Source organism: Aedes aegypti, chromosome 2 (assembly GCF_002204515.2).
Source record: "Aedes aegypti strain LVP_AGWG chromosome 2, AaegL5.0 Primary Assembly, whole genome shotgun sequence".
NCBI classification, from domain to species: domain Eukaryota; kingdom Metazoa; phylum Arthropoda; class Insecta; order Diptera; family Culicidae; genus Aedes; species Aedes aegypti.
In genome coordinates this window covers 172356155-172407621 of record NC_035108.1, presented here as the reverse complement: position 1 = coordinate 172407621, position 51467 = coordinate 172356155, and the positions used below count along the sequence as shown (strand labels likewise).

Sequence of the window (51467 nt, the reverse complement as noted above, 5' to 3'; positions counted from 1 at the left end):
ACCAAAAATTCAATACATAGATCAGCATTACAGCAGCATCGTCAGTGAGAGTATTTTTCCTTATTTTGTTTCGGTTAACTTTAAGTGAGCACTTTTTAGAAAACTAATACGCCATGCACTAAGTATGCATACTCAAAAAATTTAAATCAGCATACTTCGGACTATCGTTATTCGGGCTAATGATCAGACATCAATGACAGGGACAATGAAAAATACACCTTCGGTTGCTTTGGATGCAGTTCTTAATAGATTGCCATTGCATCAATTCATTGAACTGCAAGATGCAAAAAACGCATTTTATCTGTTACAATAAAATACTATATGTTGATTTGATTGGCTACATGAAGATTATCAAGGAATTCATTTTGTAATACCAATACCAGATTGGGTGACGACAACGAAGACTAACCATGATGTTCCCTTCAAATTTTCGAATGGTTGCCGTAATCACTAAAAAATAAAGATCGGCAGAAAAATCTAAAGATCGCGCCGTGACGTTTTTTGAGTGAACAGCGCAACAAAAAAAAAAACATGAATCGTTGGCGATGTGAAAGCAAAACCGCCGCGGCGGTGCACACCTCTAACTAATGAGCAGCTCTCAAAGAGGGGAATCCCAGAAAATGGCATCTTTATCACATTAAAAGGCACAAGAAACGCGAGCGCAATCATTGAGCTACGTATCACTGTAGTGTATAAATTCGTATCAGTCAATTAGAATGAAAATAATAATTTTACTACTATTTGTTATCTGTTGCATGCTTGCTACACATTTTTGCTCCCCAATTATTGAAGAAGATGATTGTACTAAGTAATCTGCACAAGTGTTATGGTTATTAACCTAATAGATATGAATTTCATTCTAGTTTCCTCGTTTGCATCACCATGCTTACAGCCGCCAACAAATTTCAAGAAACGATATTTTGTACATAACAACATACACGTTACGTTCTTGGAAGCATGGAGACAGTGTCAAGCCATTGGTCTTCGCTTAGCTACCATTACATCTGAGGAGGATAGTAAACTCATGCAGGAAACCATTGCAAATTCAACTAACACGAAAGGTCCTTGGTATATCGGTGGCACCGACTTAGGGAATGAAGGACACTTTGTTTGGATATCTACCAATAAGCCTGTCGGACACATGACAGGATACTTCAACTATTCACCCGGACAACCAGACAATGCTGGAGGAAGCGAAAACTGTCTCGAGATCGGTCGGTGGGGTGGTGTAGTCTGGAATGATGAGCCATGCGATGCAAAGCTACGCTACATTTGTGAATCTGTCACTCCAAACTGGTCGTAAAAAACAATGAACATAATAAATCATTTGTTTGTTTATTAGTTGAACCTTTCACAAACGAAATACAATCGTTTAGTGCAAACCGAATCATTCCATTGCTTAGTATCCGCGCGAAGTTCTACGCAGTGCTCAGTGTCACCATCAATTTGTATGATTTGTGCTAACGTAAGAACAACACGACATTCACGAAACGCGACGCGTGATAAGACATAACACTTATACCTAGTTCTTACTAACGTCAAGAAAGCTTAAAAATTACCTCTCTACCGACCGATCTAGAATGCCCGCCTGGTGTCTCGCATCGCGTTTCGTGATAACACAAATAACCGCTGTATTTGGTCCAGGCCTACAAACCCGGAGGTCCACTTTTTGTAGGTGATCTGTTTATTGGTTTTGTCTCAGCGGAAGATTCAAAAAATGTTTTCAGAAGATTTACCCATCACAAACCCATGTGATATTGATATTTATTTTATGATATTTGGGGCCTTCCTTAGCCAAGTGGTTAGAGTTCGCGGCTACAAAGCAAAGCCATGCTGAAAGTGTCTTTTCGTAATGGAAATTTCCTTGACTTTCCTGGGCATAGAGTATGATCGTACCTGCCACACGATATACGAATGCAAAAATGGCAGCTTTGGCATAGAAAGCTCTCAGTTAATAGCTGTGGAAGTGCTCATAAGAACACTAAGCTGAAAAGCAGTGGAGACGTTAATACCAAGAAGAAGAAGATGCTATTGTTCCGAACAAGTTTTGAATTGGCTCTGAAAATATGCTATGGAGTGGCCATAGCCACCAGTGATTCTTAAAATGCTTCAAAAACCTCCGAAACATCCAAAATTTTGAAGTATGATTCCGGATCTTTCTAAATTGGCCACATCCCCCGTGGTACCACAAACTTACTATAGAGTGGCCATAGCTGCCAGTGGCTCTGAGAATGCTTCCGAAAGCATCATTTTAATAATCTCGATACTCATATTGATTTCGTTCCGGGCATGAGCGTGATTGGCCGTTTCCCTCGGGGCACTTTGACAACGGGATGTTAAGGTGAATATGAATCGAAGCCAAACTTTAAATTTTCAAGAGCACGGATCTGGAGAACCAAACATCCGTTTAAGCTGAAAACCTAATCGATTGGTCACTAGCTGGTGGTGACCAATCGATTATGTTTTTAGCTCAAACGGGTGTTTGGTTCTCCAGATCCGTGCTCTTGAAAGTTTGAAATATGGCTTCGGTTCATCTTCACATTAAGCCACGTTGCGAGTAACGTATACGCCTCCCATTCACCCCTGGCATCTGACCAAACACTTATTCACCCACACATGCTTCCTTAACTTCAATAAAACTTTAACCAGTCATCTCAAAAAATACTAAAAAATCGCGCTTTTTACAAACTAGAGAAATTGTTAATCAACCCGACCCGACGACAAACTCACGAGTCACGGCAGAAAACTGCTTCCTTCCCGTCATGAAAGAAAACCAAGAACAACCGTCAACGAAATTACGTTTCGATTACAATTCTTTAAATAATATCCTCTTCCGAACACCTCGCGGCGCACTAGCATTCGGAAAACATTTCATGTAAACTACCGTTGCCTTGCCAGTTTTGCATAAATGCCAACGGTGATGTGTAAAGTAAAAGGAAACAGAAACCACAACACAGAACAATAATCAAATTCGGTACTTGATATTCGAGCAGCAACATATCAAACAATTTCTAACAAGTGTCTAGTGTCTAACGAGAAATCACTCGAGAATGAGTGATTCAGAAATGCACGGTAAAATAATGGCATAATGACTCACTAGAACGCCTTTTCTTGAATTATACAGTCGAATCTATGACATTTGGTCGAAAGACATTTGGTCGAATGACATTTAGTCGAATGACGTTTGGTCGAAAGTACATTTGGTCGAACGGACATTTCGTCGAATGGACATTTGGTCGAGAATGTTTATTTGCAACAGAAAGCATATGACATTTGGTCGAACCGACATTTCGTGGAAAGGATAGTGGTCGAATCTAAATAGTATGAAAACAAAGTTTTACGTTCAGTCTGACTATTATCGAGAGTAGCATTTTGTCACTAACACAAGAGTGATTGAATAATTGAAAGATACACAGCCATTTTACCAACAATGCATTGCAATGTATGCACGACTACTAAAGCTGACCTTAAAAGGAAGCAACTTTTGTCGCCTCAGTCAACTCGTCTTCCCTTTCCCGATACATAGAATTAGCATAATTTTCATTTTTAACGTTTGAGGTTATGGCTTTCAGTCTTAAATAAAACTCAAAAACGGATTTTTGCTTACATCCGACGTTTCGGACACATGTATTGTGCCTTTTTCAAGGATTAGCTAGGCACAATACATGTGTCGGAAACGTCGGATGTAAGCAAAAATCCGTTTTTGAGTTTTATTTAAGACTGAAAGCCATAACCTCAAACATCAACATAACAGTCGTACCTCCAAGAAAGTTCATTTTTAACATTTCAAAGCTTCTACTGCAAACTCTGTTATTCACCCAAGGTCATCAACACTGCCAGCAAAGCCATATATTTGATTGAGGAATGTTATTAAGCTGCAAGTCACAATAAGCCAATTGGCCATAAGTAGAGTAACCGACACCTGACATTCACTTCGTCATAAAGGTTTTCCTTAACATTCCAGTCGTCGCGCGGTTTGCCACCGTCAGAACCACCACGCTGCTGTTGGGAACGGAAAGCTAGGTTTTTTTCAACAGTGTTGTATTTAATTCAACAGCGTGACAACTGAAGTGTTAAAGCAATTTTTTCCTGATTTCCGCATTCAAAAATCTTACCCACGTTCGTAAGCTGTAAGACACAAAATTCAAAGAAAGATCCCACCACACTCTCCGAATGCTTGCATCAGATGAAGATCAGCAGTTCATTACGAACAACGATGATATTTCAAAAGAATAATAAATAACAAACTCATTATGTTCACATCGTTGAGTAATAAAATAACTTGTGGAGCAGTTTTTCAAAAAATGATGATATTTTCAATGAATTATAAATTCACTAAAGCTAAATATTACAGTCAATGTACAAAAAAAAACTACAGTTAACTCTCCCTTACTCGATATTGAAGGGACCATCGAGTTAGGGAGGTATCGAGATACAAAACACATATTTTTCAAATATTAAACTTTTTATTATTTTGACAAAATACATTCAAAAAAGTTATTTTAACGTGAAAAACATTAAAATTTTTCCATATTTACCTATGTGACACTTTTTTACCGATCTGCAAAAATTAAAAATTTTAGCACCTAGATATTGGCAGTAAACCTTAATTTTACTAGCAATTTAATCATAATAATCAAATTCATGAAATTTATTAACATTTGGAGGTCATTTGGAACTTTTCATGAAAATATCGAGTTAGAGAGGTATCGACTTACAGAGGTATCAAAGCATGCTAGATTGAAGGGACCGCGCATTCCATCGAGTTAGGGGAAAAATCGAGATACAGAATATCGAGTAAGGGAGAGATGACTGTACTTCTAAAAGGTTCATTTGAACAATCATCCAAATCCTAGATTTTGGCATAACTTCAAATATTATAAATAAAAAGATGTATGAAATTTAAAAATTAGACTACCTAAAATGTCCCATTTTTATTCAACAAAGTTAAAAATTCAGATTATTAAAAAGATTACGTTATCTTACAAACTTTAAAAACTTAGAAAATAATGATCAATTTTACCAAATTATCTTTCAATAAAACATTTAAAAATAAGCTTTCAACCGAATTTCCATTCAACTACCAATATAAATGTTCCAAAGCAATTCGACAAAATGTCCATTCGACCAAATGTCCTTTCGACCAAATGTACTTTCGACCAAATGTCATTCGACAACACGTCATTCGCCCAAATGTCATTCGACGAAATGTCCTAAAGCCTATACAGTCAAATATCCTATTAGAAGCTGCCACCCACCACTAAGGGTATGCGATATGAGTATTTTTAATGGCGATACGAAACGAAACGATATGCGGAATTTTCCAAACTGTTCGTAGCGAAACGAAACGAATAGTTGAAATATTCCGTAAGAATCGATACGAAATTCAAACCCTCACGAAGTATTTCGAAACGAAACGCTTTTTTTCTGAATATTCCGCGAATTTTTTTTGTGAGGCGATAGTTTTGGTATAAAAACACGTAGCGTTATCAGGAAAGGAGGTTCTTTTTATAACCCATCGGGCTTTGCATTTGCGAAAAAGTTACATGTCTTCTTAGTGAGAATCGCACTCACGACTCCCTGCTTATTAGATAGGGCGCGTTACCCCTACACCACGAGAGGACCCATGGACGCAGATGTTAACCTGAATTCGGTTTCAGCTCAATAATCACGTGGTTCTCTTTCGCAAAGTGCATCTCTTTCGGAATAATTAGATGCGCATCCATGAGTCTTCTCGTGGTGTAGAGGTAACGCGCTCTATCCAGAGAACAGGGGGTCATGGGTTCGATTCTCACCGAGAAGACGTGTAACTTTTTTGGAAACTTCACATCAATTTGTTTATTTAATCCAATTGCAAAATATGTGTCATGTTTAGTTTTTCATTAGTGTCAAACTTCCACTTGGCTGGTTAGCAGTAAACCACAAATCATATTTAACTAAATACAAGTATGAAATAATGGTTTTCGATTTTAAGCATATTGGATATATGTACTTATGCTTTGTGCGTTGAGCAGGGCCGGATTTACTTATGTAAGGGCCCGAAGGCCACAGTCTTGGGGTGGCCTGTTTCTCAGATTTTTTTTAAATAGGTACTATGTGACTTAAAAATAATATGCCTTATTATTAATTCTGGGTAAGAGTCAGTTTCAAACTGCTTTAAAATCCTTATACATATAACTTGTTTTCAGAAAACTTTTAGCGACGAGATACTATTGAATAATACAATTTTGAATTAAGAAGCAAACCGTGTAATAAATTAAAAAAAAACTTATTTTATAAATTTGTGCGCTGAAATCATATGTTCTGCGGGTTAAATTCATTGATTGGCTTTTTGGAAAGAATAAGAACGGAGGAATTAACGAAATAATTGCTGATGTATTAAATTACATTAATATTTGAGCAATCTATACTTGATAAATCAATCGAGATAAATTTTGAAGAACTGCAGAAGTAATGAATTCCAAGAGATATGGTGGAGGAATTTAACAAGGATTCCCTAGTCGAGTTTAAATGTGTACGGAGGAAAGAAATTTTTTAGAGTAATCCATGTGGAAATAAGTAGAGGTATTTTCAGTAATTTTCTTGAGCAAATATTGGATAAATGAGCGTATTAAAAAATCTGTGAAGCAATTTCGGGACGATTTCGGCGAGAATTGAGTTTTGAGATTATGTCATTTCAAGATTCTTTGTTTAAAACTGACTTCAAAATCAAATTATCAAAAAATTTTAACCTTAAATGTATTTTGAAAATTATGAAAATAGTTCTAAACCTTGGCAACATTTGAGCATTGAGGAACTTCAAATTAGAGAGAACAGTTCATCCATGTTCGTTCAGACTATCCGTCTTGCAACGAGCGAAATTTTATGTTCACCTTTTTTATTGATTTCTCGCAAAAAAAATACTGTTGTGCTTTTCTATTTCCAAATACTCTAGATAACCCAAAAAATTTTGATCTTAATCCGGAATCCTCATTTAATTCAAAATAATAAATGCATGACTTTTTTGATTATAAATTGTGATTTTTCCTAAAAAAAAATCATCAAAATCAACTGAAACTATAGAATTTTGAAACTTTGATTTCGGTACCCAGTTTTGTTAAGATTAATTTAATGCCTTGTAGAATTTTGCATCTCATACCAATATTAACCATAGGAAAAAATTGATTTTTTGTTTAATTGGGAACCGCGTAAATTTTGCAACGCAATAAGTCAGGGAGGCGTAAATAAACCAAGCTTGTTTTTTTTATACAAAATAATGTACGTATCTTCCTCGTTTAAGCCTGATGCGCTGCTGATTAGTAATTTCTCGGCCTTTCTAGATGCATGGAAAAATTCTGCAAGGAATCAAAGGCATACCTCAAAATTTCAAGAGCACATATCTAAAGAAACAGACAGTGGTTTATCGTACAATGCTGTTATCGATTTACACCATGGATTTGGTTAGGCGTGAATATATCATAGATCGCACTACAAACCATAGGTGACTCCCAGATCCTTATCCCACTATCCTTTCCAAGACAGCTGTGAAGATGCTGAAGATTTTTCGGTCTTAAGTAACAATGGTTGTCTAACTAATAATGCTTCCCTTCACCGATGGCCGTAAGGACGTGGCCGGTGCCGTTATTGACTTCAACATTTGGGCTCTCGATTTGTGCACTTTGAGAATGGTTAGCTAATCCCAAGCCCCATTCATTTAATATCTGTGCAACTTCGATTGTTCTGGTCAATCACGGAGTAGCAACTACACAGCAAAAAATATGTTGTAAATTTTAGTTTATTTTCATGCACATATTTGGAGCATCAAAATAAACTGAAATGTCAACGACAAATCGCTTATTTTTCAATCGTATGCACTTTAAATTTACACGATCATGTAACATTAAAGCATCTTTAGTTGAAAATTAAACGTGATGATGTAATAATAGATGAATTTGATTAACTTTTACTATACTCTTCTGTTTACGCTACATTGAAATTTAAATATTTTTATTTGTGTACGAATTGTACGGTCATCTGTACTCATGCTCATGCTCAACATTAAGGACTCTTGACCCACGATAATATTGCTAAAAGGTTATTTTACATTGCTGTAGGCGATATACTACAAAGGAAGAAGCGTGTGTTATGCCGTTTTTGTTCGAAACAAAACTTGAAATTTCGTATTATTCCGTTTGTTTTTAATTTTCCGCGGACATATTTTCACAATTTGGCGGAACGAAACGAAATCGTAAAATAAAAATTCCGCCTGTATGAGTTTCGTGGAATTGCGCGGAATTTCGTTTCGAATCGTGTTTGACGGAATCATTCGGTATTTCGCATACCCTTACCCACTACGTCCACCGCAACTTCTCAGCAGTCGTTCTAGTAATTCAGGTGTAAGGGGTCGTCCATTACTTACGTAAGGGTTTATTGGGGGGAGGGGGGTTTCAGGTTTCTTATGCGCCATACAATTTATTTTTTAATCTCTTAAAAGAAATCTTACTATGGGGGGAGGGGTGTCGAAAAACTCCGAAAATTGTCTTACGTAATTAGTGGATCGCCCCTAATTCGGTTGGAAATAAGTTGGGTCTATATTTAGAGGCACGAATGCCTGTTACACTGCCCTACTTCAATGAGATTTATTCCATTCGAAAAGCCAAGAAGCATATGTGACCGTGTGGATGAAATTGTATTTTTTTCTGCAAGTCAGATATCCCAATAGCATTCTCGAGTGTAATGTTAAACATTAAATCCGAAAGTGTAGCTCCTAATTAGTTTCGCATGAAAACCATGTTCAGACATTATCTGTCACAGTTCTTTTCTTTTCACTGACTAGTACGCTGTTTTGAAATCGGTAAACCGTTTAGACGTCAACAGAGCAATTAATATGGGCATGACATGGGTGACAAAGTCTCTTGATATATACTGCTTCGCGTTAGAAAATGGGTTAACCAACGTACGAAGTTCGATTTTTGACCAACTTCGCCGTGTCGCAACTCGATTCTCAATAGTGCGCATAATGCACACGGTGAGGGGCATAGATGCGCACTGTAACGAAGTGACTCGCAACGCGGCGAAGTTGGTCAAAAATCGAACTTCGCACGTTGATTCATCCATTTGAGTCGCAAAGCAGTATACTATGACCCAACGCCGACCAAAAATAATGAAGTTTAATTATTCGATCTTGATATAACACAGTTCTTGTTATTTTTACCTATGTGCTACAAAAAAAATTTCTTCGTGCAACAATTAGCGGAAGAAAAACGTAATCTTGCTTGTGAAATGCTACACTGATTCGATTCACCGACATCAGTTCGCAAGTAGAAGATGAACGCTTCATTGGCTTTTTGCACCGCTCTTATCGGACTTTTGATTCTTAACGACGCCAACATTTGGTGCTTCCAGTGTGGAATAAGGCAATACAAAACTCGTTCTCTAATCACCAATGCGTACAACGTCCAGCCTGGAGATTACCCGTGGCATACGGCTATCTACCAGGTAGTTCCCATTCGTCAATACATCTGTGGTGGTACTTTAGTAGGACAAAGTGTCATCATTACTTCGGCACATTGCGTTACAGTACAAGGACAAAGCGAAGCTCGAGACATCGATGAACTTGTGATAAAAGTTGGAAAACATTTGCTGAATGTCAAATCAGAATTTGAACTCGAGAGAGAATTGAGTTCAATAATAGTTCATAGTGAATTTAGCTCTGATAAACATGACAATGATATTGCATTGATGATCACCAAAGAGCCTCTTGAATATGGGAAGTTCGTACAACCAGCATGTCTACCAACATTTTCACTCACTAGAGATAATGCTGTTGGCAATATTGTTGGTTGGGGTTTCACCAACAAAAAGTCAATATCAAATGTTTTGAAAGCGGCAAACGCGCCTATTGTATCCAGAGCTTTATGTGTCAAAAGTAATCCATCGGTATTTTCATCTACTCTCACCAATGAGATGTTCTGTGCTGGCTACCGGAACGGAACCAATGCATGTAATGGCGACAGTGGTGGTGGATTTTTCAGATTTGTTGAAGGAAATTGGTATCTGGTGGGTATCACATCATTTACAGCAGCAAAGCAACAGAATGAAAATCTTTGCAGTTCAACTGACTATACGGCGTTCATTGATGTTGTGAAATATAAAAGATGGATCGAGGAAAATTCTGGTAAGTGTAATTGGTGAGTGTTGTAATTTTATATAGAAAATATTTTTGTAAAGTTACCCGATCAGAAAGGCATAACAAAATTATAACAACCTGAGATATTTTTATCAAAAATTATTTTATAACACAGGTTGATAAAAAGTATACCTCGTTAGATGATAAAATATCAAAAATTATAACAAAAAAAACCTCTACGAGAAACAAAATTATATCAAGCGTTGATATAATTTTATCAAATTTAAAACATATTGAGATATGATACGCCAAATAGAAAAAAGGCAGTCATAACAACTGTTGTTACAAATGAGGTATAAAAACTGCTTTAAAATAACAACATTATATCAAGGATTTTGTTATAAATGAGATAAAATTCTAGGTTCAATATTCTTTCAATTAATACAGATAAAAAATATTTAACTTTCGTTTATGTTTTATTTACCGCTTATATTTTCATATTGAAAATTCGAAGAAATTCGAAAAATATCGTTTCAATACACTAAAATAAAAAAAAGTAGTTCATACAGTCATCCCTCCATGAGTCGATGTTCCATTACTCGATATCGACTCATGGAACCATACTAAAAACATAAAATCATGTTTACTATGATGGTCCCTTCAAACAGCTTTCCAAAGAACAGCTGTTCCATGACTCGATATTTCCATGAGTCGATGGTCCCTTCAATATCGACTCATGGAGGTTTGACTGTATTTCAACCTGAGCATTTGTGATTTGCAGAATAGCAGTTCAGCCGAATTCATTGGTCTTCTTCCTCCTTGGTGCGTTTTGTACCGTAGTACGAAAGCACTGATCTCATTAGCTTCTTCGCTCCTAATGCCACGGCCTTAGCGACTGTCGGACTCGGACAGTCACCTCGATACAACCGATGCTCCATCAACCGATCTACGAAAAAAAAAACAAAACAGTAATAAAAAATAAAAAATAAATAAATAAATAAAGTTTACCTTCACAGTACTTCACTTTATTCGATTCAAGTGGTATTGTCCGCTGAGTTGGGAGATCCAAACGTGTTTTTTTTTTTTCAGTTTTCGGTGGACGACCAAAAGGATTGTGAGACGATCGTCCTGTAATCGAGCGGTTTACAAATCCTTCTGGCCACCCTTCTGGTATACCCTTCTCTCTTTTAAGTATAAAATAATTTATGCACGACCCCATACTCATTAAATTCAAATAAAAAGCAATTTAAACTTGTTAAAATTTTAATATAAAGCAATTCCAAATATATTTCAAAAATATAACTCATTTTGATATAATTTTGATACGACTCAAAACTATTTTCACATCACATTTTAAAAAAATATCTAAATATAACATACTTTGATAAAAATATCAAACCTTGTTATAATTTTGTTAAGTTTTTGATATGCCTTTCTGATCGGGTATTGACCCACTCTCACCCCATCAAGGGCTCCTCACATTGGGTGAGTAAAACTAAAATTCTCGCGGAACATTACTAAAGGACCTATCTAACATTGAGAGGCTCTCTTTGTTTACTTTCTCTTTAATTAATAACTGTGTCACATTAATCTCTTCTGTTGCGTTTTTTGTATGAAACGCTAGTCAAAAAAATTGACTTTCGATCTATAGTGAAAAACTTCCCAAAATCTTTAGTGTTCCACTGTTATAATCGAAAGAGAACGAGAGAGGAGAGAATCTCTCATTTGTACATAGGTCTTTTAGTAATGTTCCGCGAGAATTAGTCTGCATCAGGAACAAGGCAGAATAATCGTCCTCTATTTAAGTTTGCTACTACTTACCAATACCAATGAATCTGATAGAAATTAATATAACATTTTAAAATAGTTTTAGTTCTTCTGAAAGTTTAAAGTTTGAATTACGACAAGTGCTGTAAAAATCGAGTTCTGCAACGAATTACGTACAATTTTTTTTTTGCAAATTCGTAGAAGACCACTTGAGGGTATAAGAAACTATATCGGAATGCATTCAACATTATTTTCCAATTTCTGAAAAATTGTTGTGTTATGATTCATAACGCAACTCAAAACAGTTGCGTAATGAGAAAGCGTTGCGTAATGAATCATTACAGCATTGGTTTCAGTTGCGTAATGACTATTACCGCACTGCACAATATAGTGCAGGAAATTAAGCCGTTTCATGACAGATTGGCGCGATAAAAGCAGCCTATTACAATGTTGTTTCCTCTTAGTTGCATCACTAATTGTACATTTGCCCTAGAATGAAAACAATTATTTCATTTCTTTCTGTTATCTGTTGCTTGCTTGGAACAAATGTGTGCTCCCCAATTTCTGACGAGGATGCTTGCGCGAAGTAATCTGCACAAGTATTATGTTCATTAATCCAATCAATATACATTTAATTTCAGTTTCCTCGTTTGGATCACCATGCTTACATCAGCCAACAATATTTATGAAACAATATTCTGTACATAACAACATACACGTAACGTTTATGGAAGCATGGAGACTGTGTCAAGCCATTGGTCAACGCTTAGCTACTATTACATCTGAGGAGGATAGCCGACTCGTAGAGGAAGCCATTGCGAAATCAACTAACACGAATGGTCCGTGGTATATCGGTGGCACCGATTGGGGAAATGAAGGACACTTTGTTTGGATATCTACCAATACGCCTGTCGGACACGAGACAGGATACATCAACTTTTCCTCCGGACAACCAGACAATTACAGAGAAAATGAACACTGTCTCGAGGTCGGTCGTTGGGGTGGTGTAAAATGGAATGATGTACATTGCCATGCAAGATCACGCTACATTTGTGAAACTGTCAGTCCACACTGGTCGTAAAAATATATTACTCAATAAAAATAATAAATCATTAGTTTGTTTATAACTTCAATCTTTCATACGCCTAATTCATTCGTTTGCAGTGGGAAATAATGTCCTACCGTTTTCAGCATTCAGTTTTTGAAAATGCTGTTTTAAACAACTTTGACGAAAACACAATGTTCAAAACTTCACTACTTCTGTAAGATTTACTTTGTTAAAGAACCTTTTGTCATTTGTCATTTTGGGGTCCGCAGGGTTTATTGCTCCAACAGGAAATTGGGTAGATGGGTGGAAAAACTTTCTTGTAAAAAACCTCAAAGGTAGTCCTATGTCAAAATTTAAGTTTTCAAGGTTGACAAACCCGAAATTAGGAGTCTGAGAAAATTCAGGGCTCAGTTGAGATGATTTTAAAAGAGAATATAATTTTTCATAGTTTTCAAGTTTAATATTCGTTTATAGTGCATTTCAATATATAGGAGAAGTACAAAAAGGAAAGGAAATCAGGTTTCGACGTTATCCGTCGTGACGGCCAGGAAAATATGATGCATCACAGTCGGCGTGGGTTAGGACTATTTTCAGGAGAGAAGTAGCCGAAATCACTTGTCTGCCAGGCCAAATGACCAGGATGGCAACACCGGTGGCTTTGTCTTTTGTCACTATACGAGCAGACCGGGCCAGAATGGCGTTGCTGTCACATCTTGGATTTGTATTCTACCACTCGTTGTACAAGTCGCACACCTGGATGGCAGACCACTTACAATGATGAACATCAATTTCCAACTAGACCGGAATGTAGAAAATGGCTCAGTGGGACTCCTATCGATCACTTTTGCACTGGTATAGCAGAGTGATTCCAAGCAACAGCACCAAAAGTTGGTAAATTTTTTAATTCATTTTTTTTTCTATTGAGCTGAAACTTTGCACAGTTTTCCAGTTCCATCTAAATTGTCATTTTCCGATATCAAATCTTCAAGTTGAGTCACGACTAACTTTTCAAAAGGGTGTATGTGAAAATGGTTCAAAAATATTCAAAAAGCTGCACAGCAAAAACGGTTCGTTCGATTGTTAGACAACTAAAGAAACAAAGTTAGACAACTAAATAAAGATTCAAAAAAAAAATACACACAGTAAAAAAAAATTTTTTTTTGCATTAAAAAACATAATTTTTGACACAAAAACTCAAATATCTCAAAACACTATCGGAATACCAACGTAATTTTTTGAGGGAAAACGGTCCATTATATTAGCCATCTACCATGAAAATTTGGTGATGGTAAACCAATAAACAAAAAAGTTATGACATTTCAAACATGTCACAATTTTCACATTTAGTAGAAAAAAAAAATTTTTCGGTGTAAATTAATACGGGAACCGCAGTTTGTTGCTGATTTTATTGTTAAGGGCCTTGCGTGAATAAAACAAGTCGTTTTCATGTATTCATTAGTATTATGTATATTATATGTATAAATATTATGTATATGTATAAATATTATATGTATATGTATATATGTATAAATTAAAATGAATTAACAGATTACACGAAAATAAAAAAATTTTTTACCAGGATATTTTTTTTAAAGTATGATCGATGAGTTTCTAAATGTTATATATAAACTTTAAAAGTTTTGGATTTGGGTATGCGTTATGAGATCATGAAAACATTTTATTAATACTTATTTATTTATTTATTGTTATTCAATTTTTTTACAATATCGAACACTTTTGCATCATTATCAGTACAGTTCGAGTATAGTTTTGCTTTAATTTTATTTTCTGACAATGGAATGAAACAGTGAAATTTTTGGGTTCCTTGGATCGTTTTCGCGTTATTATATTGCTCGCTGAGCTCTGATGCCGTTAATTCGTACTCTTCAGTAGTAGTAAAACAAAATGATAATTTTGTTAAATCTTCTTCTTTTCTGCGATTCGCCCAATCAAATAGTTCTTTTGCAGTTTTAATTGGATGCTCACGTTCTTTGGCTAAACTTGCTCTTGTGGCCATGCGCTTTATGGTTCCTCCAATAGCATCACAAGGACCTTTGCCATGTGACGTATCAAAGAAATGCCATTCTGCATCAATTCCGTACTTTGATTTAAATTTACATAGGCTCGAAAAATTCTTACGGTTTTTGTACTGCGATGCTGCTCCATCAGACATGAAATACACCGTGTCCAGTATGTTCTCATACAAATTCAAGATAACATTACTTTGCGCTTGTCTAACTGACATCATTGGTGATAATATTTTTTGAAAGAGGTTATAATACTGATTCACTACAGGAAATATTTTGGAAATATTTCCATTATAAACTTATTTTATCAACTTAAGAATTTACGAAAAATATTTCCAGCGGCACGCTCATAGGCAGAGCCCAATTTCAATCTGCAGTTATCGCACATATATTTATCAAATTTTATCAATATTTATCTATTCAAAACGCAATATGATTAACTTAAAATTTCTGAAACTTTTTTGTGAATGCTCTGATTTTCACTTTGTAAACCAGACCAATATGAACAAAAATTCATTTTAAGTGCAAAACACGACTTCAATGGACATTTTATCACTTATCATAGCAATTATTTTTTTCTTATTCATAAAACAAGCTATTCTACGTTAGTATAATACTACCAGACTACAATGAAATACTACAACATTGGATTATCCTACATTCAGTAAAGTTATACCAAAGAAAAGAAAAAGTGTATGAGAATATATTGGACACGGTGTATATCTTTCTGATTTCTTTATCCTTATCAACGCGTAAAAAGTTAACCATTTTGGCAATGAACAAATTTACAGATACTGAGTCGTGTCTTAAATCTTCGGAAATTACAATAAAACTAAAATGTTCAATTTGCGTACTTCCATTGAAATAAATAACGAATGGATGAATTGTAGCTTGTTGTACGTTCCAGTGATGGGACTGCACTTCATCTTGCAATATAAAGCTATAGTTTTCAGAAAAATCACAAATGACTAAAAATTCATTATCTTGTAATGTATTTTTCGTATTTTTTAAAAAGCGGGATTGCTCTGTTTTAATAAAGTCGTGAGGAATTAAACTTTCTAATTTCAAGCAAAAAAATGACACAAACTCATCTACAGGTTTTACAATAGTTTCTAGGTCACACCTATCCGTGGTCACCCATTGCTCAAATGATAACTGATCAATATAATTTTTTTCAAACTCAGCGAATAAAGTATTTTCCAATGATGAAGAATCTGGACAATCCGAACAAGATCGTAGATAGCAATTTGATGTTGTATTTTCACACAAAAGACTACCAGTTAACATTTTAATATCCTTTGATAAATTGATTCTTTTCAAACTTGTCTTTTTTTAATATTTTCGTGTGTTGTGCACACACAAACATTATGTGTTCCTGAATTGGATAGAAGCTTGCATTGCCTTGGACGAAGGCTTGCAAATGAGGAAAAACCTACCTTAATATTTTCGTTAATTTCCTTGAAGCGTGTATACGCTTCTTTCAAAGTAGTCATCATTAATCGTTTTTGGATTGCTTGACGCTTTCCATCTTTTTTTTACAGATACATAATCTTTTTGGCCAGGCATAGCTCTACTTACTTCATCGTCTTCAAAATATTGAATTTTTTTCTTTTGTCTCATCTGTTAATGAAGTACTCGACCTAGCATTTTTGGTTGCAAGACAGTTATTTTTGAATTGTTTTGCCTCTTTTGCTGTATTTCTATTGGTTTTGAACTCATCAATGGCGTCTTGAATAGACCACGAGCTTGGCAGCATCGACAAAATCAATAATTTTTCTTTCCTTGTCGTGGCTAGATTCGAGAACCTTTCCTTCATATTCATAATTACCTCATCGTAGTCTGTATTTTCCACATCCTCAGGTCCTAATTTGAAGAGGTTTCTTCGCACAGCTTCGTTGATTTCACGGTATTTTTTCTCGGGATAATTGACGTAACCCATCTTCGTCCATTTAATCGGAGTCACTTTTATTCCAGCTATCCCTTCGTTGAAGCGTTCGATGTTGACCTTCTGGATGCACTCATCTTCTGATTGATTTGTTGAAACAGATGTCGCTGATGGTACCGTGGCAAGACTATCTGCACTTGGTACTTCTGGTAACTCCTCAGTTGTTGTCGGTGCATCTAGTAATTCCTCAGTTGTTGTTGTTTTCGAACTTCCTGCAACCTGATCCACCGATGATGTACAGATTGCCCGCTTGTCAACGTTTAAACGGCAGGACGTACAAATGCGTAAATTTGTATTCAATGTAGACATTGGAGCATAACCAGCCGCTTTCAGTTTATCTATGGTGCTTTCGGTGAGATTTCGTAGCTCTTTCGAACACTTTTTTTCTGCAAACGGCCTGCAACAGTTGAGAAAGCGACTACTCATGTTGCTCGTTAGATTTCAATAAACAAAATCACTTTTAAGTTTTTACTGACTAGTTTGGTGTCGTTTGCTTGACTGAAGAAAAATTTTACAATTAAATCATTTACAACCAAATATACTACTTTTAGCTTTTTCGTGAGTATGTTCATGGTATGTACCTATCATGTTTTTGATGTTGTTGAAGTTACTCGCTTTCTCCCAAATATGATTAACAAAGTCTATTCTCTACCAAGGCGGGTCTATACCCAGGTGTAATCAGATTTTAACTTTGTGGAGAAAACCGACCTGCTTTACGTATACTAGATCATCTGGGTATAGACCCGCCTTGTTCTCTACGATGTAAACTTTTTGCAGGTAAACTAGTCGTATACCTGTATAGAAAACTTTTTTTGTAGCTTTTGTCTTCAATATTAGATTTCTTATAGGTTTCTTTTATCAAAAGGTTTCAACACTATTGAGAGAATTTTTCTTCAGTTACGTACATTAAAAATATGACACTATCAAGACTTTAGATCACAACACTGGATCGCGTCTAACTTTCTAATAGATGCTATAATAGTTATGAATAATTAAATAAAATATCATGAAAACAACTTGTTAACCTCATGTGGTACCCTTAACAAAAAAATCAGCAACAAACTGCGGTCCTAAAAAAAAAATAACAATGAAAAAAAAAAAATAACTCATAACTCAAAATCATAACTTTTTTGTTTATTGGCTTACTATCACCAAATTTTTATGGTAGATAGCTAATATAATGGACCGTTTTCCCTCAAAAAATTACGTTGGTATTCCGATAGGGTTTTGAGATATTTGAGTTTTTGTGACAAAAATGATGTTTTTTAATGCAAAAAAAAATTTTTTTTACTGTGTGTATTTTTTTTTTGGAATCTTTATTTAGTTGTCTAACTTTGTTTCTTTAGTTGTCTAACAATCGAACGAACCGTTTTTGCTGTGCAGCTTTTTGAATATTTTTGAACCATTTTCACATACACCCTTTTGAAAAGTTAGTCGTGACTCAACTTGAAGATTTGATATCGGAAAATGACGATTTAGATGGAACTGAAAAACTGTGCAAAGTTTCAGATATTTTTGAAATGGTCGATCAGAATCGACTTGCATGCCTCCGTGGAATCCCTCAGCACTGAACTTTTCGTTCCGAGATACTAGGGTAGATGTACCAATAATAGAAGTACTAAGCACGATTGAACTTCATTTAACAGCTTAAATTCAAGAAGAGCAATTTGTGGGCTTCGTGGCCGTGCGCTTAGTGTTATCAAGCATTTAGCCGTATCGAGTCAAGGGGTGTGGGTTCGATTCCCGCTTCAGTCCGGAAAACTTTTCGTCAGGAAGGTTTTTCGACTGTGCCACTGGGCGTTGCATGCTAGTCCGTTGTCTAGTGTGGTGCTTCCTTCAAAGGGCAAATCGCCCACTGGAAGCATTAACGTGTCAGTGTCTTTTTAAAAAAAAAAAGAGCAATAAGCGTTAGTGTTGTTACGGTATATTTCGTAGATTGGATACTTGAAACAATCATGTATCTTTTTAATAATCTCATCCTGATTGCTTTCAGGAACAAGGCAGGGGAGTATACCTTGTTCTAATCATAAACAAGAATATTAAAAGCATGAATATCGCTATTCCCGGCCACGCCCATCTTTACCGTAACATGGGAAAGGGGAAGGATATGTTGATATAGCACTTACTTAACTAAGTGGAGCGTGAGTGTAGGTGGGGGTTGGGAGGGGTATAAGGTCACGTCAGGATTCGCCTGAAAAGCTAGCGATGGACCCAGAGCATTTGTGGTTAGGTGGTAATTATTTAGTCTTTTGAATGCCGGCAATCAAAAGAGAAAACAATAGTTTATTTATTGTATATATTTGGAGTAGTGATTGTCGAATTAAATTCAAGAAGAGCAATTAAGGTACATATTGTATGTTGTAACGGGAAGTAACGACCATTGACTTAATGAGAAAAATGATTTCATCGCAGTAACCAACGGCATGTCAGTGAAAAATAATACCTCCACTATTGGTACACTGTTCCTTTAGTTGCGGTATATTTTTTATTTGTGTTCCTATAGTTGCGGTATCCGTTGTTTTCTTATGGGATCCTCAACTATAGGAACACTTTACCGCAACTATTGGTACAAGCAAGGCAAGTTTTAGCAACTGAAGTGATATTTCATCAGTATTAAAGCAATTTGAACGCTGTTGTCATCTATTTCGTGTATCAACAAGCCAATACGTCGATTGTCAGTGTCGGTTCTGTGGCTAATGCAATACAATCAGTTAAAATGGCACTACCGTAACTATAGGAATATTCACAACAAATGGATCACTTACCCTAGTTAACAAACAAGCGTGGTGTTTAGTTCTTCGTCGATCCGGTGACTTATCGACCGTACGCTGAGGAAATCGGGGCTTCTTTTGACATTATTTCCACATTCTTTAACTTTGAGGATTTGTAACTCTAATAATTATGGATAGATGTTGATAATTTTTGCCTATATTTATGTTGTATATGTACGTAACAAATGTGCAAAATATGAGGCAAATCCATCAATAAATAACAAAAATGCTTGAATAGCGAAAAAAGTGTGTCCTTCAAGACAAAAAAGGGGCTACTTTGGACATTTTCACAATTTACTAATGAAATGATTTTTCCTTATAACTTTCAAACTGATTCAATAAATTGTCGTCCACTGTGATGTTATGGAACGTTTTTCATTGATAAACTTATGTAGAAAATTGCAAAGCTAGAATCAATTACACATATATGACAAATTTCAACGAAACATGCCATTCACTATTCTCAGTTTGCAGTATGAAACTTAAATTTTCAACTTCCTCTTAAATGGAACTATCAGTTACGAATGCTCGATTTTCAAGTTGACATAAACGAACCACGTAACTACTAGGTACTGCGATGATAAATGAGATATGTACAAAAACTCTTTTTTTTCTATTCTTACTGTTATATGAACGATATGTTGAAGGATCACATTAATACCGGTAACTAATTTAATACCAGTAAGTAATTTTCATTAAAAACGCAATCTATGAAGTAAAGTTTAGCAAGATCGTAAAGACGTAAGTTTGCTTTTGTAATATACTTTTAGCTTCTTAGCAGTTTAGAGCTGGCTTAAGAGTAGTTTAATTTAGGTATTTGAAAGATGCAACTGTTCTGTACTACAAATTCATGTAAAATATGACAAAAAATAGTTTTTTATAGATTATGTTGTGAATTTGTCATTGGTACGTATTGAAATGTATGTGTTTTATGTCTATTCACTTTTACAAACATTTATTTTATTATTTTAAGTTGTAAAATACACATACCAAAACATTATAATAAAATTAAAGTCGCAGAAATAAGACCTTTGATCAATTATTTTAATAAAACAACAATTTTAAGCAAAACAAATCACAAGATTTTCATGAAACATGACGATTCGATAGTTTTGTGATGCTCCCAATAAGTTTCCAAGACATGGGTAAAATTCAAACAATGTTTTTATAGCCAATGTTTTATACATTGTGAATATTTATTCGGGCTTTATTGAAATGTTTTCTTGTGTATGCTGTTATTGTTGATGTTATTCTAAGAAAAAATCATGCCCATATAGGTAGAGCATATATTGGTTAATAAAAGTGCTGAAGACACAAAATTGCTCAGATTAATATTTACGCTGCTAATATATACAAAAGGTGAGTGTCCAAAGTAGCCCCTTGAATCAAAAGTAGCCCCGTCCGACGGTATACGTTTGTGGGTTTACGGCACTCACTAAGCCTTAACAGAGCCTTTGCGGGATGTGTGGAGCTTCTGATAGAACTTCCGCGTTTCTTGAGAACGGTACAGCAACTCCATCTCTTGGCATTCCACCTCTTCCAGGCGGCGCTTTTTGTCTCGGAATAGGCGGGTTTGCTGTTTCCGCTTCAGTCTGTATCATTCCACGTTTTGTCGCGTACCATGCTGCAACATTGCAGCCAGCGCTGCATTCTCCTCCTCTAAAACCTCCTGCACGAGTTGAAATCAGAATCCAAGATCATGATTATGCACCCGGATATCATGATTCCAGTGTGTTTTCATCTTATGAAAATACACCATGATTTGGACTCACGATATCATGAGTCAGATTGTCGTAAGGCGACACAAGTTGCAGCTGAGTGCTCGAAAATCATGATTCGCGCATCCATGTCGGATTTATATATATTTCTGTTAGTCAACCCGATAAAATGAAAACTAAAAACAAAATTCGGTAGAGCATGATTCGAACAAAGAACCTTCTGATTGAGAGCCACGAACGTTACCACAGTACCAAGCTATCGTGATGAATGATCGATGCGAATGACTTGAAGCAAAGTGTACCGCTTTATGTTGTCGCTCTGAATTTCACGTTTATGAAAAATCATGATTATGACTCCAGGAACCATGATTTGTCGTCCTGATATCACGGCCTAACCAATTTATGAATTTCATGACTTGTAATTCATGGTGTGGGAATCAGATTTTTATCCGTGTGGCACTCTTCGTCGAACCAATCGTTTCTTGAGCTCCGTTCCACATATCCGACAACGCTTTCGGCAGCAGTCATTTTTGACTGTCCTCTAGCAGTTCTCAAGGGGGCGACGTCGGTTGTGTCGGAGAAGTACCGTCCATCGATCAAAACGTTGTCGATTTGCGATTCTGTCTGCTGAGGTGATCTCCAGGTGTACCGATACGGGAGGCTGTGCTGGAAATAGGTGCTACGAATGGCCATGTTCTTGGAGGCGGCAAAATCGTTCGTCAGCCGGTGGGGGCTGAACTTTCCAATCATCGGTCTGAACTCCTCCTCCTGGCCAACCTGAGCGTTCAAATCTCTTATGATGATCTTGACGTCGTAGCTTGGGCAGCGGTCGTACTCGCGTTCGAGCTGCGCGTAAAATGCGTCCTTGTCATCATCAGTGCTTCCGGAGTGTGGGCTTCTTCTTCTTGACATTAACATCCCCACTGGGACAGAGCCGGCTTCTCAGCTTAATGTTCTTATGAGCACAGTTATTAACTGAGAGCTTTCTTTGCCAAAGTTGCCATTTTTGCATTCGTATATCGTGTGACAGGTACGATGATACTCTTTGCCCAGGGAAGTCATGGAAATTTCCATTACGAAAAGATCCTGGAGGAAATTTTCATTACGAAAAGATCCTGGAACGACCGGGAATCGGACCCAGACACCTTCAGCATGGCTTTGCTTTGTAGCCGCGGACTAACCACTCGGCTAAGGATTGTGGGCTATGCACGTTGATTATGCTGAAGTTAAAGAATCGTCATTTGATTTTTAACTTGCACATTCGTTCATTGATCGGCCACCACCCGATCACGCGCCTTTGCATACCACCCATCACTATGAAAGTTGTTCCCAGCTCGCGTGTGTTTCCGCAGCTCTGGTAGATGGTATGATTACCTCTAAACGTTCGCACCAAAACGAGGCATGCGACGGCTCATTCTTCATGATTTTGAATACCTGTGACTTTTCTAGTACAATCATAGATGAATGATCACTCTGGCTAATTGTGACCGAAAATAAAGCCTGAAGTTCGAAGACACAAAAGTCAATTTGGACATATTGAGATGTAAAATTTGTGAAAAATAATGGAATCGTTCTGGTGAGCTTCGATCCCACAACCCCCAACACGCTAGACTAGGCGCGTTAATCAACTACGCCTCAGAACGGGTAAAGATTTTACAATGTCGTCGGCCACCCTGAAACCTGAGTGGACATTTGCTTATTATTATGTGAGATAAGTCACATGCCCGAAAAACCAGGAAGATTGAGCCATCGAATGTCTTGTTATGGTACAAAAACTAATGTACCCTACGATACGGGTTTCTTCGGTGGTCATTCCTGGGTTATTTCAGTGACAGCAAAGGACCAGACTGGCCATCCATTCATTATTGTGTGAGATAGATCACGTGCTCAGAAAACTAGGAAAAATGAGCCATCGTTTGCCTAGTTTCGGTACAACAACTTAAATATCGCACAATACGGGTATCTAAGGTGCAATTCTTGGGTTGTTTTGGTAGTAAAGAAGAACCAATGTGGTATTTTATCTATAATTGAACTTGAAAAGTCACAGGTATTCAAAATCATGAAGATTGAGTCGTCGAATACCTAGTGTTGGCACGAAAACCTAAATATCGCACAACACGGATATCTCCGGTGGCCATTCCTGGGTTATTTAGTGGTAATAATGAGCTAGAATGGTCATTCATCTATTATTGAACTAGAAGAGCCACAAGTATTCAAAATCATGAAGATTGAGCCGTCGCATGTCTCGTTTGGTACATAAACTGAAATGACCCCCAATACGGGCATCTCCGTGTGGTAATAGAAGCGACGTAGAATAAACTAAAATGTTAGCGACATTGAGTGAACTAAATATAATAGTAGTAGTTGATGTTTGATTCTACCCCATTACCCCGAATCCCATTACCCCGAATGCCATTAACCTGAACGCCATTACCCCGAATTCCAAAACCCCGAACGTCCCATCACCCCGAATGACATTACCCCGAATTCCAATATCGCGGGGAAATGTCATCAATATCATCATGTCATGATAATTGTAAATTCGGGGAAATTGCATTCGGGGTGATGGAATTCGGGGTAATGGTACATTCGGGGTAATGGAATTCGGGGTGATGGCAATCGGGGAAATGGCATTCGGGGTAATGGGGTAGAATCTCACCAGATTCTACCCCATTACCCCGAATCCCATTACCCCGAATGCCATTAACCTGAACGCCATTACCCCGAATTCCAAAACCCCGAACGTCCCATCACCCCGAATGACATTACCCCGAATTCCAATATCGCGGGGAAATGTCATCAATATCATCATGTCATGATAATTGTAAATTCGGGGAAATTGCATTCGGGGTGATGGAATTCGGGGTAATGGTACATTCGGGGTAATGGAATTCGGGGTGATGGCAATCGGGGAAATGGCATTCGGGGTAATGGGGTAGAATCTCACCAATACATTAAAGGTATACCAGAAAAACAAAATCAAGAAATATAAAATCAGGCGATATTTCGTGCAGAGTCAGTTGATCTACGATTGTGCTAGGAAGCGGTAGCAGAGAAAAAAACAGCATAGGAGACCAAGCCATATTGTAAACCACAGCAGCACTGCCGTGAGGTTTTTGGAATTTCCTCATTGCAGCCGGCTTGGTTCACAATATTAGCTGGTTTGATTAATATACCGAATTTCCGACGGATAAGCTAGCGAGTGGCCACGCCCTCTGTCCATCGGCATCGATCATCAGGAGGTTCGTATAGGAAAACTGGTCACGACACTCCGGTGGTCATTCCTGGGTTATTTCGGTGGTCCAGTAGAACCAAAATGGACATTTTTCTATAATTGAACAAGAAGAGTCACAGGTATTCTAAATCATGAAGAATGAGCCGTCGCATACCTAGTTTCAGGGGCCCAGATAGCCGTAGCGGTAAACGCGCAGCTATTCAGCAAGATCAAGCTGAGGGTCGTGGGTTCGAATCCCACCGGTAGAGGATCTTTTCATGTTGGAAATTCGCTCGACCACCCAGAGCATAGAGTATCTTCGTACCTGCCACACGATATACACATGCAAAAATGGTCATTGGCATAGTAAGCTCTCAGTTAATAACTGTGGAAGTGCTCATAAGAACACTAAGCTGAGAAGCAGGTTCTGTCCCAGTGGGGACGTAACGCCAGAAAGAAGAAGATACCTAGTTTCTGTACAAAAACCTAAATATGGCACAACACGGGTATCTCCGGTGGCCATTCCTGGGTTATTTCGTGGTAACAACGAGTCAGAATGGTCATTCATCTATGATTGATCTATTTCGGGATACAAAGCGCCGCCTGGAAGAGTTGGAGTGCGAAGAGATGGAGGAGCTGTATCGTTCTCAAGAAACACGAAAGTTCTACAAGAAACTGAATGCATCCCACAAAGGCTTCGTACCGCGAGCCGAAATGTGCCGTAATAAGGATGAAGGTATCTTAACGGACGAACGTGAGGTGATTGAAAGGTGGAAGCAGCACTACGATGAACACCTAAACGGCGCAGAGGAGGAAGAACAAGACAGCAGGAGGAATGGCTTCATCAGTATGGCGGATGAGGTAGACTTGCCAACTCCCACAATAGCTGAAGTTAAGGATGCTATCAAACAGCTCAAGAACAACAAAGCAGCTGGAAAGGATGGTATTGGAGCGGTACTTTTTAAAAATGGGCCCTGATAGATTGGTTACTTGTCTGCACCGATTGATAGCCAGGATCTGGGATACAGAACAGCTACCGGAGGAGTGGAAGGAGGGAATAATATACCCAATATACAAAAAGGGTGACAAGTTAGAATGTGAGAACTATCGAGCGATCACCATTCTTAATGCAGCCTATAAAGTGCTTTCCCAGATCATCTTCCGCCGTCTATCGCCACTGGCAAGCAGATTTGTGGGAAGTTATCAAGCCGGTTTTGTGGACGGGCGATCGACGACGGACCAAATCTTTATGTTACGGCAGATCATCCAAACGGGTCGCGAATATCAAGTCCCTACGCACCACCTATTCATCGATTTCAAAGCGGCCTATGATACCATCGACCGCAAAGAGCTATGGAAGATTATGGACGAGAATGGTTTTCCCGGGAAATTGACTAGACTGATCAAAGCAACGATGATAGTGTACAGTGCTGTGTGAAGATATCGGGTGCATTATCGGACCCGTTTGAAACACGCAAAGGACTTCGACAAGGCGATGGTCTTTCCTGCCTCCTGTTCAATATTGCGCTAGAAGATGTTATGAAACGGGCGGGCTTCAACATGCGGGGCACGATCTTCAATAAATCCAGCCAGTTCATTTGTTTTGCTGACGACGTGGACATTGCCGGAAGAACGATCCAGGTGGTTGCTGAACAGTAAACCAAGCTGAAACGTGAAGCAGATCGGGTTGGATTGAAGGTATATACGTCGAAGACGAAATATCAGCTGGCTGGAGGAACCGAGCGCGATAGAGCTCGCATAGGCAGACGCGTGACGATCGACGGGGATGCGTTCGAGGTGGTGGACGAATTTGTCTACCTCGGATCATTGATAACGTCGGATAACAACTGCAGCAGAGAAATTCGAAAACGTATCATTGCCGGAAGTCGGGCTTACAATGGACGCCACAAGACTTTGCGGTCTGGTAAACTTCACTTCCGTACTAAGTGTACCATGTACAAGACGCTAATGAGACCGGTAGTCCTCTACGGGCATAAGGCGTGGACAATGCTCGAAGAGGACCTGCGGAGAGGAGTTTTTGAACGACGTGTGCTTAGGACAATCTTCGGCGGAGTATGTGACAACGGCGTATGGAGGAGAAGAATGAACCACGAGCTTGCGCAACTCTACGGTGAACCCAGTATCACGAAAGTCGCCAAAGCTGAAAGGGTACGATGGGCGGGACACGTTGTGAGAATGCCCGACAACAATCCCGCAAAAATATAGTTCAACTCAAATCCGGCCGGTACAAGACGAAGGGGAGCGCAACGAGCTAGGTTGTTTGACCAAGTGGAGCAGGATCTTGGAAGTGTGGGGCGATCGAGGAATTGGAGGTTAGCAGCCATGGACCGAGTTAGTTGGCGTAACATTGTGGCACAGGTCATGTCTTGAAGGACGTAGAGCCAGCAAAAGTAATGTAAGTAAGCAGAGTCACAGGTATTCAAGATCATGAAGAATGAGCCGTCGCATGCCTACTTTTGATGCTATAACTTTGTAGTCTACGGGTTTCCCGGTGGTCATCCGGGTGCTCCAGAAGAACCAGAATAACCATCCATTCATTCTTTTGGCAAAATACATCCAACATAAAAAATTGTAAGGAATTGGACACAATTCATTTGGTTTTGGGGCATAAATCTGAGTAATTTCATCGAATTGTCCAGATTGGCCACCACCCGGGACTCTAAGAACCGGGTAATTGGTTTTTTATTAAAGAAAAAAATTATGCCAAAATATCCATTGACCGGAAAGTACCGATGTGAATTAAAAATACAGAACTGCGATGGAAGCTTATTTTTCGAATGTTCCGGATTTCCGTAACCGGGTATGAATAACTAAGTTATTTTGGAACTTCTATTCACAGTCCACGTGAATACCTATTCAACAATATGAGAACGGTTCAGATTACTTGTTTAGTTACGAAACTACTGGTCGTCAAAGTAAGGGTCTCTAAAGGGACTTTAGTCAGATGTAGCAGGTTCCCGGTGGCCACAGTGACCAAATCCGGATCTCCGGGAGGGTTTCTGAAACTAGACATGTGTGCCTTTCATTTAAGCCCAACAGAACTGAATTCGGTCAACACACTGATTTTTGCGAGCTGTTTGTAACTTTTTGTTAGGGACTAAGGAAGGTTAAAATTCTAACAAAAATGCTGTTTTTCATACGCTTTTTGGCTCTTAACTTTGTCAAACATTTGGTCGGCGTTAATTCAGAGTGGACCAAATGACATTTTGAATATTTTGAGAGAAATGGGCTTAAAGTTTAACACTTTGTAATTTTTTAACTCGTCAAAGTTTCGATTCATTATTTCTACACATCTTTGTGTTGCTTTCAAACAAAATAATGTGAAGTGATAATCATGAAAAATCATAATACAAACTTCTAATAGAAGGATTTTTTGATGGACTCTGTGTACTTGGCCCACTCTGATTGAACTGAAGACTACCGTTTGGTGATCTTGTTCACTCTGACTGAACAATTTCTAGGAAAATAACATTAATTTATTGCTTGTATGGCCAAACTGGGTGCATATCTCTAAGACAAACAAATTATCAACATCCTTCGAGATAAGTACCGTAATCTGGGGGCAAATTGATCACAATTTTACAACTTTTTGTTTTGTTATTGTCATATAAATATCGACAAAACCAAAACTCAATTGATCTTTAACAGTTTATGATATTGATTTTTCATGAAATAATATTTAACATATCATAAAAATAGTTTTAATATCAAAAAATTAAAATGACACATTGGGGCGAAATTGATCACCATATCACAAAGCAGATTTTAGAATTAAAAATTTCTCTGTCTACTAAATTTGGATATCCTGAATCTGAAAATGATGTCAAAATTCTTATAACTCGAGTATTTCATCAGTTTATTGTAAAATTAAACTTTGAAAATCTGCCTAATTCGCCTAAATGTAGGCAATTTCCCTTGAAATTAGCACACTTTTTGATATTAAATGGTTTTATTAGCAAGAAACTATATTTGCTATGATGTATGATATCAAAAATAAGTTCAGTAGTTCATACTTGAGCTTACACCACATTTTAAACACTCGAAATTAACATATAGGCATAGCACCAGTGGATTGTTTGGCACAGACATTTCCAACTGTTTTGCATACACCTTCAAAAAGTGTGAATATTTCGAAGAAAAACTGATCCTAATAAGAATGAAATAGTACAAAATCATCATAAGACAACTATAAACTTGAAAACATGGAATGTCTGTTGTGCCAATGAAACCTTCTGCATGGAATGAAATGTTTTTTGGTACCGACCTGATCAAATTCACCCCTGTGATCAATTTGCCCCCGGTTTACGGTATCGTAAATTGTTCAATACTTAATTCATATCTTCATTCAAAAAATCAGTAGCATTACGATAGCTTTAGAATTATAGTTTTGCAGGGTCAGGACATTGAAGACCAGAAACATTGAAATATGCGTTCAGTCAGAGTGGACCAAGTGAAAATTTTTAGTACCGACCAAAACATACTGGTCCAATAAGCGGGTTCTAGGACATTCCATACAGACGATATAGAACTACCAAAAACTTCTATCGGACTCTGAAAAGAACTCAAAAAATGCAATAATCAATCAGTTTATTACTGTTTGACACTTGGTCCGCTCTGTCTGCACAGAAATTGTTGCAATTTCTGACCACCCATCAAAATATAGTAAATGGTCAAAAATCAAAATAGAATGCATCGAATTAAGTAATAATAATAAATTTCTATTGATGGATGAGCAGATGAATCATTCGATGTGAAAAAATCTGACAAATTACTTGAAATGTCATTCATTTCTTCGCATTCATCAGCGCGCTGATCACTTTCGCTGTTATGGTAATAAGCACTTGGTCCACTCTGACTGCATGCGTTTATGGGTTTTTATTGATCATCCAAAGTTAATTTGTTACATATCTCTTGCAGTTTACAACATTCAATGAATCTGATCAAAGTGAAATGGAGGTAAGGCGCATCTAGTGAAAGAACAATCATATTTTTCGAAGTTTTGTACTTAGTCCACTCTGACTTAACGCCGACCAATTATCGTTTAGGCAAACTTAGACAAGAAGAATTCCATAGATTCCTTAGTCTTAAACGCGCGTTCGAGCAAGATATCTCCGCGGGGAGTGGCGGAGAGCGATTTGTACGGTATAAAGAAGATCTTCATTTAATATTCGAGGAACCTACAACAATAAGTTTCAACTTAATAAGGTTAATGACACTTCAATATAAATTTGCATCCGAAGAAATCTATATGAGAATAAGTTATCGATTAGAAAAAATATGCTGAAACCAAAAATTGCACGGGTTTTGGTGACAATTGATTAGTTGAGGTTTGAAGCAAAAATTTAAGTTTTTGGACATGTGCAGCTATTTATCGTCTGGACATGTAGAAGAACATGTTTATTTGTAAATTATCGTACGTATTCTTAACTATCTGATATAGAAGATGAATACTTGACTTTATTTTTCAACAAAAAACTCAGTTTGGAAATGGAGTTTTTGCTAGCTATTTGAAAATCTGGACCAATTTGCGGTGGCGGTGCACATCTCTAATGAGCAGCTTCCAAAGAGGGGAATCCCAAAATGTGGGAACTTCAGTACATTAAAAGGCACAAAAAAGCGCGAGAGCAATCATTGAGTTACGCATCACTGCAGTGTATGAATTCGTTCCAATCAACTAGAATGAAAATAATTATTTCATTACTTTGTGTTATCTGTTTCATGCTTGTAACGAATTTATGTTCCCCAATTGTTGACGAGGATGATTGTAAGTAGTAATCTTCACAAGCGTTATGATCATTAATCTAATAGATATGAATTCCATTCCAGCTTCCTCGTTTGGATCACCATGCTTACAGCCACCAATGAAATTTAAGAAACGTTATTTTGTGCATAACTACAATCACCTAACGTTCTTGGAAGCCTGGAGGCAGTGCCATGCCATTGGTCATCGCTTAGCTACTATTACATCTGAGGAGGATAGCCAACTCTTACAGGAAACCATAGTGAACTCTACAAACACGAAAGGTCCTTGGTATATCGGTGGCACCGATTTGGGAAATGAAGGACACTTTATATGGATATCTACCAACACGCCTGTTGGACACAAGACAGGATACTTCAACTTCTCACCCGGACAACCTGACAATGCTGGCGCAAATGAACACTGTCTTGAGATCGGTCGTTGGGGTGGTGTAGAATGGAATGATGTACATTGTCATGCGAAATCACGCTACATTTGTGAATCTGTCAGTCCAATCTGGTCGTAGAAATTTATTACTCAATGACAATAATAAATCATTTGTTTGTTTATTAGTTCAACCTTTCACAAACGAATTTCAATCTTTTAGTGCAAACCGAATCATTCCATTGCATAGTATCCGCGCGAAGTTCTACGCAGTGCTCAGTTTCCCCACGCATAACTGCTGCGTTCGGTTCACCGGAGGCCCACTTTTTGTAGGTTATCTCTTTATTGGTTAGGCCCCAGCGGAAGATTCCTGGTTTGGCTAAATCGTTGCCACCGATCCAATACCTTTCCGATGGTTCATCTCCATTGTCCCGAAGCCATTCCTCCAAGTCTTGATTGTCGTACCGGTCACGAATTTGTGCGAGCGTCATTCCCATTCCATTGCAGTAGGAAATGGCCTCGAACCACGTTCCATCCTATTACAATAAATGAATGAAATGTAAGCTCTTCTTTTTTCAACAAAAATAATACAACTTACGTCGAAAGGTATCAAGTAATTTTTCGAACCATCATTGACCGCTTCACATCGACACAAGCACATATTTTTCACCAGAATATCTGTGAAAAAAAAGCTCATATTCAAAAAACTTCAAGGAAGTTACCATCGAGAAGAAAATTACCTCGCACCGTCTGATTTCTTAGGGGATCAGCAGCAGTGAGTTTGAGAGTGCCGATTAAACAAAGCACTAGAAGTGACGATAAGAATTCCATCATGCTCCGGCGATGTTTACAACTGAACTGAATCACATCTCTGAAGCAAACCTTAAAATCGCGTGTGAAAGGGATTAGTTTGTTTCCCAACGCTGGTGGGGATTTTTTTCAATTTCAAGACAAGTTGCATTGTATGGCTGCGATGTTTGTAAAACCTTATCATGAGAGTGGACCAAATCGATAAACAACTCGGGATACTATTTTTTTCGTTTTACATTTTTGAAACATGCCGAAATGCCAAGCTCAAAAATGCATTTGATTGTTTTAATAATATGTTTTATTTTATCCTAATCATTGATCATATAATGAATATACGCTACATTATGTATATTGTGTACATTCTTTTCGATGACCTATGAATTCGAACACCTTCACGAACATGTTTTCGTCAACGAGATTATTCACCCTCAGCTAGCACATCTCGAGACAAACAGCTTTACTTCTCTTCTGAATGATGTAGTTACTGTTTCTGCTCGAGCTGAACCACTACGAACCACTGGTAGAGAGAGATCCTCCAGTACCGGACACTTAAGGCACTAAGTTCATATTACCCTATTGTGATAAATATTGTAATTTTTGTAGCATAGAACATAAATTTAAAAATATGTGTATGAATTTTGACATCACATTTTTTATTTTCAAAAACACCGACAAGTTAATGCTTCCAGTGGACGATCATGTCCTTTAAAGGAAGAAGCATCACACTAGATAACGGAGTAGCTTGCAACGCCCAGTGGCACAGTCGAAATACGTTCCTGACAAAAAGTTTTCCAGACTGAAGCGGGAATCGAACCCGCACTCCTTGATTCGATGCAGCTAAATGCTTAATAACACTAACCGCGCAACACTTAGTTGACATTTTTGATTAACCGTTTTATCTCAAATTCCGAACACAAGGCTTTTCATGACGATTTTTCAAGAAAACCTCTCAAATTTCTTTGAAGTAGATCAATCTTTCTATGATTCAAATTCTCTACAGTATGGGTTCAATTTCCACTCCAGCCGGAAGTTACTTTTCGGCAAAAGACAATTCTTCATTGGACCACTGATTGTTGCGTGTGTTCGTAGTTAAAGTAATTTATGTTAAGTTTGTGCTGCCTTTTGATAGGAGAATTTACGTATAAGTTATTTTTCGCTAATTAAATAGACTTCCATGGTCTCGTCCATAGGAGGACTTTGCTAATGTGGCATAGTTGTAAAATATAAATCGAGTATTGTTTGATCCTTCGACCTGGTTGCTTGCTCTTGCGGGGGCGAGCGACGAGGGCAGGATCAAACATGTCGCTCGTCGTTAGCGTACCACGGTGGAATAGTATCGCGGATCGCGTTAGTAGTGTTTGATCCTTTGATCTTGTCGCTTGCTCCTATGGGGGCGGGCGACGAACACTTGTTCGGCGTTCAATGCGTTTACTGAGTAATATCGCGAATCCGATTAGGCGCATTAATTTCAAATTATATACTTATCGTTTACCAAAATGAGTCCTTTACCCAACCCTTTCCCATATCCAAACTCCCAGTGTCTACTTGTGGAAGTTCAGAGGACTCCTCGGCTTCTATAAAGCAAGTAACACGTCAACATTTCCCTCCCGTCTCCAAATTGACCTGCATTCGGACGCAGCCGGCGCCGTTATTGTTTGTTATAATAATGAGAGCACCAGTACTTACACGTTGAGGATGCTACTGATCCCGAGTTTTGTCTGTTGGTAAGTACAGCTGTTCTCGCAATAACGGAGTAGCATCTGCGGGCGGTCAATCATGCTCATGCTCATGCTCATAGTTGTACAATATAAATCGTTCGATATATTTTCACAAATGTTAACAAAGATTGACTGGACTTTGATGATGATAATTGGATTTCGGCTTTCAGTCACGAATTAAGCGTTGACTATTTTAAATCATTGCCAACGTTTCGATCCAGTTGTTGGGATCTTCTTCAGGGCCTGTTGTTTATTGTGTAAATTAAAAAAGGTAGTGTCGTGTTACATGGATTTGTGTTTCTTCTACTCACTCGATATGAATCAACTTGTCGTTTATTCGTGTAGCGCACACGGTGTTTGTCTCGATTGGGTATCGCACGGGTCTTACTGTAGGGTCATAACAGCTATTAGGATTTGGTTTTGTATTATAATTGGGTTGGACTAGCTTACTTCATCACCAGCACCCTATATCGGATGGTGGGTGGGTGGTACGAAACAAGAACTTTACACTAGAAAATTTGGCGAAATACAACACTGTGCCTGTTGTCTATTGCCGTCTACTAATCACTGTGGGGTATGCATATTCGGTGTAGTTTGGGTGGTGGTGTGTGTATGTGTTTGTGAAGTGTCAATATTATTCTGGTTATGTCTGCTATAACGATTTGTTGACGATTTGTTTCATTGATCGCGTCCGTAAATTTAGCATCACTCGAAGTAGCGAAGAGCAAGTACAACTCATCCACCAACACCTGAGCAAGAATGATTACTCCCACACTCTCATCAACCGACTTTTGCATCAACCACCTCGTATAGACAACCCACCGAAACCCATTACCTTTTTTAATTTACACAATAAACAACAGGCTCTGAAGAAAATCCCAACAACTGGATCAAAACGTTGGCAATGATTTAAAATAATCAACGCTTAATTCGTGACTGAAAGCCGAAATCCAATTATTTTCACAAAGTCCTTACTCATTCCACGCTTATTCGTATGTTCTTAAATTTGCTTGAATCAGAAACGTACTTTATATCGTTTCCGTATCATTATTATGATTTACCTTTCTTCAACGCTATTCTTTCATTTATTTGCTTAACTCCTTAACAGATTTGATGAATGCTTTCGACAGTGATGACTAATTTCTTTCTAAAGTTTTATCAGCTCTATCAGTCTTAAGGCAGCTAAAACTACTTTTGCTTCGACTTCTCCGACGTTTCGGCGTATATTTAGCCTCTAAACGTCGAAGAAGTAGAAGCAAAAGTCGTTTTCGCTGCCTTAAGACTGATAGAGTCGATAAAACTTTAGAAAGACACCTTAACAGATAACACTGAATCAACAATTTAACGCCACAATACTCGGTTCGTGGCCGCATCTCTTCATCCCCGGTTCTGCCTCACGCTCGCCAAATCGATACGTACTTGATCCGCCCACCTAGCGTTTTGTACATGGTACATTTGGTGCGCGTGTGAATCTTTTTTTACCGCAGCTACTTGTGGAGGTCATAGTAGGCCCGATTTCCACTCCATATTTCACGGCTAACGTTATTGTCAGCCGTCAGCCAAGGTAGACGAACTCGTCGACCACCTCGAAAGTATCCCCGTCTATCGTAACACTCGCCTAGGTAGGAGCCCTGTCGCGCTCGGCCCCACCAGCTAGCATGTACTTTGTCTTGGACGCATTCACCACTAGTCCAACTTTCGCTATCTCGCGTTTCAGTCGGCAACCTTTTCAAATGTTCGGCAGACAATATCCATATCATTCGCGAAGCAAACAAATTAACTGGATCCCGTAAAAACCGTACCCGGGCTGTTAAGCCCGGCTCTCCGCATAACACCTTCTAGTGCAATATTGAACAACAGACACGAGAGTCTATCACCTTGTCGTAGTCCCCGGCAGGATCCAAACGAACTGGAGTGTTCGCCTGAAACCTTTACATAATGTTGCACACCTTCCATCGTCGCTTTTATCAGTCTCGTGAGCTTCTCGGGAAAGCTGTTCTCGTCCATGATTTTCCATAGCTCTACTATCGTATGCCGCCTTAAAATCTATGGAAAGGTGATGCGTTGGGACCTTGTATTTAAGACATTTTTGTAAGATTTGCCGTACAGTAAAGATCTGGTCCGTTGTCGATCGGCCGTCAATGAAGCCGGCTTGATAACTTCCCAGGAATTTGTTTACTACCGGTGATAGACGACAGAAGATGATATGGGATAATTCTTTGTAGGCCGCATTTAGAATAGTGATGGCTTGAAAGTTCTCACAATCTAACTTGTCGCCTTTCTTGTAGATGGGGTATATTACCCCTTCCTTAAACTCCTCCGATAGCTGTTCTGTTTCTCAGATGGTGCCTATCAACCGATGCAGACAAATGGCCAGCCTCTCCGGGCCCATCTTTATGAGTTCAGCTCAGATACCATCCTTACCACCAGCTTTATTGTTCTTGAGCTGGCGAATGGCATCCTTAACCTCCCTCAAATTGAGGACACCTTGTTTATGCTATATCTTTTTTATCATGTATATAAAATCCCACACGGAGAAAACGAAGTACTCAAAGTTGGGTTGTTTTGACCCAACTCGGCACGTTCGTGCGTTACCCCAAATTTGAGTAAGTAGCCTAGTACCGTAAAACGGGGTAGCTTTGATAGTTTTTTCGAAGAAAACTTGAATATTTATGCATGCTGATTCAAAGAATTATAATTTATATTTTTAAAACAAGTACTGGTATCCTAACTATCGATTGCACTTGATAGATTTCCAAAAGATTTATTCTTAATGGATATATAATTTTTCATATAAGCGAAAGTCGGTTTTCTGTTTTGGGGTAACTTTGATAATGGAGCATCAATCGAACAAAATTGAATGAATTACGCAACATTTATAGGGCGTTGCATACCTTTAGGCGTTTAACGTTATATGGAAATTTCTGACTTAGATTACAAAAATGGTCCCAGTTTGTAAAAATAGTTTTCGCTAAGGGTTTTGCGACCGAATTCGAGTTTTACTGTAACTATGCTATCAAGTATAAGTGACGAATTCATTATGACTTCATCAATAGTGATCGTAGAACAGATTGTTTGAGAGCATTTCAAAATTGCTAAAATCTTGTAATTTTTCAATATTTGCATATAAATCCTCAAATGCACTTGATTCCAACGAAAATAGCTTTAACATGAAGTGTCATACTAATACTCTTTACTTTTGCATTCGTTTTGCTTAACAGATTAACAGGAACTTTGTTATTTCGTTTAGTATGTTGAGAGTCTCGCACTATCAAAGTTACCCGCATTATCAAAGTTACCCCGTTTTACGGTACTCAAATTTGAGTAGCTGCATTGAATTATATCAGTAGGTGTTTTTTACCCAATACAACCTCGGGTGAAAAAACTCAAAAATGGGTAGTTTGTTAATGGAAAAGCTTTGCTTATGAAAAATATAGTCAAAATATATGAATGTAGTCATGGTTTGGTAATTAATGAATACGAATAGAGTTAAATCATATTATATTTTACCTTTACATCATGATCACATTTTTCTTTTTATTTATTTCATCACATTTGAATCATATTCACTGTAATCAGCTTGTCGGTTCCGACAATCATCCACCGGTAACCGCTGCAGGACAGTTCCGGAAGAAACAACTATTTTTAACCGAAACATTTGCTGATGGATGATGGTTGATGGGTGGTTGGAACGGCAACAACAACAATTGGAACGGCCGTCTCGTTTTTTCATCGTTCATGACGGGCGGCAACTAACGGGAACAGCTCAGTAATGTTTAGCTGAGACCAGAACCCTTTTAATTCCGACAATCCTGCACCAAAAACAATTGTAGACCCAGGGCAATGGAACTCCTGAAAAAGAAAAGAACCATTGAACATTATTTGTTTCTGCTCACCTAACTCTTCAGTGCACTTTACCTTTGATCAATTTGGAATATTTCCTAGCTGGCTTTCAGAGCTTCCTATAAAACGACGTCATGCACAGTAATTCCACCAACTTTTGGACTTATTTTAAATAAAATTTTGGTTTTTCAGCTGCTACGTCTAACACCGGCGACGACTAATTCACGATGATCAGCGTTGACGTTTCAAAATGGCTGACACATTTTTTCAACCAAAATTGAGTTTAAACAACTCAACGGCTAGTACGCAGCCTAAATGTCGGACGTTGAGTTATTTATACTCAACTTTGGGTTTTCGAAGTGTTTGGCAAATTAATGATCCATTTACATAGTTTTGTGATTTACCGGTTTTGGGGAAGTTTAAAATACGCTGAATACCATCAGTAGTATGTATAAACAAAACAATCAAGGTTTTTTGTAACTCGGACAATACACTAGTTCAAAATTGTAATATTTTGTAATTAGGATTCCAATAAACAAAACAAGTATTTTTTTACTCAAATTTGAGTTTACATTAAACAACTCAAAGGTTGAGTTCAATGTACGTATTTGGCAGAACGAAAATTACCCAACTATTCAGTTCGATTGCCTTTACTTAATTTTGAGTATAAAAAAACTTATTTTTGAGTACTTCGTTTTCTCCGTGTAAAATGAATAGTCTTTAAAACATGAAAACTCTGTGGAATCTTTTGCTGGTGCTATTCAAAGAAAACAAGATCACGGTTCTACTTTCACATTGATAAAAAAATATCGATCCAATGCTGATGAATGCTACCCAGAATGAGCCGATTATAAGAAACCGTGCCCCATATATGGGATTAAATTTTAACCATTTAACTATTTTACCATAATAGTAAAAGAGTTTTCTATAGATGAATCGATCATTTTGACTCAAGAACAACTTCTGCAAATTGGCTATGAGTTTTTGCAAGCAATTTATTTTGAGAATTATGGCACCGATATGTTGATTTTAGAACAGAACGTTCAGTGGGGAGATTGTAGTAAACTGTTTGGAGAAGTCAAGAGAACATATATACTGATTTTTTTTATCATGAAAAATATGAAAACAAAATTTCATTTTTATATAACGCAATAATCTTTTTTTTATCATTTTTAATTTTGACTATCTATGAATTGTGATAGGAATTAGTTGTTTAGGACAAAATTTCATGATGGAGACATTTTCGATAAGAAAGTTTTTCTAAAAACAACTTATGCTGCCCATAAAGGCCCATATTGAAAAAAGTAGACACTGAGAAAATAGCGCTCAAACTTTGAAGTTTTTCTTTCATACAAATGTTTATAATTTTTTATAAGGGGCCGTCCATAAATAACGTAGCATTTTTCACTGATTTTTTACACCCCCCTCCCCTCTCGTACCGTTTCGTCACAAATGCTGATACTTCCCCTTGGAAAATACGTAGCATATCAAGCACCCCCCCCCCCCTCTTCTTTTTCTTGGCATTGACGTCCTCACTGGGACAGAGCCTGCTTCTCAGCTTAGTGTTCTTATGAGCACTTCCACAGTTATTAACTGAGAGCTTTCTATGCCAAAGTGGCCATTTTTGCATTCGTATATCGTGTGGCAGGTACGATAATACTCTATGCCCAGGGAAGTCCAGAAAATTTTCTTTACGAAAAGATCCTGGACCGACCGGGAATCGAACCCAGACACCTTCAGCATGGCTTTGCTTTGTAGCCGCGGACTCTAACCACTCGGCTAAGGAAGGCCCCCCTTTATATTTTTTATTATTTTCCTCAGTGATTGGGTTGAAACAAAAAATTAGAATTCAGAAGTTCAATACAAAATTTGATATTAATTACTGACTAAAATTTAAGGATAATCTAATCTAACAGTATGATATACAGTAGCGCTCGAAAGTAATTTGGAAAACAGTTTCAAATAAACACAGTTCCTGTTACATAATTTTGGTATCTAGTTCCATTTAGGCTAAATTGTATTACTTTTGCTGTTGTTACCAAGACAAACAAGTTTACTATAGAAAATGTGAAAAAAAATTGATTGGATTGATGAAGCTCGTTATTGTTGAGTTAGGGTACAGTCACCCCACAGTTATGGATAGCACACAGATATGGATCAGAGCTGGATTGAAATGGGAATATCTCATCATATACAGGTGCAATTTTGTCGAACACATTTTACCTACGTTAATCATAAATCTGTATAGCATCGCAATCAATCATAATATGCTGAAATATTTTTTTTCCGTCCGTAGGAAATAAAATGTCAACCGTATTCCCAGAAGCGCTGATTCATAAATGTGGGGTATTGAAACCCATACCACAGTTATGAATCAATGATAAGACGATTCCAAAAGAAACGCCTTAACGTATGCTATCACTAACACACCATTCGTTTACTTTGCAGTTAAAATGCTTTTATAGTGTTCTGATCCATAATATGAGTCGATTTGATCCATAATAGGGATCTGCCTCTTCCACTGATCCACATCTGTGGGGTGGACATCGTTTGGAATTTCTAGTGAAATCGACACTTTTTGGTAAAGAACAGGAAGGTAATTTCAATTTATACAGCGTCACCATGTTTTCTAAACATATATTGTTCTGAAAAATGACCGTTAGTTGATCCATAACTGTGGGGTGACTGTACAATATATTTCTAGTTTATTTTGAGTTAGAACAGAAATTTCGTTATTAGAGGATTGTTTTTTTTTAAATTATTCTTTGTTAGGAAATAGATTTCATTGAAAATGATCAATATAATATATTAATTCGGAATGAATTATTATTCAAATTCAAATCCATTTGGCAATCAGTGGCCTGATATAGAAAAGATTACACTTGATATATTTGGAATGTTTAGAAAATTTTAGCGATTATTATACAAATTATTTTTTAAAAGACACCAACACGTTAATGCTTCCAGTGGACGATTTGCCCTTTGAAGGAAGCACCGCACTAGACAACGGACTAGCATGCAACGCCCAGAGGTACAGTCCGAAAACATTCCTCACGAAAAGTTTTCCGGCCTGAAGCGGGAATCGAACCCACACTCCTTGACTCGATGCGGCTAAATGCTTGGTAACACTAACCGCACGGCCACGAAGATTATTATACAAATTATTTATCTCTATTAATATTTCAGCTGAACTTCATTATCTTTCTTCATAATAAAATAAACCTACACAACCTATAATGAAACAGTTACATAATAAAAAATTATCAAATTATCAAGTTATCAATAAAATTGAATGATAGGGCAATTTCGATATCACTCGAATCTGTTGTCCTCATTAATATTCAGGCTATTCCATCAAGAGCATTGATACATCAAAACAAATCGATGAGTTGATTGAGTGAGATCTCCTGCAACATTGAATGCATAATACACGGTATAAATATCTTGTTTCATGTAATATTTGCCGAAAAGAGCATATTTTATTGTCTTGAAAACGGCTGACTTTATGACTTGTTAACAAATGAGAAAACAATGTACTCCAAGTAGTTAAAGCATTGATTTTTAATTTATTTATTAAACTTTGATTTTGTTTATTTATAAATTTATCAATTAAGACACGAATATAATATAATATTTACATAACCATTTAAAGCTTTGAAAAATCTGTTTGATTGCATTTATCAAGAAAATCTAAAATTTCTCAGATTTCTTTTCAATCTTGATGAATGTTTCGAAGCTGAATCATCATTTTATAAACCAAGTTTATAAGTCAAACAAAACAGAGGACAGAGCCTGCATCTCAGCTTGCATCTCAGTGTTCTTATAAGCACTTCTACAGTTATTAACTGAGAGCTTACTGTGCCAATGACCATTTTTGCTTGCGTATATCGTGTGGCAGGAACGAAGATACTCTATGCTCTGGGAAGTCGAGAAAATTTCCAACCCGAAAAGATCCTCGACCGGTGGGATTCGAACCCACGACCCTCAGCTTGGTCTTGCTGAATAGCTGCGCGTTTACCGCTACGGCTATATGGGCCCCGTAAAGATCCCCCTCCCCCCTTAAATAGCTACGTCATTTATGGACGACCCCTTATATTTCTTCCTGACATATTTAACACAACCGCATAGCTAACTAATTTTGCTTCTAATGATCAGCAAAAAATAATAAACTTGAACACAATTCACGTTTTGCAGCTGAAATTTAAATTAAAAGTTCATATGGAGACTGGTATACCTTTATTTTTCAATATGGAACCACACCAACTTCATATTTTTCAATACATTTTCAAACAATGTGTGTTTATTTTTATATGCATAATAAAATGCAGATTAAAATAAGTTTTATTGCACTCATTCGATAACTGTTAAGCAATGATACATACACTCAAGAAAACAGCTCCTTTGAATTTATGAGGATTTGCACATACATCGCTCAAATTTCCAAAATCATTAGTTTTATTTGTGCCACATACTCACTATGATACTATTAAATACCTTCTATTTGCAGCACATATAAGTTATTTGAAACATTTTCAAATTATGTGCAAGTTATGCATTCTTCTGAAGCACATTGTGCAAATAAATATGGCATCCGTTAAATGTTTCGTGGTAGTGATCTTGATAAACTGCATTTTTATTTTGTATCTGAAGGTAATATTGCAAAACAAAATCAATACTGTAATATGGTTTTGACTTATATTTACTTCTATACAGATGGAGATAATGGATTTCATCAGATTAATGATACAGTCATGGATAATTACCGATCGATGAACCGTCCACCTCGCTGCCCACAGAGATGAAATGCATACCAATATTGCCCAAAAAGATGGTAATTTCTGGATCATTTGCTTCTACTGCTTTCTCTGATTCATTGTTTTATCATACCACAAATAAATATTGAGTAATGTCTATATCCATCTGTAAAATAAACTTTTCTTCATTTTCACTCATTATTGGATTTGAAAACAAAACATTAAAGCGATTTGTTCGATCAATATACTCCATTGAAGGCGCCCATGTAAAGTATGTGTCTGGTTTATGGATAGGATAAGAAGTAATCATACATTCAATGGAAATAAAGATTGGCGACAGTCCATTGATGTCGCACATACTTTCCATTTGTAAACCCACATTGCAAAAATCCATATGGGTTGGCACATGAATCAAATGAGGACATTATCTTGAGTGTAGTTTTGACATCATGGATGCTCTAAAGCATGACTTTAAATCGACAATATGTTGAGCATTATTATTATAAGTAAATATAGAGTTGACCTGGTGGTAGGTCATTTGGCATAATAATCATTTGACATAAAGTCGTTTGTCATAATGAGTCTGAAACCAAGGACGTCTCAAGATGATATTCGTTTTTACTTTTTTATTGAATCCCTCTGACGACATCAGGCTTATTTTAGAGTCAGTTGATTTAAAAAAGGCACTTAATGCAACAATGATATGCTCTTGAATAAACTAAAACATATTGGGAAAGTTATTGCCAAAACTATTTCATTACTTATCCAGAAATCCTTTCTTTCAAATATTTATTCTTCTTTGGGCTCATTCGCTAATTTCACACAACGCTTGAGGGGGTGGGTGGGGGTCAGTAAGTTGTTACAGGTCATACAAAAATTTTATAATATTCATACAAAAAGCGTTACGAGGGGGTGGGTGGGTGTCCAAAATGACCATTTTTTGTCTTATGAAATTTATGAACAAACCTTATTGAGTTTCGTTATTGGAATAATTTTTTACACTGAAGATTTTAATATATCAATAAATAAAACATTTAGCACAAATTTACCCTTCCTTCAAACATTTCAAAATAAAATGTAACCATAAATATAAAAACTGAAGATTTAAAATTAAAATGAATTTCGCCTTCTTTTATGCATAGGCTGTTCTTTCGAGCTATATTGTTTTTAAATATTGTTTTTTGTTTCCAACTAATATAAAAGCAACAATCGATAACATTGATCTGCTCAAGTTATCAGCGAATAGAGAAATCGATTACTGCAGTTACTCCGATGATTCTGAACGCATTTTTTTGATGTTCTTTCGTTTTATTATGTCACAATAATTTTTGACGTCCAATAACCTAATGTTTTAATAATAAATTTTGCCTTCTTTTAAAAATAGGTTGTTCTTCATATAAGATCATAAGATAAATTTTTGTAAAGCTATCTATCTATCTACCTATCTAAGCGCTTGCACAACCAATATTGAAAAGCATCCTGGAAATACTGGAAATGATTCCAGTATTTTCCTGTCGACATTCATATTTGCAGCATATCGTATACAATATGACACAAACATTAAAATGGCTAGGCCCATTGTGCAGACTTGGGTTTTAAGATAATTGAAAGATTTACGACCATCAGATTATTCACGAATGAATAACATGGTGAACGAACATTTTTCAATTTTATAAGTGAAGAAATGGGGACAACCGTACTGACCGTTTCATTAAGAGGGAAAGGTAAAATCGTCGGAAGTGGCGTAGCTAAGAAAGTTAATGCACACTTCATCGCTGTGTTCCTTTTCCTGGGATGGGACACAGGTATTTCCCCCGTATGTCCTGGCTCTAGAGCCTTGGCTTAAGCGCCATTACTCGCTCTCTGAAACGAAAAGAAATTTAAATCTGATCCCTCTCCTATTATGCTGTGAATTCAGATAAATGTGTATAAGAACCCACAAAATCATCACATTGAACAAAAAAAAAGTATTTTGAAATTTCTCACCAAAACTGCAACTCTGCATCAATTCTTATGCAGCAGAAACTAAATTTGGGGGCAACATGAATGACACATGCATGTTTTATTATCTTACCTGAATGTGTCTTCGATCAAACACATACAAACTCTAAGTTTTCATAAACAAAAACTTTATTACCCGTTAACGGTAGACTAAATAATGCAACGCATTAGAAAACAATGAACATTTTCTGTTCACATCAAATATGTAAACTGATCATACCACACTCTTTCTTCTTAGAAGTTTTGTCTTCACAAGGTTTCATATACCATGTACGTATCATAGCAGGCCATAGCATTTAAACAAAATATTAAATTCTCCTAGTAAGCCGACAAGTCATCACAGTCAGTTTCCTTGGAAACACACGTGTTGAGCAAAATCAATTGCATCAAATTTTTCACCTTCCGGCCGACAGCGTGACACTTTTTCGATTGTCAAGGCTGTAGTAGCACACTCTGCTGAACAAAGTGATTTATTTTCACTACACATTTGTTCAATTCAATCTTCCTTAATTAGATTTCATAATTTCACTTCAATTTCCTACGTGACTTTTACACTTAGATAAAATTTAGTAAAGCTAATACATACACATTTTTATATATTACTAATTTATCAATTCTTGCAAGCAACGCATTTAGAATGATCATTACTTTAGAACCTGCTAATATTTCTATATAAATAATTTTATAACAAACACATGATATCTATCCGAGATATGTTGAAAGAACATTATTTTAATCAATTTTCCATTCTTTCGATAATGTTTTTGATGTACACTTACAAAATTTCAAAATTTTTCCTTCTTTTACTAAGTAATTTTCTACAAGTATTTCGTTCCCACTGGGACAGAGCTTGATCCACGGCGGAATGTTCTATGAGCGTTCCCTTTATTATTAACTGCGAACATTCTTTGCCTATTCACTATTTTCAAATATGTATATCACAACAAGCTCAAAGACACCCTATTTTCTGGGATGTAGAAAAAAATATTGTTTGGAAAAGATCTTCACGAGTTTTATTTAGTTATGCGGCTTGGCAAACCTCTGAACGAACACCAACACCAAAAAATCCACTTAAGGGTATAAGAAATCATTTCGTGACGCGTTCACCATTATTTTGTGATTATGTTGTGCACATAAGTTTTTTGAGAATTATTATTTATGTATATCAATTCCAAAAATATAGAAAATCTGGCTTTGGTGTAAAATGTTGAGTGCGATAATTTAACCTTATTGTAATTTCTGTAAATTCCAGTAAGGTACTGTTGCATCTACTTTACAAAAAAAAAAAAATATAACGGTAAATGTAAATGACGCTAATAAGAGCGGTTTAAAATTTCAAAAAAGTTTGAAATTCCAATCCCCATATCTTTCTTAGGGGTCGTCCATAAACCACGTGAACATTTTTCCTGACTTTTCAGTCACCTCCTCCCCCCTCGTGCTTTTGTGTGGTTTTGACCTGAGACGAGACTCGCGAAGACGGTCTTCTTTTTCTGTGATTGCTGAGTTTTGTTCTTATTCGACTTTGTGTTTATACCAATTATGCGCAAACCGTTCAAATCCTCACATGAACCTCTCAGCAAAAAATGATTGAGTTTGCATCACATCGAATCATAAATAGCCGTTTGATTGAAATTTCATGCCAGCAAACGTACCAGACATTAGAAATAATTAATCTTCTACTTAGATTTATCAGAAACTTTGGAAAAAACTGCTCCGCTGACTGAGGGTTTCAATAACAATTTACTTTGAACACAATACTTTTCATTTTTTCAGCCATAAAAACGGTGGGCTGCATTTGACGTTTCGTGAGAGGGGAATCTGGGCTGCATATGACGTTGAAATTTTTCCTCTTCGCGAGTCTCTCAGGTTTTGACGAATAACCCCCCACTCGCCCAATGATCATGTGTTTCATTTGTTCATGAATGAAACAGAAATTTGAAAAATGGGAGAAGAGATATTTATGAATTGGTTTGCTATTATTAAGCGAAATGTGAGATTATAGTGTGACAAACTTCTGCAAAAATCCCAAACAAAATTAGCTCAAAAAAGATTTGTTTCTACTGCAGTGTTCCTTATTATTGTTTGAGGAATTAGTTTTCACTTGGAGATAATTTTGTATTAACATTACAGTACTAACATGTGGGAAACATTTTTTTTTCAAATTTTGTTATAGTAATTTCCATAGAAATCTTAATCGTCTTCTAATCGTTGTTGGTAAAGAAGATATGAAATATTGAATTTAATTTTTTTTTAAATTTGAATGAATGAAACCTTTCAGGTTTAGTTGATGGTGGAATTTTCTTTGAAACACAAATGGGTGGACCGTGGTCTTTGGCTAGATACCCCCTCCCCGCTAAATGATCACATGGTTTATCAACGGCCTCTATTTTGATAAGTAATTGTTAAAAGATACATAAAACATCCATGTCGTGATAATTGTTCCACTTCTAATATTGCGAAAAAATTTCGGTAATCCAGTTTGCTGTATGCACACTTAGATGTTTGATTACAATATTACATCGTCAAATGAATCGAATCCCACAAACCCTGGGTCTCCTACTTCGAGGAGTCTCATACCGTCCCCAACCATGCGACTAATAGGAGACCAAAATGTTAATAAATGAAAAGTAAATCAATCAGCAAACGTCAACGATAAAATTCAGCTTATTAAGCGCCCGACTGTTATAGTCAAGTGTGTTTATTTATTTCTCCCTAATATATTACCCAATCCAACACGCACGGCATGAAATTCTATTTCCACTGCAAATGTATAAGTTATTGCCGATAATATAGATATACAAACATATAGATTTTGACTCTGGTATAAGTAAGAAATTCCCGCAGCACCGCGTTGGTACTTTAAATATATTTATAGAACATATCATCTCACCCCTTCTCGCACTTGGCTGTCCAACGGGTGTTGTATTTTGCTCCTCTTGCAGGTTGTCCTCCGTGACAAGATGGTTCCATGTTGTGTGATGTAGAGAACTCCATACATGAGAAACTGTGATAGGCGAGTAGTGTGGGTTTATGTTTAAGGATCCAATGGTTGCGGTTTCGTATCCAGTCTTTGTTATTATTTTTTTGTTTTTCATATTTTGGTGTCTAAGGCAAATTTCTTGTGGCGGAGCCTTGGGGCAATCGGGTATATGGGGTGGCTAACAAGGGAAGGTCACGATGGTTTTACACGGGGTTTTCAACCGGACTATTTTTGTTGGATTCAACATGTCGAAATATGTAAAACCCCAAAGCCTTTGCGGGTGAAAAGCCAGGGAAATGTAATATGTTGTTAACAAAATGTTAATCTTAAATTTGTTTTACCAATTTAGGATGATAGTGTTGTCTAACACAGAACACCTAGATATAAGAAATGAATGTAATGTTTGGAATGATACTAATAAAGAAATTAAAAAAAAAAAAACATGTACATCGTAATGTTCTGAATGGCTTCAACGGATGACGCATGAGTTTGGATACTAAGTTCAAATAATGACTTATTCAGTAGGTACAAGAATGTTGACACTTTTGACCGGGTTACATCCGCTCGATAAAGGCAATAAATACATTATTTAGAAAAGAGGTAACTTAACTTTATATAAAATGAGTAGTAGAAAATCGGTAATATAAATTGGTGTTTGATTTTCGATGATGTTATTACTTTCAATAAAAGTAACATTGTTGCTAAATAAATGACTTAACTCAAGAAAATTGTTTTAAAAAGAACAAAATGTTTATTATGTATTTATGTGTGATTTTTTGTGTATTTATACACTAACAAATGAGGCCATTTGAAATCACAGATCTGACTGTTATTTTTTTAGTTTCAGTTCAGTCATTTAAAACGACAATATTTTCACTTGTCCCATTAGTTTCCAAAATTTTCAATATTTACCTTGAACTTTGGCACAAATATTAAATTTAAATATACAGTCACCCCACAGTTATGGATAGCACACAGATATGGATCAGAGCTGGATTGAAATGGGAATATCTCATCATATACAGGTGCAATTTTGTCGAACACATTTTACCTACGTTAATCATAAATCTGTATAGCATCGCAATCAATCATAATATGCTGAAATATTTTTTTTCCGTCCGTAGGAAATAAAATGTCAACCGTATTCCCAGAAGCGCTGATTCATAAATGTGGGGTATTGAAACCCATACCACAGTTATGAATCAATGATAAGACGATTCCAAAAGAAACGCCTTAACGTATGCTATCACTAACACACCATTCGTTTACTTTGCAGTTAAAATGCTTTTATAGTGTTCTGATCCATAATATGAGTCGATTTGATCCATAATAGGGATCTGCCTCTTCCACTGATCCACATCTGTGGGGTGGACATCGTTTGGAATTTCTAGTGAAATCGACACTTTTTGGTAAAGAACCGCGAGTTTTGAGCTGTATTCACAAAACCAACTATATTCTGCAGTGTCAGGAAGGTAATTTCAATTTATACAGCGTCACCATGTTTTCTAAACATATATTGTTCTGAAAAATGACCGTTAGTTGATCCATAACTGTGGGGTGACTGTAGCATAGATTTAGTAGGAAACAATCTGAAAAATATAGTAGATCTTATTCATCTTATTTTTTTAAGAACCCTCTCAATACGATTCCCTTTACCCATTTGTCACACGGTACCTTATTTCGATAGTCACTCGAGCAAAATGATTATCTAAATACAGGGACCGGAATCTATGATGATAATTCGCCACAAGAAATCGGGTTGAATTTCATAAATTTGCCTGAAGAACCAAAAAATAAAAACAAAATATATATCCGCGCTTATTCGGAATCGAACCAAGGACCTCCCGATTCATAATCCAGTGCTAACTACATCCACCTATCGAGGGGGATGTTACAAAAGCAATATATAAAGCGTTTTATATTGCAATATTCATTCCATTCCTCTGACATGTCCACCATCCATTTGCCGCGTGACCATTTGCCTAAGTGTGCGTTTCCGATGCCATCATTCGGCTTCAGATTGGTTGTGCAATTGTGTGGGTCGGGCGTAAACATTTAGATTGCTCGAATTTTCAAGTCCAATGTGCTCGATTCCAATTGACGGGTTTGCCCGTCTACGCTTAGGAGGCGAATCCTACCATCAATAGGTGGATTTAGCACCTAATACGCTAGGAGGGAAATCCGCCATCCGATTTATTTTGGGTGCAGGTGTATCGGTATGGAAGGCTATGCTGGAAGTAGGTGCTACGAATGGCCATATTCTTGGAGGCGGCGAAACCAATTAGTCGTAAGCCGTTTTCGTTTGTCAGCCCGTGGGCGCTGAACTTTCCAATAGTCGGTCTGAATTCCTTCTCCTGGCCAACCTGAGCGTTAAGATGTCCTATGACGATTTTGACATCGAGGCTTGGGCAGCTGTCGTACTCGCGTTCGACAGCGCGTAAAAAGCGTCTTTATCATCATCAGTGCTTCCGGAGTGAGGGCTGTGCACGTTTATTATGCTGAAGTTGAAGAACCGGCCTTTGATCCTCAACTTGCACATTCTCTCATTGATCGGCCACCACCCGATCACGCGCCTCTGCATATCACCCATCACTATAAAAGCTGTTCCCAGCTCGTGTGTGTTGCCGCAGCTCTGGTAGATGGTATGGTTACCCCTAAACGTTCGCACCATTGATCCCTTCTATCACACTTCCTGCCGAATCCGCGGTCCTTCAGCACGTCAGCGAGTATGCGTGTGCTCCTGGTGAAGTTAAGATATTTACAATTCCACGTACCGAGCTTCCAATCGCTAGTCCATTTACGTCGCCGATTGTCCTGGTTCGTATTGAATTCTCTTGTTGATTATTCGTTGTTTGATTTTTTACGGCTGGCGCACAGGGCTGACATTAACTCCCTAGATTTCCGATGGTCCATTCCTCCTAAATGTTCGAAGGACCATAGTGCGCAGTTTAGCTTAGAGTCCTTCTCTGGCACTCGGACTATGATCAGCCGCCCCTGACATGGGGAACAGACGCTCCTAACATGGTTTGCAGAAGCAAAATTATGTGAAAGTCCTGCTCAAGATTGTATAACATCGGTGTCCAATTTACTGAAAGCTTTTTGCTCAGAATTCTGTATAAAACTCTCCCAAGATTTTTTTAGATTCATGCTCTGGGTACAATGAAAACCTTTTCTAACAGTTTTTTCGAATAACACTGTGAGTATGTTAAGACATGTACAGAATTAGCACATTGTCGTATTCGTAGCCGCTATTCAAATTTTCCCAGCAAAACACCGAACTGTAACTCCGAATCACACACCGAAATTTTCGCAGAGATCCAAAACGCGTCCGCTTTCGCCAAAATTAGAACACTGAATGACCTTAGCTTTTTACTTCCTCTATTGCCCTGATTCGCTGCCCGTCGATGCTGCAATTCACTTCCGCAGCAGCTTTTTTGCGTTTTTCCTGATTCTACACATTTCACCTTTTGCGTTTTTCAAACGACTCTCCACTCATCATCATTGCTGTTTTTCCAGTGTATATTCGAACCCTTATTCGAAGCACGGTTCGAACCTACTTTACCGACTGGGTAATATTAAACTATTTTCGAACATTTTACTGTGCAGTGTTATTCTTCTATATACTTCCTGTCAAATCCGATTCCGTTATATCTTTTATTTACATTCTCAGTTTCTCTTGGTTTGACCGGTTTGATCAGTTTTTCCGTTTGCTGTTGGCCCATTTACTACATCTCCCCTCACCTGTACTCTGATTAACTCAATTGAGAAAAAAACGAAAATCATCCTGGCTCATCCGATTCCTCAACAGCAGTAAAAGCTTCTACAAGGAAAACTAACAGACACTTCGGAAAGGTTTGAAAAATGCAAGAAAACAAAAACACACCTTGAATCTCAAAAAGTTTATTATTGTGTTCATGGATTTCAAAGTAACATTTATTTTTAATGAATTTGTGTTTTCTTTTCTCTTAGGTTGATATCTGTCAGCAAATTTGGCTCATTTACTTTTCTTTCCTTCTCCTTTTAGGAAATCAGAAAAATACGCGATAAATATACCCGTCGTCAAATCGTGTTGGACGTTGAATTTCTGAGCGCTGACGAAGATTCCTGGAAGTGGTCGCGCTTGGAATACTGTTTCGAGAACTCGGTTCAGACGTTCCTTGTAGCTCACCACCTGGTAGAACGACCTGATCATCTTCAATGCTAGGTTCAACTCCGAACCCTTTGTTTGCTTCGGCAGGTGGAGGAACAGCTGTTATTTCGGTTTCAGGAGCTTTTTTGACTTCTCGCACATTGCGGCCGTATTGTAATCCAGACTTACTAATGACGACCACTTTCGCCCCCTCTCTCGCAATGACTGTATACCGTTCGGATGAAAAAGTTGGATCTACTTTGGTCTTTTTCGGTTGAGCCAGTAGCACAGTATCTCCCACAGCAATATCTGATTCCTTGGCTCCTCGTGAGGCATCGGCGTACTTTTTGCTAATCAGTTTAGCTTCAGCGTCCTTCTCTGCTATTTCCTCTCGATCGTGATTACTATCTGCGTTGAACCACAGACTTGGGAAGGTCCCGCGGTGCTTCCAGCCAACCATCATTTCGAACGGAGTTACTCCCAAGCGGG

At 37.3% G+C, this 51467-nt stretch overlaps 2 protein-coding genes and 3 long non-coding RNA genes across 5 annotated transcripts; 3 read left to right on the top strand and 2 right to left on the bottom strand.

Moving 5' to 3' along the window:
- Window positions 1-398: 398 nt before the first annotated feature.
- On the top strand, window positions 399-1352 carry LOC23687685. The gene is made up of 2 exons (XR_002500164.1): window positions 399-801; window positions 864-1352. It is a non-coding gene; the product is annotated as an uncharacterized LOC23687685 (long non-coding RNA).
- Window positions 1353-9054: 7702 nt separating this feature from the next.
- On the top strand, window positions 9055-13008 carry LOC5575060 (chymotrypsinogen B). Its single transcript, XM_021843161.1, has 2 exons — window positions 9055-10156; window positions 12517-13008. The coding sequence occupies exons 1-2, from the start codon at window positions 9307-9309 to the stop codon at window positions 12954-12956; spliced, it is 1290 nt and encodes a 429-aa protein (XP_021698853.1). The 5' UTR covers window positions 9055-9306; the 3' UTR covers window positions 12957-13008.
- A 17105-nt stretch (window positions 13009-30113) lies between these two features.
- LOC5575053 lies at window positions 30114-30931 on the top strand. Its single transcript, XR_002500163.1, has 2 exons — window positions 30114-30383; window positions 30446-30931. It is a non-coding gene; the product is annotated as an uncharacterized LOC5575053 (long non-coding RNA).
- On the bottom strand, window positions 30862-31630 carry LOC5564288 (collectin-11). The gene is made up of 3 exons (XM_001648588.3): window positions 31484-31630; window positions 31342-31421; window positions 30862-31279 (listed from the first exon to the last, which is right to left on the bottom strand). Exons 1-3 carry the CDS (start codon window positions 31575-31577, stop codon window positions 30929-30931), a joined length of 525 nt encoding a protein of 174 aa, XP_001648638.1. The 5' UTR covers window positions 31578-31630; the 3' UTR covers window positions 30862-30928.
- A 1786-nt stretch (window positions 31631-33416) lies between these two features.
- On the bottom strand, window positions 33417-33763 carry LOC110675424. Its single transcript, XR_002499482.1, has 3 exons — window positions 33722-33763; window positions 33583-33658; window positions 33417-33514 (listed from the first exon to the last, which is right to left on the bottom strand). It is a non-coding gene; the product is annotated as an uncharacterized LOC110675424 (long non-coding RNA).
- Between the last annotated feature and the right edge of the window lie 17704 nt (window positions 33764-51467).

Coding starts and splice junctions, on each gene's coding strand:
- LOC5575060 (XM_021843161.1), top strand. CDS start 9,307: ATGAACGCTTCATTGGCTTTTTGCACCGCTCTTATCGGACTTTTGATT. Junction 10,157..12,516: donor ATGGATCGAGGAAAATTCTG/GTAAGTGTAATT, acceptor ATTTAATTTCAG/TTTCCTCGTTTGGATCACCA.
- LOC5564288 (XM_001648588.3), bottom strand. CDS start 31,577: ATGATGGAATTCTTATCGTCACTTCTAGTGCTTTGTTTAATCGGCACT. Junction 31,422..31,483: donor AAGAAATCAGACGGTGCGAG/GTAATTTTCTTC, acceptor TTTTTTTCACAG/ATATTCTGGTGAAAAATATG. Junction 31,280..31,341: donor ATTACTTGATACCTTTCGAC/GTAAGTTGTATT, acceptor TTATTGTAATAG/GATGGAACGTGGTTCGAGGC.